The sequence below is a fragment of the Pogoniulus pusillus genome, chromosome 1 (genome assembly GCF_015220805.1).
Source record: "Pogoniulus pusillus isolate bPogPus1 chromosome 1, bPogPus1.pri, whole genome shotgun sequence".
Classification (NCBI taxonomy): domain Eukaryota; kingdom Metazoa; phylum Chordata; class Aves; order Piciformes; family Lybiidae; genus Pogoniulus; species Pogoniulus pusillus.
In genome coordinates this window covers 38445852-38506799 of record NC_087264.1, presented here as the reverse complement: position 1 = coordinate 38506799, position 60948 = coordinate 38445852, and the positions used below count along the sequence as shown (strand labels likewise).

Genomic DNA, 60948 nt, shown 5'->3' with positions numbered 1-60948 from the left:
CCCTCTGCCCCGCTCTGCCCGCCTCTGCCCGGCTCTGCCCCCCTCTGCCCGGCTCTGCCCCCCTCTGCCCTGCTCTGCCCACCTCTGCCCGCCTCTGCCCCGCTGCTCTGCCCGCCTCTGCCCCCCTCTGCCCGGCTCTGCCCCGCTTTGCCCCCCTCTGCCCGGCTCTGCCCCCCTCTGCCCGGCTCTGCCCCCCTCTGCCCTGCTCTGCCCCCCTCTGCCCCCCTCTGCCCGCCTCTGCCCCGCTCTGCCCACCTCTGCCCGGCTCTGCCCCCCTCTGCCCGGCTCTGCCCCGCTCTGCCCGCCTCTGCCCCGCTGCTCTGCCCGCCTCTGCCCCCCTCTGCCCGGCTCTGCCCCGCTTTGCCCCCCTCTGCCCGGCTCTGCCCCCCTCTGCCCGGCTCTGCCCCCCTCTGCCCCGCTCTGCCCCCCTCTGCCCCCCTCTGCCCCGCTCTGCCCCCCTCTGCCCGCCTCTGCCCCGCTCTGCCCGCCTCTGCCCCGCTCTGCCCCGCTCTGCCCCCGCCTCCCGCGCCGCGCGGGGAGCAGCGCAGCTCCGCGCCAGCCGCGCCCTCGCGAGAGGTGCAGGCCGCCGCCGCCTCCCCGCGCGCCGCGCCCCGCCCCGCGTGCCGCAGCTCCGCCTCGCCGCTGGGCTCCGGGCGGGCCGGCGGGCGCGGAGCGCTGCTAGCAGCCATGATGGTGGGTCTTGAGGCGGCCGCCGTGCCGGGGCGGGGCGGGTCGGGCGTGTGCGGCCGGGTCGCTAACCTGTGTGCTTTGTTTTCTCCCCCCCCTCCCCACTTCCCTTTCTGCTGCCGGCTGTGCCCCTTGGCGCCCCTCCGGCCCACTCCACCTCCTCCTCTTCGTCCCCAGCAGGAAGGCTCGGACGACGGCCCAGATTTTCTCTCGGAGGAGGACCGAGGTGTAAGTGCCGCGGGGAGGTGTTAGGGACCCCAGTGCTCCGGGGTTGGGGCGACTGGGGGAGGGTAGAACTGGCCGCCTCCTTCGGGGGGGCCTCCAGCTGCCGCCTGGCCCCAGCCCGCTGCGTGGGTACCAGAGGGACGCGGGATCCCGAGGGTCGACGGGCCGTTAGGGTTCAGGGTGTTTGTCTGCCGGGATCTGCTGGCTTGGAAACGGCACAGCGTCCCTCTAAAATTAGCGCCTGCCTCTGTGTGTTTTGCTTTGAATTTTTCATTGTTCAGCCACTCAAGTTTTGGAAGGGCTCATTGATTTTTTTTCCCGTGAGTTTTTTTTTTAATGGCTTGAAGAGGAGATCGTGTATATTGGTAGAGATTCCTATTTCCTCTGTGCGTCCTTCCCTCCTCTGATACGTGCTTCCCTCCCCCCGCACACACCCAGATTGTACTGTGGCCCTGACCAGGTTGACCAGCCTTGTGGAGAGCACTAGATTCCATCTTTAATCCTGAGTCTGGGCCTAAGTGGAATCTTCCTGCACTGTCTTCTCTCTTAGTGCCCTAGAGACTCCCGTATATAATAGTGGGGCGTTTACACTGCAGGCACACGCTGCATAATAAACTGTCTATTGAAAAGAAGTTCTGTTGTTGAGACATGATGCCACAATTAAGTGCCTTACTGAGGAAACCTTTCTTCTGTGCCCTGCTGTTCTGGCCTCCGTCTCTCTTCTGACTGCTGAATCCATCTCTTTTTAACATGACTGCCTCAATTAAGCAACAGATCAGCTATCTTAATTGGGATGATTACCCGTGTTGGTTAGTATCTTGAGAAAGACTGACTGTAAACAAGGTAGGACAGCAGCTTCTGGGTTGCTGAGGTTACCGTGGCTCTTTCTGGTTAGTAAAGTGACTACATCCAGTATAATACAAAGAAATACAACACCTGAAAAACAATGTGTTGGTATCCCTTTTACCATCTGTGCCATTCAGAACCATCAAATATAATGTTAAATACTAAGTTAATTTTGACTGTATGCATGTGGTAGAAATTCACTGCTCTTCATGTTCCAGGTTATGACCAGAAGTTTTAAAAGGAATTGTAGATTGCAGTAGGTCAGTTCTGGTCACTATATTTATTTTACCTTTAATTAGACAGCTGCTTTAATAAGAATGCTAGATTAAAAAGTGAGTAGGTGGAGGTTGTTGTCCTTTTGAGTGCAAGGACTGAAGAACTTGTTAATTTTGTAATTGTGTTTTAAATAGATTGTCCCTGGTATTTAGGAACAGGCATCGAAGTGCACAGTTAAGTTGTCTTTATCTGAAGGTGCAGGTAGAACATAACAATGCAGATCTGATCTTGCCTCAAACTTGTTTGTTTGGTTATTAGTTTTCCCTCTAAGGCTACAGGTAGTCAGAGTTCACAAGCTAATTTGAAAGCCTTAAGAAATCTCTTAGCAGTCTTGTTTGTACTGTTGGACAACTTACATCATCTCTCTTGGCCAAGTGCAGTCCTTTTTTTTTTCCCTCCCCCATCTTCCTCCAGGACCAAACAAACCAGATCAGTGTCCTCCTTCTTTCCTTGTCTTTTTATCTTTCTGTTTTCAGTCACTGTTGTCACTTTTTTTCATTGTTATATAAATCTTTGGCGTTAAAGCAGCAGGTTATCTGCATGATTTTGATTGTGATACAGAAAATCTAATAAAAACCAATACTGACAGTCTACTCATGAATGGATTTGCTGTGCTTTGATCTTCAAAACACTAACTTTCTTAGTAGCAGTAGTAAAAACAAACTTTTCATAAAGTGTTTCCCCTCATTCGAGTTTCTCACCTTCCTCTGGGATTAAAAGATACATAAGTCAAGCCTTTATTTTAAAGCATGGAGGGCAACTTCTGGTTAGAGTATTGAGCTTTTAGTTTGGATATCTCTAGAATTCACATACTGCTGTGACAACTACTTTTAACTGCCGGAGTCATGCTACATCATCGGCTACAGTTAAGTTTAAGGTGGAGATGACGGGTTGAAAAGAAGGCTGGAAGTCGTACTGGTGCCACACAGAACAATAATTCTCAGACAGTTGTGTTACACTGTGGAACCTCTGTAAAACAGCACTGAGAGAATCATCTTTGAGGAAGTAGCAGTGGGTGGTCTGTAGAAGGAACTTATTATAAATGGTCTGCATAAAATGAACTTGTGGGAATTGTTTCTCTAAGCCTAACTTAGGAAAATACTATTGAGTTTGCTTGGAGGAACTCGGTTCTTGTTGGGAGTTACTTCTGCTCTCTAATGTAAACAATATGTGCTTTGACAGGTGGTATAGTGTTGCTTTACTGGTACTGTCTTGTGTGTCTTGTACCTATATGAACTTTAGACTACTTGGCTAGTGCTGTTATCTACTCATGTGGAGGAAATGAACTATCCCTTAGATCAAGTCTGCTGGAAACGTAATGCTGTGATGACACTTTCTAATCTTTTGTTGTAAAAGTGTTGTTTGTTGCTTTTGCTCTGTGTATTCATCTGCCTGTAAAGGCTCCACTAAAGAAAGAATCCTTCTCTAAGGCTTTCGAAAGAGCTTGGACTATAGAAGCTACCGTTGTTAATACATGACATTACCTAGGAATGTGAGGTTTGGTTGTTTCCATTGTCTCTACCAGCTTCCTTCCATTAGCATTTGAAGTATAATTGATCCGTAAGCAAGAGCTTAGGCGCTAAATCCTTTCATTGCATTGTGTTCTCTTTTAGTACTGCAACATCGCTTAGCCCTTCCTTTGGCTTCTGGTATTTTCTAGACCCTTTGAATAAAAGAAGGACCTTCTTGGAATAGCATAGGAAACTAAAGCAGCTAAATTAAGTTCGGCTTTCTGCCATTGCAGGTTGTTCAGCCTGGGTGTAAAGCATGTATCCAAGCATAAATTTAATGTGCTATGTTGCATATGTTAGACTGGGGGGAGTTGGAGTGAGAAATAAGGGACTGTATCCCCCTTCCATGTTTTCTAGAATTCAAGTACTTTCAGTTTTCATTCAAATCTAGTTATGTAGCCTTGGTTTTTCTTCCCATTATCTACTTCCTTCATTACCAGAAAACCATGTGTTGATGGCAGTTTGCTATTGAAAGTAATGATGAAGATATGTCTTAAGTTTGTAGTGTGATAATGTTTGTGATTACAATACCCAGTAATGCAAGGTGAACCACTTTGTCATGTGAATACACTTAAAAATCCTTCAACTTTCTGATTGCCTTTGACACCTCTCATAAAAGCTTCATTTCTATTGCAGATGAAAATATTCCCTGTTGGCAGTCAGGCTGCACAGCATAATTTAACATGATTAAACTCTTCAAAACTGTTACAAACTTAACTTGGTATACATCAAACAAAGAGTCTTGTACAGTTGTATGTCATGAGTAAAGTTGTAATGTTTAAGTAGTAGATAAGCATTTTGTTTCTAAGGATGTGAATAGTCGATGTGCTCAGGATGTGTAGCACTAGAGACCACAGATGCATTAGTGACTAACTTGAATTTTAGAATTTTGTATTGTATCATTTTTTCTTAATGGAGCAAATTAGTAGAAAATGTTGTGACCTGTGACAAAAATACTGTTTGGATAGTCCAGATTATTTGCTGAGATTATTCTGTATATTAAGGTATTGTAGGGGACTGGAGAAAAATTGTACTCCAGACGGTGTAATTACCAAAAACTTTTATACAAGCTGAAAAATGTGGTGTCATGACATAAGGCAGACACTGGTATGTCAGATTGTATTTTTCTTTCCTAAATTAGATGTTAAACACAGAGGAAACTCAGTAGGAGCTAAGAGATTTTGCTTCTCAGAAGTGAGCCGCAGTGGATTGTTGCATGATAATATGCCTTTGTGTGAGGCAGTGACCCCCTAAACCTTGGGAAAACAAAACAAAAAGCAATGCCTGAGTCACATGTGTGAATATGTTACTGTGTAGTGGTTTTAATGATTTCCAGCTTTGCTGTAAGAAAAAAATATTACTGTTTGTGTAATAGCTATTGAGCTGTTTTGCTATCCTAGCAGAATATGCTAGACTATGTGATTTTGGTTTACTTTAATACAGTAATTCTAAGGTAAATTGGTCTGGTTGCTGCTACATAAGCAGCAAAGTTGTCCATTCATTGAGGTCAACAAGAAAACTAAAGTGAGTGTTGACCATTGTGATTTAAGGATTAAGATAACTGGTGGAAAACAAGATGTGGCAGTTGATGCTTTTCTCCTAGTGCTGTTCAGTGCCTTGCAGTGTTACCTTCAAAATCTTCTCATGTGTAACCTTTGTACTGTGTGTGGCTGATACTTAAGGCATTTTTGTACTTGAGTACAGACTTCAGAATGCAGTCTGAACAAATTTGTGGGGAGAAAGTCTGTATCTTTATATGGCAAAATGTTTTTATACTGTAGAATGATATTTCTATGGAAAAAAGCAAGCATTAAAGAAAACAGTGCCAAAAAACATAAGCCCCAGAGCATGATGTTGAAATATTTTTTGACAGTGTGATTAGAAAACATTTAAAAATTGGCTTTAGTACTTGTAAAGATCTTCTGAATGCCTGTTGATCATAACAATGAAATTGTTATGGGACAAATTGCTGTAGAACAAGGGTGCAAGGGGAATTTCTAGTTGGAATCTAGATGAAATGAGTTTCACCAGTACTGTTGAAGCCCTTGGTTTGATTACTGACAAACATTGCAGTGTTCAGATAATCTTCCAATTTATCTATATTTGATCATTGTCTCATTTTCTTTTTAGCATGACTTTGTAGTTATTTCATGAGAGAACTCAAGCTTCATGTCTTGTTGGGGGGGGGAAAGTCTATTCCTCCCACTTTTGCCAGTTCTGATGACTTTCAAAGAGACTGAAATCTTGAGTTTGGATTTCAGGGTGTTTTGTAAGCTTTTTCATTGTATTACAGGAAATGTCAAACAAAGGAATGGTGTGAAACAGTGTGAGCAGACTAGATCTTTTATAACTGTTATTTATTTGAAATATAAGACCACTTTTCTCCTTAATATTTTTACTTTTACAATTACTTTTACAAGTACATTCACTTAGAACAAGTTGTTAATTAGGAGGAGGGGGAGTGAAAGGAAAAATGAGCAGGAAGAACCTGCCAAATTTGCTGCTGTCTGTAAATGTACTTTGTCCTGAGCATCTCAATTGCTAGCAGGTTAGCAATATACTGAAAAAAAAAAAGGATCCACTAATGAGCATGGTAAACAAAATTATTTGTACGATTGTTGCACCATAAAACAAAACTCATGTGTCCTTAGTCTTCTAAGGATGTTCAGCATTGCAGGATCAAAATTATCAGGATTCTTTTCAAGGGAAGAAAAAGGGAAAGATAATTAACTTAAAAAAAAAAAAAAAGCTAAATAGATTTTTTTTCTTTCTTAGCTTAGACAGATAAATGTAGATCTCCAGACTGATGCTGCGCTGCAAGTGGATATCTCAGATGCGCTCAGTGAGAGGGACAAAGTGAAATTCACTGTCCATACAAAGGTGAGTGCCTGAGTTTGTAGACTGAACATTTTTCTTAATTACATAGAAAAGAAAGTTTGCTTAAACTGTTTATTGAAACAAGTGTAACACAGTCCATAGGAAGTGAGAAAGTAGCATCATCTCTCGCAACTGTGGAGCTGCAGTGCTTAAGAAAAAGATGAGTAAAAAGCTGAGGTTACAAAACTTTAGAAGTAATGTGTTGCTCATTTTTTGGTACTGATCTGTTGTCATGCCATTCCCATGTTTATTAATTGGCCTATTTGCAGGTAGAGTCTTTAATATACCTCAGTATTCTTCACTGCAGGTTTTTTTATTAGATTAGCTGTGGTTTCAGATTCTAAACGTACATATTTCATTATGGAATTGCACTGAAGAATCATTTTTAGTTACTACTCATTAAGGACTTTTCTTATTTTTTTGCGTTTGGATGTTTATTGATTGCAGAATCACAGAAAACTTGAGGCTGAATAGTATTTCTGGAGATACTTAGTTCCATTTCCACCCTTGCTCATGCCATTAAATTGGGGTGAAGCACATTGTTTAGGACTTGCCCATTTGGGTTCTGAGAGTGGAGGCTCTGCAGCCTCTTTAAGCAACTTGTAATTAATTGCTTTGCTAATTAAGATAGGTGTAATTATTGCTGTACAACTTTTTTTTTTTTAATAAGTAAATTATTATTACAGGGATATTTTTGTTGTTCCTTCAAAGTGTGTTTCAGAAAATAAAGAAAAACATTCGATTTAGGTTTGAGGGTTTTTTTTTGGTGTGTGTGGTTTGTTTTTGCTTGGGTTTTTACTTCATAATTCTTCCTTTTCACATTCTAGAGCTCTTTACCAAATTTCAAACAAAATGAATTTTCTGTTGTCCGGCAACATGAAGAGTTTATTTGGCTTCATGATTCTTTTGTTGAGAATGAGGACTATGCTGGCTATATTGTAAGTATTACAGCTCTTTTGGTTTAGGGGCACTGTTGTCTGTGGGCTGTATCAAAAGTACTTGTGTCTGTTTTTAAATGCAATTGAAATGGCAGATGTTCATTCCTTGTAGAATCAGATGCTTTAATGCCTCATTTTATGCAGTTATGTATAGTTAATGGTTGAAGCAAAGCTTGGAGGAAAGTTACTGTAGTTGTTGTACTTTGTTGTCTTTCACTTCTAAGGAGTGAGTAGTTAATCTATATCCAAGCAGGTTTTAAGTGTTAAAGTGTGTTAAGTGTGGGATATAGGTGAACTGTATAACTTGAGGGTATTGTTTTTGCAAGCTGGTATTTAACTCAGTCATAAGTTTCATGTTGTCTTTGTTTTAGCTGGGATGGCAGAGTGCAGTAACAGAGCTCTAGTAGTTAGACATTTCCAGTTTTCATTATGAAGATCAGAATGACTTTACCATAAACCAGTTGAAGGAAAAAAAAAAAACAATTAAAATACCATCTAGAACTATAGAGAACCTTAATACACTTAATGTTTGGAACTTTGCTTCAGGCTTCTGAGGAACAAAGGTTCTAAAATAGTCACCTTATAATGTTGCCTATGTAAAATGATTGCTGCTGTTCATACTTGAATTACAGTTACATATATTTGACATCTTGGTATGAAAGTTAAGTATTCAATTTTTTGTTTCTGTGTGGGTTGTCTGCTGATTCAGGAAGTAAGCATGTACTTTGAAGTGGACTAGTTGGCTACAGTATGATGAAATAATCTGTGTCATGCTAATCTTACTTTAGTCAGAAAAGCTGCTTGAAGGGACCAGATCCTCAACTGGTTTCAGACAGTTGACTGCATAGATTTTTCTTTTTTTTTTTGTAATGGGCCAATATTGATGACCTAGAATTTTAGCATAGTTTAGCTTTGTCATGTGTCCCTTTAAGGACAACAATTCAGGATTAGTTTGTGGTATTTTCTTTTTCAAAGTTAATATGCTATATTACAAGATTAACCTAGGGATTTGTTTACTGTGTGCTTTGTTATTTCAACAGGTGTTTCTTTAATGTCAACAGTACTGCAATAACGAATTAGTGTCTGCAAACAATATGGAATGTTTTCTTTAGTGTAAAGTTTTGTGATGTTATAAATGGATGGTGTGAAAACAGTTCTGGATTTTTTTTTTCTTTAAATAAGAAATCATGCTTACCAAATAAGTTAAACCAAAACTAATTATAAAACAATGATTTCAAGTTCTAATTCAGTGTCGTGGGAAAGTTAGGTATTATTTGGTTTCTGTTGTAGTTCAACTACTGAAGCAATTAGTTAATACTTTAGTAATCTTAAAGGACACTTGGCTAAAATTGGCATAGTAATACAGCATGTGAATACAACTTGTGAATGAGAGACTTCATCCATAAGTGCTCTAATGAATCATGAAACAGGAAGCCATATATTAAAACGCTTCAGGCAGTCTGCAGTTCCTGTACTGAATGGATGTTGTTTGACTGAGAGGATGAGCAATTAAACCCCACCCCTGATTCAATTCCAGATTCCACCAGCGCCCCCCAGGCCTGACTTTGATGCCTCAAGGGAGAAGTTGCAGAAACTTGGAGAAGGGGAAGGATCAATGACTAAAGAAGAATTCACCAAGATGAAACAAGAACTGGAAGCGTATGTAGACCTCATTGCTACTTTTATTTTAATATATATCCCTCAACTTTTAATGCTGTTTGCTGTCCCATGTTTCTGATTTCACTGTAATGGTTCTTAGATGTAGACTTGGGAATCCAGGTACTACATAATCAGCGTTATCTGGGTGATCATGATCAGAGCCATTAGGAAAATTGTAGAAATAATTTAGTGGAAGATCTTCTGAAAAAAACCAAACCCCAGCAACTTGATATTGAGCATTGTTTTGCAAGGAAAAAAGGATAGTTAGATCCTCTTCTTCACAGAACACCTGCAAAGGGAAGAGGAAGCCTCTGTCTTTTTTAGTTGTGATGTTCCACATTTTATAAGCATAACAAGACTAAGGTTTTTATACATAGAGTGGTTACATGCGGTTGGCACTGTAAACATAGATGCCAATGATCTGTTCCCCAAGAAATGTGGAGATTACTAGAAAACAATATTTTTTCACTTTTTTTTTCCACAAGGAGAAAATAGTGTTTTCCTTTAACATGAAATTAATATGTATTGAAATATGTGCTCTAAGGCTTTTTGTTGCATATCAAGTTACACAGTGAAGTTTCGCCTTGCTTCATCCACTTTCCTTACCATGCATTCACTTCTTTGGTCTTTTTCCTGTCATTGGTTTCAGTTTTCAAGTGTATATTTACGCTGCTTCTAGACTGCTTCTATCAAGAGCTCTGAATTGGCAAGAAAAGTACATAGAACTCTTAGAACTGCTGCTTTCTCTTCGAACTTCAGCTGCTGTGAGCAAATATCTTAAAAAGCTCTGTATTAATGTTATGTACAACATGACTTATAGCAGAGTAGATATACACTTCATGTGCAGAAAACTGGAAATTAGCAAAACACTATAGATTTTAAAGAATCTGTGGTTTTCCAGCGGCCCTGATCATGATTCTCTTGTGGTCTGGTTAGGGGTTGGATAACACAGAAAACTTTGGGTTTCTTCTACTGCCACCTCCATCCTCTGCATCCTCCTTTTTTGTCTTCACTGAATGACTACTACTCTCACTGAGATCAAACATCTCCCAACACTGACCCTGCCGGTTTGCTGGTATGTAAATCTTAACCTCCTTGCACATAGTGGAAGCAAAAGTGTTGACTATCATTTCACCTCAGAGTGGGGAAAAGAGCCCCTCCCTCATTTCCAGACAAGTTACAACTTGCTAATTGAATTTGCAAAGCAAAATGAATTCTAATAAACTTACCTTGGTAAGAATGCCTTCAAGTCACAAATCAGTAACTGCTTTAAAGTTGGCTGAACTGGACAGCTATGCAGTTGCCACAGTTAAACAATTTTTTTTTATTCTACCTACCAAATGCAGCACTGAATTTCACTTTTAGAACCACTATGAAGCAAGACATCCACGTAAGCTTTGACTCAAAAAGGCTAGATGCTTTAACATGGAATAAAAAGACTGCTATCTAAAAAATCTTACAAAGCTACATGAATGTTTAAATAAGTAAGGAGGGTGCAAATAGGCAAGGGGATGGAGATGGGGAGGAAGGAATTTACACATCAGCTACATGGTACCTAGTGTAGTCTATCTCAATTTCTTGATGTTTAGGAAGTTGGGGAAAGGAAATTGAAGACACTTTCAGCAAATCAGTTTGTGTTAGCTAGCCTTAAAAATTAGAAGGTAATTGTTGAGTCTTCATTAAAAATCTCTCTGTAATATGTTAGGGCTTCAAATTTCCTTGTAGAATTAACATTACATTATTTATGTAGGCATATATGAAATATTGGAGTCACGACCTCTTCTGTATCAGCTTATAATTTTATATCTTTACTGAGGATCTCTTAAATCTGCTCACTAGGCTTATCTCAAGCTTAATTGCTTCCTGCAAAATTTTTATGTCTGTCTTGTTTTTTTGTTTTCAGTGAGTATTTGGCAATATTCAAGAAGACAGTTGCAATGCATGAAGTGTTTTTGTGTCGCGTGGCAGCACATCCTATTTTGAGAAAGGATTTAAATTTCCATGTGTTCTTGGAATATAATCAGGATGTGAGTATTGAAAACTGAATTGCTGGCAAGAGAAATCAAGATGTACTTTTATGGAAGGGTGGAAAATTGATTAAGAGGGCTTTACCTCCTGAAGCAAATGGCATCAATTCCTTCATACCAGGCATATTTGTATTTTAAAAGTTAGGAAAATGAATTCTTACAGACTAAATGAATTTCCACCACCTGGGGAAAAAAGCATTAATGGCAATCCAATATGTTTTGGATTATGAAGATTAGCTTTTGGTGATGACTTCATTTGAGGTTACACTTGTCCGCTCTTTGGGGTGGTTTGTTTGTTTTGTTTTGGGTTTTTTTTTGTGGAGAAGAATGATGTAACAAAGATGAAATGCTAATTTCTAGGTTCTGGAACCGTGATCTAAATTCTGTTGCTAAGAACCTAGAGAGGTTTTCTAATTAAATATTCTCATAACTAAAGCCTTCTTGTTAGTAATGTAAGTGCAAATTTAGGGTTTTTTTTTTTGATACTGGCCTGATGTGGCTATCTGCTTGTTACATACTGAGTTGCTATCTACTTTTGAGTTGGTGGAGAGTACTTTCTGGATTCGTAATAACTCTCTGGTGTTGTAACCTTAGGCTTTCATTTTAGAGGCCAGGCTTTAGGCCTGTCCTTATTTCAAAGAGCAAAACCTTAGCAGCACTGGGTTGTTTTTGTCTTTTGCTTTGTTTTCGTGGGGACCTTGAGTTTGTTATTGCATCAGTTGGTCATGGGATGTTTTTCACATGTTTTTGATTGATTATTGGAACATAATGTTTTTGTCACAAGTTGTTTTCAAACTCTTACTTTGCCTCTTAATCAATACAGAAGATAGATAAGAAAGGATGTTTATAGAACATTTTATGTGTTGGTGACTAAAGCGGATGGGAAAAACATCAAAGTGCCTATAGTGCATGAAAAGGTAATATGAGAAGGGGGTATGGAGACCCTTGAATGATTTATGCAGGCACAAATACCCAAATACTTCACCGAATCATGCCCCATGAATATATAATAGACAGGAGGCATAATTACATTAGATAGGCTTGACTTCATAAGAGTTTATGTATAAATAACTATGGGAAGTTTTCACCAGTGCTCACAGGTTTTGAACAACCCTCCATGCCCCCAGCACTGAATGGAGAAATGCTGCTTTGTATGCACAGTGATCTAATGAGTTATTCAAACTGAGAATCAGTGTTGAAGTTGGTGGTTGCTTGTGTTCTGCAAACAGCTTTTAGTTGCTTTTAAAAAATGGGGGAGTTAGGCTTGAGTGTTGAAGACAGCATTACAAATATTGGCTTGGCTGAGTCTGTTGCAGAAGATCCTGTTGCTGCTTGATGCAGAAATGCTTGCTGATACAGGAACTCAGTTTACTTAAATGGTGGACAGGAAAAGTGTGAGGAGGCTGGAACCATGATTATCCTGATTGCTTCTGTAGTTTCTGATAGTGAAAAGATTTGCCATTCTACACTTAAAAAAAGCAAACTATGATTATATTAGGTTAACTCAACAACTATACTGAGTGTGATAAATACTGTATTATTGATAAATGAAATGTACACCTTGTCTATTTGGTAATTAGGTGCTAGAATGTTGATTTCCCCCAGAATAGTATTTTAGATCATAAAGAACAGTCTAGGAAGTGAAGTAGTTTGTCATTGTGGGTTCATGGTTCCTTACCCCCATTAGTGCAAAGTAAAAGACTAACCAGACAGCAAGAAAAATGGTTTAGGAGTAGCAAGCTGTGCTATGTAATTCTGTTTTTAAAAAATATATTTCAAAGCTTTTATTGCCTCCAGAAAATGAACTCACTTGATAAATGAATTTGTTTTTCAGCTTAGCGTTCGTGGAAAAAATAAGAAAGAGAAACTCGAAGACTTCTTTAAAAACATGGTTAAATCAGCAGATGGTGTCATTGTTTCAGGAGTAAAGGTGAATATTGCTGAACATATCAAGATTTTAAACTGTATTAACATTGTTGTCCTCCTTTTAATGAAGCACAGATTTACAAAAAAAGGTTTTTTTTTAAAACTGTCTCTAACTTTAGAACTGTAGTCAGAGCATGGGAGGGAACCTGTTGCTCTGGAATCAAGATAACTGGGATTGATCTGATTGCTTCTGAGAAAGTAGGCCTATAGTATTCTTCCTTCTGTTTTAGGAAATGAAGCAATTTTAAAATCCATAGATAATTGATAATCTGTTTTCTGCTCAGGCATATCAGTTTATATAGTGGGAAGCCACACTAGTTTTGGCAGCTGCTTGGAAGTTACTAATGCAATGTGAATTTTACCAGCCTTGTAACATCCTTCCACTGTTTGAGAGCTATGCAGTACAAGTGATACTGTTTTTTTCCAGTAGATGCAAGGATGTAACTGAGATTAAAAAAAAATGAAAATTCAGTTTTGTTTTGACTTTTCCAAAAGTTGAAAGATTTGCTTTGTAACAAACAGACATTCTGCAGAAGGTGATTTTGATCTCATTTGAAGTCAAAACAATCAGCACTTTTCAAAGGCAGATTGTCCAAAGTTCTCATTACAGGGTATTCCTTGGTATTGAGCATTTCTGCTGTTATAGAGAGGTTTTTAAAGTGATCATAAACCAAATAAATTGTGATATGGACAATAGAAAAATTATCTACATTTCCCACCTTGAAAGATCAGCATTCCTGAGCTGTCAGTTCATACTGTCTTTGCTGTGACTGCAGAGTCAGTACAACCAGGTGTCTGTCTTCCATTTCCCCCTTGCCCTTTTTCTAGGTATTATGTTTTTCTGTCACCATAGTGGTAGTTAGTACCTAAATGATTTCCTGCACTTCAAGTTTAGTTATCTATACCTTTTAATACCTTTGTGTTATAAATCTTAATCAAACTTAAGATCATGCTAAGATAAGTGAAGAAAGGTTGTGAAGGGATTCACTTGTGAGAAGAACAGAGGGACCAGTATGTTGGGCAAACCCCTCTCATAGGGAGGTGTGCTGCCTGCCTGGAGCCTGGCTTAGGGATGTTGCTAGGAAAATTCCTAGCCTGGTGCACTCTACAGACTATTGCCCATTATTGATCTTCCATGTAGGAAGAGAAGAAATAATGACTGTTAGTCTCAGGACAATTAAAAAAGACTTCAGGGCCTTGAGACAAGTGGTACAAGACTCGGGTGCACAAATAATCTTCTCTTCTACTATTCCAACCGATGGCAGAGACATTGGATTAAGCAGCTGCATACAGTCTTTAATACATGGCTCTGTGGATGGTGTCACCACAATCAGTTTGGGCTCTTTGATGATGTACGATCTATACAGCACCAGAGTTGTTGACACCAAACAGGAGACACCTCTCTCGAAGGGAGAAGAGGGTCTTTGTGGAGCAGATTGCAGGGCTAGTTGACAGGGCTTTAAATGGGATGTGAAGGGGCAGGCGGATAAAGTCATCAGGCTTCCATGTGACACGATGTGGGAGGACACACCAGTGTGGGAGCAGTGGGGGACTAGTAAGGGCTCAACCTGCTGCCCAGAAGCATGCTGGGGACAAAATAATGCAGTCAAAATCTTGCAGAGATGAGCCAGATCCCGTTCAGGTGGTAGCTGCCAACAGGAAAACATCACATGGTAGTGATGGCATGAAGGGTAGAGAGAGGTTCATAGCTACAGAGGTGCCTGAGCATGGACAGGTGAGATCTGCCCCTAGGATTGGAGTATAGACTGAGAAAAGAGTTCCCCAAGATCAGGAAAAATCAGTCAGTGAGTCAGCTTCAGTAAAGGCACAACTGAAATGCCTCCACTAACACAAAGAACATGGGCAACAAACAGGAAGAATTGCAAATATGTGGAAGCCTACAGGGTTATGATGTCATTGGCATCACTGAGACATGGTGAGATGGATCTCACAATTGGTGCTTGGGGGTAGATGGTTATAGACTCTTCAGGAGGGACAGGCAGGGGAGAAGGGGAGGGGTTGTTGCCCTCTACATCAATGAGAAGCTAGAGTCCATGGAGCTCCACCTGGGGATGTGCAATGCAAAACAGACAGCTTATGGGTAAAGGTTAAAGGGAAGGCAGGGAAAGGTGACATCAAAGTAGGAGTTTGCTACAGACCTCCTGATCAGAAAGGTGAAGCAGATGAGGCCCTTTACAAACAAATAGAAGCTTCATAATCACAGGCCCTGGTCCTCATGGGAGACTTCAGCCACTCTGACATCTGTTGGAAGGACAACACAGCAGAGCACCAGCAATCTAAGAGGTTCCTGCAGTGCGTTGATGATAACTTCCTCGTCCAAGTGGTAGAGGAACCCACAAGAAAAGGTGCTATGCTGGACCTCATCCTCACTAACAAGGAGGGGCTAGTGAGTGAAGCTGAAGGGTAGCCTTGGCTGCAGTGACCATCAAATGGTAGAGTTTAAGATACTCAAAGCATCAAAGAGGGTGCATAGCAAACTCACTGCTCAGGACTTCAGAAGAGCAGATTTCAGCCTCTTCAGGGGCCTCCTTGGCAGTGCCATGGGAAAAAACTCTGGAAGGAAAGGGGCCCCAGGAAAGCTGGTCAGTGTTCAAGGATCACTTACTCCAGGCCCAGGAGCAGTGCATCCCAAAAAAGAGGAAGGCAGTTAAGAACATGAGGAGGCCTGCATGGATGAAGAAAGAGCTTCTGGACACACTTAGATGCAAGAAGAAAGCCTACAGAGAGTGGAAGCAGGGACAGGGAACCTGTGACGAATACAAAGAAATTGTTTGTGCAACCAGAGCTCAGGTTAGGAAAGCTAAAGGCCAGCTGGAATTGAATCTGGCTGGGGACATTAAAGGGAACAAGAAGAACTTCTTCAAGTATATTAGTGAGAAAAGGAGGGCTAGGGAGAATGTGGGACCCTTCCAGAAGGGAAAAGAAGAGCTGGTGACAAAGGACATGGATAAGGCTGAGGTGCTCAATGACTTCTTTGTCTCAGTCTTCAATGGCAAGGGCCCCAAGCACAATGTGCCCTCTGGGACTTGGAAAAGTAAAGACCGGGAGAAGGAAGATCTGCCCACTATAATCGAAGATCATGTTTGTGAGCACCTAAGGAATCTGAATGTGCTCAAGTCCATGGGGCCTGGCAAGATCCACGCACAGGTCCTGAGGGAACTGGCAGATGAAGTTGCTAAGCCACTGTCCATCATATTTGAAAGGTCATGGCAGACTGGTGAAGTTCCTGTTGACTGGAAAAGGGCAAACATGGCCAGCAGGACAAGGGAGGTATTTCTCCCCTTTTGCTCTCGTCCAACACCACCTAGAGTACTGTTCTGGAGCCCCCAGCACAAAAAAGAGCAAGTTCAGAGGAGGGCTACAAAGATGATCAGAGGGCTGAAGCCTCTCTGCTGTGAGGACAGGCTACAAGAGTTGGGGCTTTTCAGCCTGGAGAAGAGAAGGCTTTAAGGAGACCATATAGTGACCTTCCAGTATCTGAAGGGGACCTACAGGAAGGCTGGGGAGGGACTATTTGGAAGGTCCTGTAATGGCAGGGCAAGGGTTAATGGGTTTAAACTGGAAGAGAAGAGATTCAAACTAGATGTGAGGAAAGGGTTCTTTACAGTGAGGGTAGTGAGACACTGGACCAGGTTGCCCAGGGAGGTGGATGCTCCCTCCCCTGGAGGTGTTCAAGGCTAGATTGGATGAGGCCTTGAGTGACCTGTGCTAGTGGGACGACTCCCTGTCTATGGCAGGGGCTTGGAACTGGGTCATCCTTGAGGCCTCTTCCAACCAAAACCGTTCTATCAGTCAGTTTACTTAAGTTGTGTTTTAGACAATAGGACCGTTGCATTTCGTGTCACAGCAGCAGCAGTACATGCAAATTTTCTCTTCTGTCACTGTTCAGTGAGTGAAATCCTGTTTTTTAAATTGTGCTTGTGTTTTTGTAGGATGTGGATGACTTCTTTGAACATGAGAGAACATTCCTCGTAGAATACCACAACCGAGTCAAAGATGCTTCTGCCAAATCTGATAAAATGACAAGATCACATAAAAGTGAGTTCATTATCCAGGGTGGAAATAGTACTAGCATTTAAAGCAGACACAAGTGGTTTCTGGGGGGGCAGTAACTTTTAGTTTTCTTTTTGCATGCAAAGAGTAAATTGTTTTCTTTAATTGTAGTCTTTGAACGGTCTAAATAATGTCAATCAGACTTTTGAAGGTTAGCCTGTGCTATAACAGACTAGATAAAAGAAGAACAGCCTAATGCAACACTGAAGACAGCTGTTCATGCTATCCCTTTGAAGAGAAACACTTTCTGTAATAATATTTTTTTGAGGTCTGCTTCTTAGTCTTTAAAGTGTAAATATGGTTAATATAGTTGGATATGTGATTTTACATCTAATGAAGTTTCTCTTATTTGGATGAACTTTCATTCATCAGTGCAATTTTTTGGCATGCTAGAGCTTTTGTTACCTTGCTGATCAGCAAGTTCCTACTTGGGCTATTAGTTCTAGACTGGCAAGTCAGGTTTCCATTTTTCAGCCTTTCAGAGTGGAGACTGGAATGTGTACAGTCAGTGGCTTGATTTGCAGGACTCTCTGCTACTGAGGTCAGATTTTCATTTTGCTCTTGATTTCTCTTCCTGAGCTGAATGCTAGCTAACGTGACATCTGGGACAACTGGACACCAGTGCAGTTTCTTTTTTTCTTAAAATGGGAAATATTTTGTTTAATTTTAAACTTGAGGACTACTGTGTTTAAAGAAGCAAAGAAAAAACCCTACCTCTCTTACCTTTAAGTTTTTGTGTCAAGATAAAGAAAAACTGAACTGTGCAATTCTGTCTACTTTCTTGATGTTTGTGTCTCATTCACAGATTCTGTCTTTGCTACCTATAGGCCACAAACCCTTTTGAATCTCCCCATTTTTAAGGACTGTAAAGTAGATACTGAATGAGACATTAAACAATTTACTGAGCTCTTCAGCTGCTTCTTTTGCGATTACATGGGGACGGAGTCTATTTTAGCTTCAGTGTCTGTGCTAAGGAAACAGGAGAGTCAATCATCACTTAATGAAGTACTAAAGGACCCTGTGTCTTCATTCACTTCCCACCTGAGGTGGTTTCTGGTATTTTGCTTTCCTAAAATGAAACTTGAACTTCATTCATGTTAGTAACGTGCTAAACTTTAGGCAGTGAGAGAGCTTTTTTATATTTGGCTATAGAAACAGGGAAACTGTTAGAAATTAGGTTATAGAAGATCTGGTGGGAGACAGTTGGTCAAACTCCAGACAATGCTTCACTGGTTTTCAGACTGGAATTGCCTAGGATGTGTATTGACAACTGTTAGCAAACTCTGAATTGGAACAAACAGCACTTCTTGAAATTCTGGCTAGAGGAGTAGAGCAATGATCTGGGAAGCTTGTTTTGGAAATGGGCAATCTATAGTTTATGGATAACTTATGATGGACAGAGTGTCAGGACTTGAAAAGATACTGACTTAACTGTTTCCAGCAGAAAGTTTTTTAAACGAGGAACAGAAAGGAGGTTAATGTCTTCCCAATACCTCTGTAACCAACTGCACTGATTCCCTTGGGATGTATGAAATAATGAATTGGGTGGAAAGTGACCCACTCAGTCTGTTAAAACAAGGTTGTGTTATTTAAAAAAACAAAGCCAAACTAAAAATTCTGCTTGAATTATAAACTTCAGAAGTCTCTTTTTCTGTTCGTTGCTTGGATCCATTAGCATTTTCATAATCCTCTTGAGTTTATACTAAAAACAAACGTGCAAATATTTGATCTTTATCATTAATATCATAGCAGCACCTCACTAGTTGAACTCTACATCTTTACAAACTTTGCTTTTAATTTAACTGTTCAAAATGCTTTAACACCAGTGATATTTCAACCAGTGAGTGCATGTTGAAAAGGAGAGGGCTTCCTAAAAATTAGGTGTGCACCAGAAAAGGTCTTGTGCACATAGTACTGTGTTTCCGTAGATTGAAGCTTGTATTCAGTTTACTGCTCTCAAACACAGACTAGGATTTTTAAAATACTTTTTTCAAATACCTTTAAACTTCAGATTTAAATTCAGACATTAGCCATTGAGTCTGTACATCTTCCACCGAAACAAAACCTAACAAAAGAGCACAGTAAATTTACCCAGCAGTTGCTAATTGTGTTAAACATTCCTAGACAAATTGTGGTTTGGTGAGAGCACCACTTTTATGTGAAGTTTTCCTTCATAAGTCACAGGATTGAAATCTTATTTCTGGTTTTGTGTTAAATTATGTTCTTTTCAGAAAAACACTTACTCTTGAAGAGAACCTCAAATTTTTGGAAAGAAGAGGATTAAAATAGTAAAACAAGTGCTTGTTTCTTTTTCTAGATGTGGCGGATGACTACAATAGAATTGGTTCTTCATTATATGCATTAGGAACGCAGGACTCCACAGATATATGCAAGTAAGATATTGTTAATAACTTAAGGGTAAACTAAGTAGCACTCTTAATGAGGACCTCTCAAGATCATAGATCTCTTGTTATGAGAAAACCAGAGCTTATTATATCACATGAAGTGAGTTTCTTCTTTGGTATTTAATGCATGCAATAGGCTTATTTAATATTTTGCTCTGATATTTGCTTGGAAAAAAAGTGCTGCTTTCTGCAGCTTGTACAGAATTACACAATAGAGTAAGGAAAAAAAATCCAACTCTTGCACCATTTTTTTAAAAAGTGTTTTAATTGTTCTGATGTGCAACAAGAACAAGTCTCAGACTGAGTGTACTGATTTTTGTGAGTGTTCCCTCTACCAATATCTTGAAAGATAGTTTTGCTGTTCTGGCAATTTTACTGCCCTTAGGAAATGGAGGAATCTACAGAGGTCTCTAAACCCTTGAAAATAGGAAAAGGTCTCTAACATACAGATGTTTGTCCTTTAGTCTTCCAGTGATTTGTCTGATAAACTCTGTGTTTGAAAGCAAAATGTAGTTAACTAGCTTATTGGTGTTGATGCTTATGAACATGTACACTTAGTGTGATGATGTGTAAGAGATGAGGATGAAAGTTAACTTACTAACTTACCTGGTCATAGCTTACATATTGATTACTTTGATTATATTGTTGAGATTTGAGGTAGTCTCTTTCACATCTGTCAGGAATCATGTCTGTCTTCTGTCAGAATAGCACAATTTCACTTGAATTCAGTCTGCTGTTACACTGCATCGCTGTATTGTCTCCTGTGAAGAAAATGTGGCATGTTGTTGTTCAGCCTCCCTAAATTCCAAGTAGGGCACGTGTCATGTTTACTGTGTGGAAAAAAAAAAAGGTGCATTCAAATTTGAGTGAAGGACACTTGATAATAGCATAGGACTGTGAAACAGGTGGTGGTGTTTGGAGTTTTAATTCACAGAAGCATAAATAATCCATGAAAAGCTGTGCAATTATTCTTTAGTAAAACCATCTATTTGTTATGCTTTATTTATCCCTTATCTTTTCTTAAGTTGCACAATTCCCAGATGTTTGAAGTGCTTTAATTTGAAACTATTACATCCTCTAAGTTCTGTGAATTACAATTCTAAGCAGTGCTTTTAAGGCCTTTGTACCAGACACAGATTATATTTTGGGCTCTAGAAACTAACCAGACTGTTCAAATGTAATTTTTAATAGAAGCTGTTTCCTTTGTGCAGGTTTTTTCTGAAGGTATCAGAGTTATTTGACAAAACAAGGGTATGTACTATGAAACCTTTTAAAATATATTCTTTGTGTGCATCCTGGAAGTGGCTGGACTTCCTTGTGTCAATTAGACATTGATATGTGGATGTTTTATGCATGCTTCTGTATGAATCATATAAACAAGGTGTGGTAGGGGATTGCCAAATTCAAGCACAAAAAGGAAGCCTGTAGAGGGTGGAAGCAAGGACAAGTATCCAGGGGTAAACCCTGAAAAATTACCCAAGCAGTTCATCTGAGGAACCTGAAGGTGCACAAATGCATAGGACCTCATAAGCTGCATCTATGGGTCCTGAGGGAACCAGTGTATGAACTGGTGAAGCCACTCTCCCTCATATTTGGGAAGTTGTGGCAGTCTGGTGAAGTTGCTGCTGAGTGGAAAAGGAGAAGTGTAACCCCCATTTTTAAAAATGCCAGTCAGTCTCACTGTCATGCACAGCAAGATCATGGAGTGGATCCTCCTGGAAACTGCTAAAGCATATGAAAACTAAGGTGAATTGCAACAGCCAACAAGACTTGAGAAGAGCAACTTTTGCCTGACTGATTTGGTGTCTGCTTTTGACAGGGTTACAGTGTTGATGGATAAGGAAAGAGCAACTGATGTCATCTACTTGTACTTGATTTGACACTATCCTGCAATACATTCTTGTCTCTAAATTGGAGAGACATGGATTTGATGAAGGCACCATGCAGTGGATAAGGAATTGGCTTAGTGGCTGTACTTAAAGAGTTGTGGTCAGTGGCTTATGTCCAAGTAGAGACCAGTAATGAGTGACATTCTTCAGGGGTTGGTATTGCGACTGGCTCTATTTCACATCTTTGTCGGTGGCATGGACAGTAGGATTGAGGCACCCTCAGCAAGTTTGCTAATGACACCAAGCTATGTGGCATAGTTGGCACACTGAGGGAAGGAAAGCTGTCCAGAGGGTCTTTGAGAAGTACAAACCCCATGAAATTCAGCAAGGTCCTGCACCTGGGTCAAGACAGTATGAAGCAGAAGGACAGGCTGTGTGGAGAATGTATTGATAGCAACTCTGAGAAGGATTTGGGAGTGTTGGTTGATGAAAAGCTCAACATGACTTGTCAGCATATGTTTACAGCCCAGAAAGTCAGCTATACCCTGGGCAGTATGAAAAGAAATGTGGCTAGCAGGCCCAGGAATGTGATTCACCTCCTCTACTCTTCTTTTGTGAAATGCCACTTCAAGTACTGTGTTGAGTTCTGAGGCCCACAATCTAAGAAGGACATGGACTTGTTGGAGCAAGTCCAGACAAGGGCTATGAAGATAACGAGGGGGACTGTAGCACCTCTTCTATAAAGGCAGGCTGAGAAACTTGAGAATATCAGCCTGGGGAAGAAAAGGCTCCAGGGAGACCTCATAGCAGGCTTCCAGTATCTAAAGGAGGGCTACAAGAAGGCTGCAGAGGAAGTTTTTCCAAGGAAATGCAGTGGCAGGATGAGGGGTAATGACTTTAAAGTGAAATAGGGTAGATTCAGATTAGATGTAAGCAAGAAATTCTGCGCTGTGAAGGGTGTTGAGGCACTAGAACAGATTGTCCAGAGAGGTTATGGATGCCCCATCTCTGGAAGTGTTCAAGGCCAGGTTGAATGGGGTCCTTGAGCAACCTGATCTAATGGAAGGTGACCCTATGGCAAGGGGCTTGTAACTAGAAGATCTGTAAGGGCCTTTCCAACACAAACCATTGGATGATTCTGTGAAAAAGAGTAAAACTTCACTCATCTGTTTTGGGAAATGATTCTTAGGAGTCTTCAGTCTGCCAAACATTTCTAGGCAGTCTTCCTGCCTTCTGTGTAAGGCACTGATAAAGCTGCTGTCACTCTAAAATACTTAGAGGCCTTCCTTTGTGGGATGAGGAAATGTAAATCTTAATCCAAAAACGGTGGTCATGCTCTTTGTTAGGGTTTTTTTGTTTGTTTGTTTTTTCCCTGGAGCTAAGATCTGTTTCTGCAGTTACTTGACTCAGAAATGCTATTGCTGATGCTCTTAACCAGATTTTAAAAGATCTTGTTTGCCTTGGTAGAGCAGAAGATGCTTGCTTTGTATTGGAAAAACTTTCATATGCAAAATGTGTGCATTTCCTGAACACAGTTGTATCTGTGTGAATACATACTGCAAAGAAAATGAAGTTAATGAGACTTGACCTAAAATGTTGCCTTTTTAAAATTAAGATTTAACCCACTGTGTTTCTAAATACACATAAATATCTATTTCAAATAAAAGCAGATAAGTGTATGGGTCTCTTGGATCATTTAATACATGCAGGTACACAGCTAGTCTGCAGAGATGCCTTAAAAACTGTTTTTTCTTTGATCTCAAAGTCAAGACAAAACACATATGGCTCTTTGTAGTAGATCAGATTTTTACTTCTCTGCTGTTTTTCTAGTCTGTGATTGAAACTGAGAAGGCATCTTTTAAAATAGAAAGCTTATTGCTTGCTGACGCAGTAGGTTATTGCTTACATGTGAATGGAAAATCCTAATAGTGCTTCTCATGGTGCAGCTTTAAATATTCTGTAACAAATGAAATGATTTTGAAAAAGACAGTCTGTTATGTTCTGTTGTATATTTTATCTTGCCTTTACATCGTACAAGTGAATGCCCAAAGTGTAATTTTTTTTTCTAATTGATGCTTTTGCTTACTGTTTCTCCAGAAAATAGAGGCCCGGGTATCTGCTGATGAAGATCTTAAACTTTCTGATCTTCTGAAATATTACCTAAGGGAATCTCAAGCTGCTAAGGTGAATTTATGATTTTTTTTTGAGTATTTTTTAAGAGAAAAAAAAAAAAGAAAGGAGAGAATAAAGGATCATCTTGAGAAATATGCCATAGATAGGTTAAAATGCTGCCAGCTCTAGTCTGCAATTTCTCCCTTAACTGCAAAATCTGGATCTCTGTTGTAGGTAACAGTGCAGTTGCTGATTGTGGGACTGACTTACTGAACCACTTCTTGAGGCCAAATTGTGCACTGTAACTAAAACCAGTGGAAGAGTTGTTGCTAAATGGTTCATGTCTCTGCTGCTCGTAGACTGCAAGCAATTCTGGTTTTTTAAGTGTTAAAATTGAATGCTCTGGCTGGTCTGCGATGTAAAAACATATAGGCCAGATTTAGTGTTTTATACCTATGAACATCTCATTCTAGTGTTGTCACTCTAGTGTTGTTTGATGTAATATGATAGAAGGAGGAAGCACATGACAGAAAATGTCCATGGGCAGAAGATAACAACACAAAAAATGCTACCTGTTTCTTGGAGTCTGTGTGTATTTCAAATAGATAATATAAACACACTTTGTTGCTAATCTTAGAAGCTGTGAAATTTTCCATGATTGCCTCTTCTTTGTTTTTTTGGTGGTTGTTCGTTGGTTGTTTTTGGAGTATCATCTAAGCCATCTCTTGCTAGCCTCTGTCAGACAAGATGCAGACCAGACTATTAAATTTTGCATCTGATCCGGTATGGATGTTCCTGTGACTTGCAGAATGAAGTAAAGTGAATGCAAATAACTTAGTATGAATTGAAAGACAACAACAGCAAAAAAATCGGAGTTATTTCTCTCACTGTCTCTTTCTTGCTTGATATATACTAAAATTCTTGGGTAAATCTTTGTAAACACCATACCTATTTTATACTTTCTTTTCTTTATAGGATCTCCTATATAGAAGGTCTAGGTCACTAGTGGATTATGAAAATGCTAATAAGGCATTGGATAAAGCAAGAGCAAAGAACAAAGATGTGTTGCAAGCTGAAACTACTCAGCAAATATGCTGTCAGAAATTTGAGAAGATTTCTGAATCAGCAAAACAAGGTATTTGGGTGGTCTTTGATCCTATCTTACCACTTGAAAATTAACAGATTTTAGGATGTTATTAATGAGAGTAGTTTTTGTTCTGTGTCCTAAAGAGAACTATTATCTTTTAATAAGAATTTACTTATTTTAGAAAATCCTAATGATGTTTTCCTTTGGCTCCGCTTGGATCTGTTAAACAGGGCAAAGTCCATGTGCAAATTATTTCTTAACCACTTATTTTTATGTGCACAGTATAGACCAGAAAGATGATAATTCCTAACAGTAAAGGCAAACCTAATCTTTTAAAGTACTGTTGCTATTCCCATTCTGGTTTTATACATTCTCCTGTGAAGGCAGCCGTCTGTCACAGAAATGATACTACATCAGAAAAGGAGGAGATGATGAAATCAAATCTCACTGAAATTGCTCTAGAAAGGAGCCTTATTTATATGTTGTTTTTTTAGTGCCCTGGAAACTTAGGGTTTTTTGAGGCTATGATTGTTCTGAGCTAATAGTCATCTTATTTGAGGCAGATTTGTTCAAAGTTTAAACACTGTGCTCTTCTGGTTTTATCATGTAAGGATTTGATGATTTCTGCAAGTAAGAGTGGAGAAGGCATGATGCTATTATTCACAGAGGGATATGCATAAAGCGTACTTGCTTCCTCTGTTCTTCATGCTACTTCTAGCTTAATATCTTCCCTAAAGACTTTCACATATCAGCCTTGAAAGAATAATGCATGTGGAACAAGGAATTAAGTGTTTAAAGCCATCCATATTGCAGCCTTTTTTTCAAAAGAGCTTTGCATCCACAAAAGGTTAGCTAGAGATGTGGAACTCCAGTGATAGTTTGCTTTCATCCAATAGTGTTGTAGTATCACAGTATCATCAGGGTTGGAAGAGACCTCACAGATCATCAAGTCCAACCCTTTACCACAGAGCTCAAGGCTAGACCATGGCACCAAGTGCCACGTCCAATCCTGCCTTGAACGGCGACTCCACCACCTCCCCAGGCAGCCCATTCCAGTGTCCAATGACTCTCTCAGTGAAGAACTTTCTCCTCACCTCAAACCTAAATTTCCCCTGACGTAGCTTGAGGCTGTGTTCTCTTGTTCTGGTGCTGGCCACCTGAGAGAAGAGAGCAACCTCCTCCTGGCCACAACCGCCCCTCAGGTAGTTGTAGACAGCAATAAAGTCTCCCCTGAGCCTCCTCATTTCCAGGCTAAACAATCCCAGCTCCCTCAGCCTCTCCTCGTAGGGCTTGTGCTCAAGGCCTCTCACCAGCCTCGTTGCCCTTCTCTGGACACGCTCAAGCATCTCAGTGTCCCTTCTAAACTGGGGGGCCCAGAACTGAACACAGTACTCAAGGTGTGGTCTAACCAGTGCAGAGTACAGGGGCAGAATGACCTCCCTGCTCCTGCTGACCACACCATTCCTGATGCAGGCCAGGATGCCATTGGCTCTCTTGGCCACCTGGGCACACTGCTGGCTCATGTTCAGGCGGGTATCAATCAGCAGCCCCAGATCCCTCTCTGTTTGGCTGCTCTCCAGCCACTCCGTCCCCAGCCTGTACTTTTGCATGGGGTTGTTGTGGCCAAAGTGCAGCACCCTGCACTTGGAGCTATTGAACGCCATCCTATTGGACTCTGCCCATCTGTCCAGGAGGTTAAGGTCCCGCTGCAGAGCCCTTCTGCCCTCCAACCCACCCACATCTGCCCCCATCTTGGTGTCATCTTTGACCCTGAAATGTGCTGATTAAACTTCAGGGTTTTTTTCCTGTTGCCATTTCTTATCCTTTCACCTCTTTCATACTGAAGGAAGTCTGTGAACAGTAATACTGTTAATTACCCATTTTTACTTTCTGTAGAACTGATAGACTTTAAGACAAGAAGAGTTGCAGCATTCAGAAAAAATCTGGTGGAACTAGCAGAACTGGAATTAAAGCATGCTAAGGTAATTGTGTTCCTTTCTGGCCTGTATTTAAACAGATTTTAGATATTCTATGCTTGGAAACCCCCAATGGGTACATTAGTTATGTTATGCACACTTCAGACTCAGGAAGGGGAAATTGAAGATCAGCATCATCCAAGAAGGTGATTCCCTTTATTATTCCTTGAATAATAAAGGAAAAAAAACAAAACATAGGTGAAAGATCTCCGAGGGACTGGTGTGCTTTAGATGCTTTTGGAATACTCATCTCTTTGAAGGTAATTTTTGGCTTCAGTTTTATGTTTCTGTAGCTGTTTGATATTTTATAGCTGCAGAGTTTGAATACCTGTCTATTTTTGAAAACTCATTGCACTGTTTTACTGTGAGACAGAAAGTGGTTTCTCCTGCTATCCAGATTCTGGTTGCAGCTCAAGATGTTTGAAAAAGCCAAAAAAACAGACTTTGTGTTAGATTGCTTTAAGCTGCCAGGAAGGATGACAATACATGACTCTGTCCTTTCCTTTATGTTGGCACTATTTTTTGTGCAGCTGCATATTAAGATGAAGCTAAAATTTGCTCTGAGTTTCTCTAAGCTTTATTTGCAGTCTTGTTTCACATCATCCCTTTGTGTAAAAACACACACAGCTTTGGCTGGGAATAAAAGAAAGCTGAGCTTTTAGCAGTAGTATGTATCCTAGATACACTTAAATTAGATGCCAAACTGCAGCTTTAGGTTCTGCTTGGTCTCTGACCTATACTAAACAGACTGATGGGTTTTTTTTGATATGGCCATTCTGTCTGACTATCCCTCTAGGTCATGTTTAACTTTTGTTTTACTAGTTCTGTGTTTCTTTATGGCTTCATGTAGCTGTAAGTAATGTAAGACTGAATTAAGTGGTTGGTTTTAAACAGCTGGATTTTGAGATGCTCCTTTGTTGGACTTCATGTTCAAGAAGGGAAATTTGATGGCTGGTGAAACTGCTATGGTTATAATCATATACTTAAGACATTTACAGCCTTGGCTATGCTTCTAGAGTCCTTTGACATAAAAATTGCAGCTGGGTAGCCACTTGCCTCAAGTTATAAAAAAAATACCTGACCATCTCTTTCCATAGATACTAATATATGTGCTCTTGCCTCTGGGTTTTTGTGGCAAAAAAAATTGTGTTGCATTACTAGCAACAGATGTGCTTTGGAATGGACAGAAGAAGAGAGTAAGTGAAATCCGGTGCCAAAAGATTTGCTTAAATGTCAGTAATTCTTTCTTGCCTGAAAAAGACGTTTCTGTCAGTGTGGTTCTGCCAGTAACTAATATCTGGAGCTTAGGATTTTGAGTTGGCAAGAAACACTTTTCTGAATCTGAATTGGTAGGAATTTTTTGAGCCATGCTGATGTAAGTCAAATGTCAGATGTTGCAGGCAGAAGGAGTAATGGCTCACAGCCCCTATTTTCCTTGATTTATTCCAGTTTGAGTAAGGTTGTTCTCATGAATGTTTGTACAGGTAATGAAAATAGATGATCATCTATTTGGAAAATTTCAGTAGACTGAGTGGCTGAGTCTGGAAATGGCTGCTGTATCAAAAGCATCTTGGGACCTTCTTTTGAGTGCTACATAGTGGCTTGTGAATTGCAAATGTACTTCATGCTGTTAATGGGTTGTAAAGACACGGACGAAAGATCAGTCACACTTCTGTGACACCTAACATGCATTCAGCTCACAAAGAACACTTCAGACTGAAGTATTAGGTTTGAGGACTGAAGTTATGCTTTTCATTCCTTACTTCATTACAGCTAAAAAGCAGCTGTTCAGTATCAGAGACCAATAGATTTACGTATTTTGTACACTGCAAAGCTGGACCACCAAGACCCCATGCATCTCATGTATAGTGAGCTAGTTCATGTCACAGAATTTATTAAAAGCTTTTAAATAACATGTGACTGCCCTTTGCCAGTATAGGCATAAAAAGACACAAAGCTGATGAAGATGTAACTGTCTTCTGGAGAAGGCTGAAAAGGATTTGGTGGACACAGCTGGGAATCTTCTATTTTGGAGCCTTTAATGTAGTCAATTGCCTAAGCTGGGTTGTAAGAACCTTACTGGGGGATATAATTAAGATTTCTTACCTTTTTGGGCTGAAGACTGCTGTCCTGCCTGTCTGGCAGGAGACACAGAATCACAGAATTAACCATGTTGGAAAAGACCTTCAAGTACAACCTGTCACCTAACACCTTCTAATTAACTAAAGCATGGCACAAAGAGCCTTATTCAGTCTCCTTTTAAAACACCTCCAAGGACAGAGACTCCACCACCATCCTGGACAGCCCATTCCAATGCCAGTCACTCTTTCTGTGAAGAACTTCTTAAGGTCCAGCATAAACCTGTCCTGGCACAGTTTGAGACTGTGTCCTCTTGTTCTGTCACTGGTTGCCTGAGAGAAGAGGCCAATTCCCACCTGGCCACAACCTTCTTTCAGGTAGTTGTAGAGAGCAATAAGATCTCCCCTGAGCCTCCTCCAGGCTTAACAACCCCAGCTCCCTCAGCCCCTCCCTGTAGGGCTCCCTCACCACCCTTTTTACCCTTCTCTGGACATGTTCAAGCACCTCAACATCTTTTTTTTTAATTGAGGGGCACAGAACTGGACACAGTACTCAAGGTGTGGCCTAACCAGTGCTGAGTAAAGAAGAATGATTTCCCTGGTCCTGCTGGCCACACTATTCCTGATACAGGCCAGGAGGCACTGGCCTTCTTGGCCACCTGGGCACACTACTGATATAGTAATTTGGCAGTTAAGCTGTATGGTTTTTATGGTAGGGTTAGAATGCTTTAAATAAGATATAAAACACCTTTGTGTTTGAAAAGAAGGATGAAATTCAACCTCAGAAATGAAGCTTACTTAATGTTCTGGTAATCACTTCTGTAGCTTTAAGCATGTAAAACATTCTGCTGTCTTTCAAGCAAGGCCTGCCCTTGAACAGAGCTGTGAGCTTAGATGGCTGCTATAAGGTGGAGGTACTGAGTGTTGTGAATTGGTTAACACTTCTTGGTGACTGCAGTATTCAATAGAATATTTTCATACTTCTGCTTTGAGAATTATATTCCAGTTACTTATGACTGGAAACTTGTTGCTAAGACAGGGCTTTGCAGTGAATAGTTTTTTGTGGCACAGACTAGATCTTTAGTGAGAAACTGGTGAGGAAACATGGAAAAGGTATTAAATGCCTTTTTTTTCCTAAATCTCAAATTGGCTCTGTTCAGTTCCATGACACAATGCTCCTACAGTAAAAAAACCCCAAAACTTTAAGATAAAAGTTATTTACATAAATATTTTTACATAAGCTTAATACCTGCCTGTTCTTCCTCAGTGGTCTTTTTTTTTTTTTTTTGTCATAAATATAAAACCAAACAGGGAAATGTGGTCATGATTTTGTGTTTTGTTTTTTTTTTTTTAACAGGGTAATTTACAGCTGCTGCAGAGCTGCCTGGCAGTGTTAAATGGTGACACATAAGCTACGCTCTGTCCTCCCACTAACAAGGGCTGCCCACCTCTGGATTTTGTTTTCATGACTTTAAATAGGCAATTACAGTTCCTGGAGAAAACAGTTGACAAAGTGCATATAAGCCAGCTCCTTTCAAAAGAATTAAGCCCAACACCTGAAAGTAGCTCCAGACTATATGAAGCAACAGCATACTTGTTATACATACATATTCGTGTTTATTTAATCATTATGCTTTCATTGTTCAGAAACCAATGCTCTGTTTTTGTGAAAATAGCCAATATAATTATGTTCATGTTACAAATACTATGATACGCTACCAATCTTATTTACCTTTGTAAAGTTCACCACTTCTCAAGTTCACCATTTGGAGCACACTGTTCAAATGGCCTAAGTATTACCATTAGATATTAGTATATTGTTATTATGATGGCATTGTATACATTGTCTGAGGGTTTGGTTTTTTTTTCATGTACTGATATCAAGAAACTTAAATCTTTTTTTCAATTGTGAACATTTCTTAGAAATTTTGGAGAACTTTGTGTAACCTTTATAACTATGATTTAAAAAGAAAAGCAAATGCATTAGTATGTTTGCCTTAACTTGTAGACTAATCCAATTATTGTAAAATAAACCATGAAATTGATGATTTTTCTAAAATTATGCAGACATTGTATCATCTGTAAGCTTAATATTTTCTAGTAAATCAATCAGCTTTTTCTCTATTCATCCTATAAAACCATCGAGTATTGGATTGGTCTGACACTACTCGCCCAGTAGTTTTTCACTTGCGTTCTCAGGTTTATCTGTTTGCCTATCTGTTCGTCTGTGACTTTTGTATCCAATGCACTTAAATTGTTTTGAGCTTGGTGTCTGACTTTGCAATTTCTTTGGCAGAAGTGCTTGTCAGAGAACTTTCTCGGGTTTCTTTCCAAAAGGGGAAAAGTAAAGGGAGATCAGAAAATATCTAAAACATCAGTGAAAGGTAGTAGTAGTGCCCCACTTTCATACAGATAAGAAGCTTTGCTTCGGAAAAAAAGTTAAGGCATCCCAAATAAAGGAGTGCCTGAAAAGGATCTTGTTCTGCTTGCTGGACTTAAACCTTATGAATCCAGTTTTATTTGTTGTATTGCTTTGTCTCTTCTAGTTGAACCACACAACTCTTCAAAGAGGTGCTGTTCTATTGTGCAATTTCAGGATCTCATAAAAGTAGGTTTTACTTGATTAAATTGCTCTTCACAGTAGGATTGCTGCTTTATACGGGTTTGTAGAGCTTCAGTGGAGCAGCCAGATGTTTGGTGAATGGGGTATTTGGAAACGCAGACCAGTGTAAGTCAATGCTTCTGTGATTACAGACTCCCTGTACTGCTGCAGAAGTGTGCGCGTTTGGTTTTCTCTACGAGGGTGACTTGCACAGAGCGGCATCCCTACGCTGCCGTCTGGCACACGGCAACATTTCAGAGGCAGAGGTTTCTGAGCTGAGCACGCTCTTTGCATCGTGTGTTGGGCTGCACACACATAGCCTCCCTCAGACTTTTGATTACCACTGCCCAACGGCTTGCAGCAACTTCTCTCCTGTATGTAACACGTTCCAGCAATGGCTCCTACAGTCATATTGCGCTGCTGTTCATCTTGCAGATGTAACAGCTAGAATTCCTAAGGAACTCGTCTAAAAGTAGACTACACGGCACAAAGATTGCAATGTATATACAGCTAACACCACTGTAAATATTTTAAGTAGGATGTGCGAACGGTTTTTAGGTTAGACTTGGGTGTGCGGTGTTACTAGCTCATTAAATTTTGTTCAAGCCTGTCGGTATTAGCTGTGTCTCTTAAAGCTCTAACCCCGCCGGCGGAGCTGCGAAGACCCGTGCGCGGTAAGCTGACCGCCAGGCTCGCAGCGCCGAAGGCACAGGCGGAGCCCGCGGGGCGGGGCTTTGCCCTCCCTCTCCGTGGGCCGAGCGGCGGCACGGGTCGGGAGCCCGGCGCGGAGTCCCACCGCCGCGTCCCGCGGGGCCACTGCCCTCCGTCCCTCTCCGCGCCCCGCGGGGCCGGGCCCTTGCCCTCCGTCCCTCTCCGCGTCCCGCGGGGCCACTGCCCTCCGTCCCTCTCCGCGCCCCGCGGGCCGGGCCCTGCCCTCCGTCCCTCTCCGCGGGCCGAGCCGCGGCACGCGCCGGGGGCGGGAGGCGCGCGGCCGCCGGAAGCCGTCGCGGCGGCCGGAAGTGGAGGAGCTGCTCTGGCTGCTGCAGGCCGCTCCGCGCCGCCATGAGCCGGCTGCGGGAGGAGGACGATCCGTACGTGGTGGAGGAACCCAGCGACGAGGAGCGAGCGCTCAGCAGGTGCTGTAGAGCCCCCCGCTGCGGGCAGGCCCGAGGCGGTTTGTGGCTGCCTTCGCTGGGGCGGTAGAATCGAGGGCCTTCCGCCACTCCCCGCTCCCCGCTCCCTGGCGTCTTCTGGCCGGGTCCGAGGAGGTCCGGCGGGGCTGTGGGCCGGGTGCTGTCTGCGGGCGGCGAGGCCGTGAGACCCTTGCCCTGTGCGCGGCCTATCTAAGAGACTTAAGTTTGTAACCCTTCTAATGCCAGTGTGTAAAAGCAGAGCGGCAGCCAGTCAGCTGAAGCTCCTTTGCATTACAAACAGAGGTTTGACACCAGCAAGCTAATAAAACATTTTAACAAATAAATTTCCTATAAATGCGAGTAAGTGCTTCCTAGCGTGACCGCACGATTCAGGTCTTCATTCTCTGAGTGACTGGTTCGGTGTTTTCAGACAGTTACAATAATTGTGTAACACTTAATATTGTAGCTCAGAAGATGAGGTGGATGTGCTCTTACACGGCACTCCCGACCAGAAGCGTAAGCTGATACGGGAGTGCTTGACTGGTGAAAGCGAGTCTTCCAGTGACGATGAGTTCCAAAAGGAGATGGAAGCAGAACTGACCACTACCATGAGGACTATGGAAGGCAGATGGAAATCGCCAGAAACAGGTAATTTTAACAGCTGCTTGCATATGAAATCGTGAACTGATGTCCACTTACGTGTGAAGTTTATTATTATTGTGGCTAGAGATCTGTCTGATGGCAGTCATCTGCTGCTTGAAGCCTACAGAAAATCTTTTAAATGGCTGATTGCTTCAGCAGAAACGGCTATCAGGTGCCGTTTCAGTGAATGTCACTTGTTCAAGCTTTCAGACTTTGATGTTTCTGAACTGATTTCTTGCTTTAATGTGCTTTCTTTTTATTGGAACAGTCCCTTTCCCTCCCATATATCTTTCTTCTTAAGTTGGTCTTATATATTTAGAAGTATCTTGAGCAGGTTGCACTGCTTGTACTTTGTGCTGGGTGACTATCAAGATACCTTCTTTCTTGAAGAAAAGAATAGCAGATTGAAATCCTAAATCGTTTGGTGGAAGAGCTCAGGAAAAATTATAATCTCTTTCTCCCTTGCCTGCTTCTAATTGTTACATCAAACAGTAAAACTCTATTCAGATGTATGTGTTCTGGAGTTGGTGTTTTGTGGGTAGAAGAGGTGGATTGCTTTGGCATTTAAGAGCATGGATTCTTTTTACCTCTTACAAAACGCTTAATGAAGTGCTCTCAATTCTCCAATGTATTGGAGAATCAATATATTCCCTTTTAATTTAGAGGCTTCACTGCATTCAGGGGGTTTGTTTTATCTGTGTTAGTGGACAAATCCGAGCTTTAGGTTTTGTTGTGCAGTCAGGAAGATGTAGTGCTGTTTTTACCGTATCTGTCTACAGACTGGGATTTTTGGTGCAGTCTGGCTGTGACAGACACATCTGTGTGGCAATTAGTCTAGCTCTTTTTTGAACTTGTGTGGCCCTGAAATTTTGGGGTATTTTTTTTTAGTGAACTTTATTGTAAGCAAAGTTTGTAAAATTGTGCCACACTTGCTTTTTTTTTTCATGTGACAACATCTGTGGAGTTGTCCGAGACTGGATTACATAGGGCAGAGGCAGGTGTGATCACATTTGATGTGATGTCCTCTATGCCTAGAGAAGGAGTGTACCTTGGGAGAAATACTGCTTTGATCTGTACCTGAGGTTCATTTGGAGTGAGCAGCTTTGCTCTGGGAGAGTGCCTGCAAAAGAAATAACACAATGGATCAGGATATGGGAATAAACTGGGAGAGCTGTAACTTAGCACATCCAGATAAAGCAGATGACTTCTGGATAGATTTAACTTGGAAATGAAGGTTTATTCTGGGCTGCATACTTGATGACCTATCAGTGGGATGTTCTTACCACTTCTCTCCAATTTCCCTCACAGGTACTTCCTCAAGTACTGGGCAGACTGGATCTGCCACCACTTCAAAATACTACGATGACATTTACTTCGATTCTGATTCAGAGGATGAAGATAAACTGGGTAAATGGCTGAGGAGAGGAGAACATTCTTTTGGGTCGTGCAGAATCCTCTAGTGAAATCAAGGGGCTGTTCCTGAAGGCAGCCTTTCATCTCAGTCTAGTTTCTGTAACTTTATCCTAGTATATGTAAGGTGTGTTAATGCTTTGGAGTAGTGCATTTGGAGGAGACCTGAGTTAGACCTTTCTATTACAGTTCAGATTTCTTGTGAGCGTATAGAAGGAAAGTTAAAAGATGAGTACTGAAATTTTTGCAGTAGAGAATCATCCTGTGTCTGATGGATGTAATAGGGGCTCACACAAATCCTTCCAGTTACGCAGGATGTCCGGAAAAACAGAAAACATCAGCAACGTCGGATTCCTTCCAATGACGAACTGCTCTATGACCCAGAAGAAGACAGCAGAGACCAAGAGTGGGTAGACTCACAGAGAAGAGGGTAAGAGACTATAAAGTTTTGACTTCTAGGGTACTTAGCATGAACTGAAAAAAATAAATGGAAGTGATGAGTATAGGGCAAGAGCTGATGCTGTCAGATCCGTGCAGTGAGAATATTTTTTATTTGGAGTTTACAGCATTGGAAACGTAGATGGCTGTAAAAATTTTCAGGAATGGAAGTTGAGTCTTCAAAATTACCCAATTCTCAAACTTCCAGTTTTTTAAAATAATGACTTCTTAGTTCTGTAGGTTAGTTTTGTCTGTAGATCTCATCTAAATAAATGTGCTGTAAGTCACAGAATCATTTTGGTTGGAAGAGACCTTCAGGATCATCAAATCTAACCATTAACGCAGCACTGCCAAGTCACCGGTAACCCATGTCCCTCAGCACCGTATCTCCATGTAGCTCTTTGAAATCTCTCCAGAGATGGAGACTTCATCACTGCCCTGGGAGACCTTGGCCAGGCCTTGACAGCCCTCAAGAGGAAGAAATTTTTCCTCATGTCCAACCTAAACCTCCCCTGGTGCAACTCGAGGCTGTTTCCTCTTGTCCTATCCCTAGTTCCCTGGGAGAAAAGACCAACCCTTATCAGGCTCCAACCTCCTTTCCTGAAAAGGCTGTCAGATACTTTGATTGCTAAATTAATATCTGTTCCTACTAAATACTGTATTTCAAGTTTTGGAAAACTTTGCACTTAGTAAGCCACAAAATACTCAGGTAAAATAGAAACAGCATGAAGCTGCTTTATTGAGGATGTTTCCAGTGGTGAAGTAGAAGAATGGTTGTTGCAGCAGAAGTAAAATTCACTGTGTAAAATCTGTTGAAAAGGATAAGATTAATGTATGTCACCTGCAGAGACTGCACTTGAGGCACCTGCCTTGTCAGAGGGGAGGGGTATTAGGTGTGCATTCTCGTTCCAGATCTATTTTCTCACAGAATTAAAATCCTCTGTATATAACAAATGATAATGATGAGTGTTTTCTGCTCTACTTATTGATGTGCTTTGAGTTGCTGAAAAAGGTGTCCAGAAGGAACCAAGTATAAAATTGGTATCTTAAGAAAAAAATCAAATTTGACAGTTGAGCTGATATGCAAGGGCATGTAATTAACTTTGTTCTCTCTCTTTTGTCCTGTCTTGAATTGGTAGCTACTGTAATCAAAAAAGAGTTCTGCTGCAGCAGCAGGCAAAACCTTCAGCTGTTCCAAACAGTGATGCTGTTTTGAACTGCCCTGCTTGCATGACAACATTGTGCCTGGACTGCCAGAGGTAATTGCTGAATAGTAAGGGGTCTTTTTGTAACATTATCAGCCAGAAACTCAGTTGATGCAGTTTGTCTTGCAAGGTGGTGCTCATAAAGAGATGGCAGGTACATGTGAATCAGGTTTAGAAGTGAATGCAGATTTGTAAGAGTGTTAATCAGTTTAACCTGCAACAGGGTAGAACTTTACCATTGTTGAGGAAGGAAGTGATTTTTAAAAATAAATACCACAGGCACCAAGCAGGAGGTGCAGGCTGCTGATCTTTTGTTTTGTTTTGAATTTGTTGGTCTTTTTTTTTTAGTATTACACTGGCTTGATGTTTAGAGGCATGCGATTATTCCAGGTTGTTTTTGTGTAACTGTTCTTTGTTTAGGGGAGGATTAAGCAAAACAAAGACAGTATATTCTTACTTGGTTTGAGTCTTAGAAGTCTGGGTTTGAATACAGTTACATTTAAAAGTACCTGGAAGGCATTCAGGTGAGAGTCCATGGTGTGTTTTGTAGCTCTGCAGTATCATACTGCACTGCAAACTTAGTATTGTTGCCCCTACTAAGAAGAGGACTCTGAGAATAAAGGAGAAAGAAGTCTTGTGAAATGATGAATAAATGACTTCTCCTTTGTGAGGATGAAATTCCACAGCAGCCTGAAATCACCTCTAAGTACTGGGTGCTGTTTCTCACTTTGTCCTGGTGGTTCTGGTATTCCTTGAACCTGTTCTGTCATTGAGTCTGCTAAGCTGACAGAAAAAAGGTGCATTTTTATTGTCAGACACGTCTTTTGTGTGTTTAACGAACTGAAATAGCTCCGCGTGGCGTTATAAAAGCAGTAAAGCCAGCAGAAGTCAAGCTAGGACTTCTGAAACCACCTGTTAGGTTGGTTTAGGCTACCATAAAGCTGCAGCCTGAGCAACATTGTGCTGAACTGAATTCAACTTCAGTCTTGAATTTTGCTACATATTCCAGCTAGAGAGTCATTGTAATAATGACAACTGAACATGGGCCATTGATATTTTATTATAGACATGCTTTTTCAGCTATGATCTGCCAGCATTTGTTATTCATAAATTACAAATTTCAGGCTTGCAAGACATTTTAGGATGGAAGTGCCAGTGGTTGAGCTGTTTTCACTCAGAACTTTGTGATTTTTGTCTATCATCAGCTATAATCAGCAGTGCCAAATTCTGCAGTAACAATACTACTGTTTTTCTGGGTGTATATTTAGCCAGAAGCAGTGTGGTTTTCAGAACACCTGAAGAAGAAGATAGATGGCTACAATTCTGTTTTTTTTAAATGCTTTTTGTAGTTGTTCCTTTTGCTCCGTTTACAAAATCTTCACCTTTTCTTTCTGCTTTCAGCCTTTTGGCATGGCACTTCCTATCTTTAATCCCTTTTCAAGTGATGATAACTGATTTCTTGGAAGTCAAGTTCTACCAGTTGAGTGACTGACTTGGCATTTTCTCTCCTTCTCTGTAGACATGAATCATACAAAACACAATATAGAGCAATGTTTGTGATGAACTGCATTGTTAACAAAGAGGAGATTCTGAAATACAGAGCAAAGCCAAAGAAAAGAAGTAAGAAAATGAAGCACAGCAAAGAAACTGCCTCTATGCAATCAGATCAAGAAGAGGAGTTGTATCATCCAGTATTATGCACTGAATGCTCAACTGAAGTGGCAGTAATGGATAAAGATGAAGTTTTTCACTTCTTCAATGTTCTAGCCAGCCACTGCTAACGTGCGAAAGCAGGGCAAAAAGTATTCCTGCACTATTTCAAGACTGTGAAGTACCAAAAATGCAGGCAGGTTGGCCTTTTGTTAAATAAGGCCTCTAAAAATGTACATTTTCATAATGGCTGGACTTCTGCAAAGTTTATGAAATTAATACAGTTAACTACATGCATTTGAGAGCAAGATTCTTTCACACCATCAAGTGTGAGGGTTTAAAACTTTGTAAATAGAAGGTAAGATTGTGCATTTTGATCATTCCCTGTATATAGACTCTCCATTATCTCAATATGCATTACAGTTGCTGCTTAGAATAAATGTTGTGTAGTAACTGGTTCTCCATGGCTGCACTGGTCATTTCTGTGGCACGTGGTAACATTCTTGAGTTGGGATGTTTAGCTTTTTGGTAGGTTTGACAGAGAAGGAATTGTCATATTTAAATTTTTGGTCCATTAAATTCTCAAAAATAGAAACTTTTATACAGAATGGAAGGTAAGCTTCTCTCAGGTTTGCTGCATGGATCATTTAAATCAGCATATTAATTGTTAATAATGTAATGAATCTTTAATGTGTGTATATTAAGAGAATACTGGACTTCTGTCTTTTTTCCTGATGGTGACATATTTAAAGAAGAATTGTATGGTCATATCCATGATCATGGAGCTAGCTTGTATGCTTGGAACCGAAAAATATGATGATTCTTTTCTCAAGATTACATGAGGAAACATGGATTTACCATTTTCCTGTCAGCAGAAACTTAACCTCTACTTAATGGAGAACTGATGAGGCAGCTGCTGAATACCTGGTTGGCAAGTAGGGTGTGCAACCTACCATCAAAACCCAGCCATATGTGTTTTGAGGCATGGTGGGATCTGCCTGAGGTACAATCTCAGTCTTGTCTTTGCTACCTACAGACAGTTCAGTGGAGTGTGTGTCTTCCATACTGATAGGTATGTGAGCATCTAAAGTGCAAAATACATTGTTGAGTGTGTGCCATGAACCAGGAGGTTTACATCAAAATTCTGGACATCAGGTGGAGGAGCAAGTGTGATAGGGGATATAGTCTGCTGTAGGGCATACTTGCCTTGGTGTAGTTCTCCTTAGTTTTTAGGTGAAGCACCAGAGGTTCTGTGTAGCCTCAAGGTTAAGGGTCTTTGTACTGAGATACAGGAAACATGAGTGTGTGGGAACGTAGTTCAGGGCCTCAAGTGTCAGCGTGGGAGGTAGCAGAAGGAATAATAGGTGATGGCATTCTCCAAGCAGGGGCAAGAATGGAGCTGGTGAAGTAGGAGAAACCCTATATGGGTAGTGTCAAATTTTCTGAAGGGGTTAAGTAGCAAAAAACCCCATGTATGCACCATACTGAAAAGGTGTAAGATAGGTTAGGGCAGATGGAGCTGGTATGCCTGTTGACATTACCTTTCCTCTCATGTCAGGAATATGCACATCAGGAATATGTTGCTGCTTCTTGCTTGCCTTATTACTTGAATTGCAGAGCTTCTAGTTAGGAAGCATAGGAGCATGCAAGACTGGGACTTGATGATGTGCTTGCAGCTTTGAATGGGAGTAATGCTTTAGTTGTGCAGAATACTCTATTTGTCCTTGAACTTTGTACATGTCTACAGAGAAAGGAGGCTTTCATGATTACCTTCCCTTCTTCAGGCAGCAACACCAACAGAGGACTGCTTGTCTTGGAGGCAGCCACAAACACAGCAACAGACAGCTGAAAACTGGATTTATTGCAATTAATCTGCTCTCCTTTTGACTCAACAATAGATTCAAGTGTCAGTGAAAAATACTGTTGCATAACTAATTAAACTGTTTGAAGAGATGAAGCAAAATGTGGACACACTCAGGAAAGAAAAATCTCACAGGTACCCAGGAGATATATGTGTATATATATACATTTGTGTATGTGTATATATACACACACATATATATATATACACACACACATACACTCTCACCAAGGCTGGGACTGAGGACTCTTTAGACAAGGTCCTGTTCTAGAGCAAAGGAAGATTGGCTGCCAGGCTACTTCAGTGTGGACAGAACTGCCTCCCTATAGCAGGACTCCCTTTATACTCTGTGAGATGTTGCTGTGGTCAATTTCTTAACTAAGGGGAGGGCCAACTTCTAGACCTGGAGGCAACAGCTAATGTCTAGGGGCTTTGAGCTGATCTTTACCAGCTGCTAGAAAGCCTCCTCCCTTTGCTGTGGGTCTGTGAGGACCCTGTGTTTGTGGGCGGTCTGTCCTACCTGCCACATTGCTGCAGCAGCAATTGCAACTTGGAACAGAAGTCTTGAACAACGGCTCTTTTAGCCAGTTGTGTGTGGGATGTCAATCGTAGGTATTAGTGTTCTAGTTTCTTTTTGTACTGAAATAAATCTATATAGATAAGGTATATCTACATGTTATCTGTTTGAATTAAATCCCTTTCTAGATCTTGCCACATAAATCAGTACAGTCTTCATCTGTTTCTGCCAGATTTTTTGCTTGGTTGGTTGTTTCCCCCCCCCAGTTATATTCTGGTACTGTAGTTGTATTTTGCATCTGTAAATAATTTGTATGTGTACCTTCCTGTTACTGTATTTCCTCCTTTTGATTGTACCGATAGCACAGGTGAAGGTAGGGGCAGGGTCGCTGCAAGAACAGAAACACACTGTGCTCAGTGACATAAATGCAAACTGATTCACTGAGCAAGGTGAGCCTGCTGGGTCAATACCAGTTCCTAATCCATAGTTTGTGCACTTGGTATTTGAGATGCTGGCTGGTGGCCTGGTCCCAGTGCCTCATGGTTGCACCACAGACTCCACTTAGTGCCTGATTTGTGCATATGTCCCCTTCCAAAAGGCTTTCAACTAGCACTTTCTGAACTAGACTGCCAGTATAAGCTGCCATCAGCCTTTCTAATCTTGGAGTCCCAGGCTAGTCTTTGGGAATTAATCTCCTAATCTTAGGCCAGTTAGCAGTCAGGGCAGAGGCATCCCACTCTGTTTTTTAACCCCAAGTGCATTAGGGAGGTGCAAAATTTGCAGCAGTTACAGTAAACAATTGATTACTGCCTCTATTTTCCCCATTTTCCCTATTCATACAGGATTACTCTGCTTAGACTTGGTTGATGTTAAGGTCTCATGTATCTGAGCCATACTTTTGTTTGGGTCTTACCCTCTGACAGCTGAAGATGCTGATGACTCCCGCAGAGCATTTGTAAGACAGAATTACAGAGTGTTAGGGGTTGGAAGGGACCTCAGTAGATCATCTTGTTCAACCCCCCTACCAGAGCATGATCACCTACGGATCACAGGAATCCATCCAGGTAGATTTTTAATGTCTCCAGAGAAGAAGACTTCACAACCTCTCTGAGCAGCCTGTTCCAGTGTTCTGACACCCTCCCACTGAAAAGGCTTTTCCTTACGTTCACATGGAACCTCCTGTGCTCCAGCTTGCACCTATTGCCCCTTGTCTTACCAGTGGACATTACTGAGAAGAGCCTGGCTCTGTCCTCCCAACACTCGCCTTTCATGTATTTGTAAACACAGTCACCCCTCAATCTCCAAGCTAAAGAGCCCCAGCTTCCTCAGCCTTTCATCATAAGGGGGATGTTCCACTCCATCATCTTTGTGGCTCTGCACTGGACTCTTTCAAGCAGTTCCCTGAGATCCTTCTTGAACTGTGGGGCCCAGAATTGGACGCTATTCCAGCTTGGCCTCATCAGGGCAGAGGGGGAAGAGAAGCTCTCTCTACCTATTAGCCACACTCCTGATACACCCCAGGATGACATCAGCTGTCTTGGTCAGAAGAGCACGTTGCTGGCCCGTGGTTATCCTTCTGTCCACAAGCACCCTCAAGTCCCTTTTCCCTGCACTGCGCTCCAACAGGTCGGTCCCCAGCCTACAGTGATACATGTACACTTCCCAAGGGCACTGCTAAGCACGGGTTCTGGGCCTTCTCTGATTCCCTGAACGCCCATTTGGACTTTAATAGGATGAAAGCAAACAGGCTGCAGCGCCATCTCCTAGAAGTGACTCAGAGTGGCAGTTTCCTCCAGCTTCGCGGCCAGCCCTCAGCTGGGACAGGAATTGTCAGGCACTGCTGGACTTCAACGTGTAAGGCAGGGTCCGACGGGACCGACGTCACCCGTGCACCTCTGCCGGGCCGCGGCACCCGGCGCTGGACTGCGCCTCGCTGTGGCCGCCAGCGACGCACTGACAGCGCACCAGGCCCACAGTGCTCCGCGCCTCCATGGCGGGGGGCTGCGGCCGCCCGGGCGCTGGGTGGGGCCGGGCTGCACCGCGCCCGGCGGCGGAGGGAGGGCCCCGGGTTGCTACCGCCCTCTGTGTGCGCTCGGCCTGGGCCCGGCGTAGGGCAGCTGGCGGGCGGGGGGAGCGCGGCGTGAGCGATGGCTCTGGGCTCGGCTTGGAAGCAGATGTCGTGGCTGTACTACCAGTACCTGCTGGTGACCGCGCTCTACATGCTGGAGCCCTGGGAGCGCACTGTCTTCAGTATCCTTCTGGGGCCGGCGCTGCCCGCGGGGCCTGGCGGGCGGGTGCGCGCGGGCGCCGCGGCGCCGGGGGCTGCAGCCGTGTGCTCGGCGGGCGGCGGCTGCGGGCTTGCTCCGGGCTTGCTCCGGGGTCGCCGCCGGGTGTGGCGGCTCCGTCGGCCATGCCGCCGCCTCGCCGTGGGGCGCAGTGCCGAGCCGGCGACCCTGGGCAGCTGTGGCCGTGCTGAGGGCAGCTGTGGCCGTGCTGAGGGCAGCTGACGGTTTGTTTTGGAGGTGAGGGCGAACGGCGGCAGGGGAAGAGCTGGGCCGGGCCGGGCCGGGCCGGGCCGGGAGCAGCTGGCGCAGGGCGCCGAGCGCGGCCCATGCCCGCGGCGGGCAGGGAAACAGCAGCCTCCGCTCGGGAGCAGGGTATGTCCTCCTCCCGGGCAGGGGCTAAGTTCCACACCTTCCTAAGCTAACGTGCTGCCCAGGCTGGGGGAAGAACGCTCATGCTGGTGTTGCGCAGCCTGTCACTGGACGCCTGGCAGCCGGCTCTGTTTCTCCTCAGGCATAAGTTTATCTCTCGAAGTTACATCTCCTTTAATTTTTCATCTGTAGGGTTATGGTGGCTCTTCGTCCTCTCCTTTGCACAGAAATCTCGAGCTTTGTGTTAAACATAGATGTCTTTAACGAATTGTTTCGTGGTTTTGTTTGGTGGAAAGTAACTATGCACTCTGCAGTGCCTTGCAAGCTTACGTTTGCATGCTGCTTTGTCAGATGTTTTTTATTAGATGAGTGTTTAATCCCCGAGTTGGTAGTTTTGTTTGGCTTTTGGGGAGTGGAAGAGCTTGATAGAAGGTTATATGAAGGCATTTATTGACCTTCATTTTATCTCTTACTGTATAATCTTCTGGGACTGAAAGCACAGCAAGTGGCATGGTATGCTCTAAGGGGCACAACTAATACCTCTGCCATCGGCCAGTCACAGAGCATTGGTTACATGCGTGCTGTGGAGACTCCATGGAGGTACAGAGCATGCCTAAGTCCTCTGGTTTCACTTGTGGGAACTTGAGTACTGCCGTCCGCTACTATCATGCTTGTAAATCTCCAGTGCTTTTCTTAAGTGCCTCTATCTAAGTTTACTGAATCTCTGCAGGTGAAATTTACTTCTGAATTTCTGAACCCTTGAACTTTGAGTGGCGTAACGTTACAGTAGTCTGATGCCATAATTTCTGTAGATCACAGAATGGTAGGGGTTGGAAGTGACCTCCAGAGGTCGAGTCCAACCATGATAAAGCATCAACAACTGGTTGAGCTTGACAAAGATACTGTCTCGCCTATGTATAAATTTTACAAGAGGTCCCTGTTGGGAGTTCAACTAATAAAGTGCTCATCTTAAGATTGCTTAACAGTTAGCTTCATGTGAAATTTGTTTTACAGTGTAATCTGCCGTAGTAAAGTACTAATGAGTGTGTGTACTTACATAAGTACACAACTTGAAGCTAAGCTTGATACTCTGAGGCTTTGTGAGGGAAATAGTGAGGTGCACATCGTGATGTTGCTTGCAATTCTCACTTCTTCTGAGGTTTCCTTTTCCAGAGTACTGACAACACATACATTGAGCTGCTTGCCTGTGGGTGTCTGAGAGTGACACACACATAGAGAAATGAACAGAATAATGTAATGACTTAGGGCATGGAGGACACTGGCAGCTAGAAATGAGTTTGAGGTTTCCCAACTTCATTGTGGTAACAATAAACTTTCACGCCACGTGTATCCTACACATCAGTTAAATGAAGTCTGCTAGACCATACTGCTCCAAGAAGTTGAGGTCATCATCTAATGCTGCTGCTTAAAAATTAGATCATCCACAAATCAGAACTCTTACTCAGTACAGCTACTTCTATTATTGTTACAGAGTTTGGTTTGGTTTGGTTTTATCTTTCTTTGTTGTTATGTGGTTAACATTTTTCTGCTTGGCTGAATGGGGCTGGCTTCTGCAAGACTTGCTTAGTACCTAGGAAGATGCATGTAAAAACTGGTATATGCCAGTGCCTGCTTTCTGTTCCTCCTTCACCCTTCCCATGCTTTGGCCTGTCCCCTTGTGTTGGTGACCATGCAGTGGATAACTTGCAGGGCATCTTTCCATAATTCACTGACTGCTCCTACCAGTGTTCTGTTACTCAGTGTTCAGTTGGTTCTTCCTGTGGCTATAATTACTGAAAACAGTTGATCCTGTCTGATTAAAAACCGTACTGTTCTAAGGTAGTTACCAGGAAAACTTGCATGCCATAGTTAAGTGATGCAGAATGTGCTTTCTGTTTCAACTCCTTTTTTCCTCAACTGTAGCTCAGATTCCATGCTAGTTTCCATTGTCGGAATGGCACTGTACACGGGCTATGTGTTCATGCCTCAGCACATCATGGCAATATTGCACTACTTTGAAATTGTGCAGTGATGAAGAACGTCTTTTCAAGAAGTTATTTGGCTCTGAAGTCTGGTCTGCAAAGAAGAATGAACCTCTTAGTTTTAACAAGACTTCTACCGATGTCAGAAAGACACAAATATGACTCTGAAGACAAGAAACAAGCTATGTAGTGGCAGGGACATGAGGTGTTCCCTATATTGTGTTCATCCCTTTTAATTTTACAAGATACGCCCTTGTATAGTAGCTTTGTCTACTTTAACATTGTGATTGTTCTTTGATATCAGTATTTTCTTAACTTTGTGACAGTTTCAATATTGCACTGTGAAAGCTTTTCCTAACTGTAATTTTGAGTAACTCTTAATTGCCTTCTATTTTTAATCAGAAAAACCATCTTATTAAATGGGGCTTTAAAGCTTTTGCTATTGTATGGTTTGCATTTGCTGGGTATTTCTATTAATGCTTTTTGTAAGAAAGGACATCTAGATTCCTATTAGAGACATGGATATATTCATCTAATGCTATTTACAAAAGTTGGTTTGTAAGACTAAACTCAGGTGTACTCTTTGCTGTCCATTCCTTTGCTGAACAGTCTTATTTGTGCATATGGCCTAAATTAGGAATGAGCAGTCATTTCGAGTTTCTGTATTCTGCCTCTTGGAGCAGGGTGGGGGAGATGCATTGAGGTGGAGTGAAGGCTGTGTTCATGAAGTTTGGAATAGTGCCATGGTTCTGGACTTTATCTGCTGTGGGGTTGGGGGGAAGACTTTACTGACATAGGCTCACATAAGCACTTTAAAGCAACCATTTTCTAGCTATTGATTCAATTGTACTTTTCCAGGATGCTTTATTATGTTCCAAGGGTTATGATTTCTGCTAATTTTCACTCAACAGTGTAACTTTGTGTAGGTTTTAAAGGGGTTTTCTATTGCTGCTAGTGTTCCAAACATGTTCTTGCTACAAATGACCAAAACATAGGGGTTTAAATGGACTAGAGTTACAACTACAGCAATAAGTAGCTCAAACCTTGGCTGAAGTCCTGTCTTTGTTTTGTTTTGTTTTGTTTTTTTTTTAATAGGGATTTTCTTTTTCAGTTTTGTATTCCAAAATGTAAGGTGGTGACAACCTGACTTTCCTAAGTGGAGGACTTTTTGTTGTTTAAAAAAAAATAAAAGTTGAAGTGCAGAGTTTTGGTGCAGAACTGTCTTTGAGAAGCTGTGTTTCTGAATGCTGCTTGCTTTTCTCAAAACTTTCCAAAAGGCAGAAAAATGACAAGGAATTGTGTGTTTTGGTTTTTTTTTAATGGCCCAGTGGTAGATAATAGGTACTGGTATATCTTTTATGCAACTTTTGTTGAAACCTGGAAGTATGTCTAAGTTCTACAGCTAAAGTTTTGTCTTTTAGGTGTATTTAGTCATTTCAGTTTATTTAATTTTTTTTTCAAATGCATGCTCCTGTTTTTAAGAACTTCACAGTGTCTTTGATTAAAAACTTCCTCGTCATCTTGGAGCTCTAAACAGTGGGCCACATACTTCTTAGGTGAACCCTGGCTTTACTGAAGTTGGTAGGAGTCTCCTACTACATTAGTGCCTTTGCTTATTAATAACTGGCTGTCTAAACACAGGTAGGTTTTTGGGGGTGGTAGTGGTGTTGTGTTTTTGCTTTTAGTATCCAGGGTGGTAGGTGTTTTAAGTATATGTGGAGATAACAATAAGCTAATGTTCTCTTTTTGAAGTAGTTTATCATAGAGTCGTTCTGTCCATGGATTAGATTTGTACTGTGACATTCCTTTGTGAGCTACTACTGTGATTGGTACACATTCACTGCTCAGAAAGGGGTTTAGTGGTGTGGGGGCATGGAGGAAGCCCTGTCTGTGCAGTGACATTAAGAATGTGAAGCATGATCTTTAATTGTGAAAGATTTTGTAAAGGAACTTTGATATACTGACTTCTATCAGCTGTCTGCTTTTTATTGAGGGGAAAAAGGAGTAATAATCTCCAGTCACTCGCATTACATTGGAGTGGACTTGATAGATACCATACTTGAAGTCAATTTTCTAATTTAAGTGCAGTCTTTTTCAGTTATAAATCAAGAATATCATAGTCTTGGACTGTTCTATTTGATTCTGGATGCTTTGTTAAAGATGGAATAATATAATTAATAAAATGCTGTATATTACTAGAACTTGAATTTCTAGAAGAAGGTTTCTGCAAGGTGTCCTTTTTGTGTAGTTGATCTGTGTGAGGTGTCCTTGCCTATGGCAAGGAGGTTGAAACTAGATGATTATTGAGGTACCTTCCAGCCCTGACAATTTTGTGATCTAGTGAAGAGATGATTCAAGGGACAATAATTATGGAGCAGAACAAGTTTTCTTTTTTAAAGTAAGGGTGGTGCTAGAGATTGAATTAATCTTTGAATAATAAACATACCAAGTTGGTTTCCCAGTGTAGTCTGCTTTATTGTCATGTTAGCTGGGGTATCATACCTTCCTTGTGATGGAACCATAAGCTTTTCCTGTGCAAGCTGGAGGCTGAAGGCAGTTTAAATACTGTTTCAGTTACACCTCTGTTTTAACAGGGTGGTAACAATGGAAGCAGCAGTAAGTCAGATGAAGTTAGAATAAATAATTGTGAGAAAAAATAAAATATGAGAGCCCTGTAAGTGGCTTTATGCTAGTCTTTAGATAATGATAGCTCTTGGGTTTTAGAGTGAGTCATCAGAAATAAGCATTGAATAATGGATTCACCGTCTTACATGGAACTGATAGTACCAGCTCCATCAGCCAGCCCTGCCTGGGGCTGCCAAAAGGTGTGGCTGGGGCATCCCACCCGGGGTGGGGTGACTTGCTGTGCTGGTTGCCTTGGCAGGAGCCCATGCAGCCTGCAGCTGTGGTGGCTTCCAGAGCTGGCTCTGCATAGGCCCTTCCGCTGTCTGGAGGACTGGGTGCCATATAAACAATATCACTAAAAACCTGTGCAGTGGGAGCTGCCATAACCAAAGGAGGGAACTGAGGCACAGTATTCCAAAGTCTGGACCCAGAAACGGATCACCTTGATTGTTTACATACATATATATATATATATGCAGCTAATCTAAAAACCTTGTCTATTTCTTGGCAGAAATTATTACATAGCAATTAGGTTTGGAGATAAAGGTCCCAGGTAGGTTGTTTGTTTATTTCTTATCTACTCTTGGAGGAAATCAGAGGATCCTAATTTAAGACCTTCTGGGCAAAATTTATTGAGAAGAACCATTTGTGGATTTTTGTAAATACTCAGGTTTAGACAGAACTAGTTGTGGAAGGAGCATAGCACTGTAAAGGTGATTCTTATGTGACCAGTGTGCGTTGTTACTGTGAATGGGTGCAGCTGGTGTGATGTTGTGAAGTATTGCCCTGTTTCATTCAGGGCAGTACTGAATTGTGCTTTGTAAATACTGGAGAAGAAGGACCTGCTGTGGGCTAGCAACAAATAAAGGTTGAAGTGAAGAGACAATGTAAAGATATCTGATAAGGTGCACAAAGCTTTGGAAAGAGCAGCCATCCTCTGAAATATCAGAGTAGCATGTTCTGCTCTGGGAATTTTGAGTGCCAGAAGTTCCTTTCACCTGCTAATTTGCCCATGTTATCTACAACAGGCATTGTAGGAAACCAGTTTTCCTCTCTTGCCTGATGCCAGTGAGATTTTCAGTTATTTAAAGACAAAACCATGGAGCTTTCCATGCGCTTAGCATTGTTTCTGTGTTGGATCTGCTAGGTCAGCTTTAAACAACAGTTGTCACAGAGTACAACAATCACTGTCTTTCCTGCCTTTTGTCTGTGTAATGATGATTTGAGGAGAAAATCTAGCAGCATAATCCAGAGCTGGATCCAACTTCATGTAATGGGGAGAGATGGGATTCTAGATTTTACCTAAGTCCCAGTGTGGGGTTTCATTAGGAGCCCCAATACATTTGTAACCTTTGGTATATGATTACAAGATCCTCAATCTATCTAAAATGTCATTCCAGGATTGAAGACTAAGAAATTGTGAATATCCATTCTCCCTCAGAGTTTAGCTGGACAAGAGTTGAACAGGTCAACTGCCGATCTGCTTATCATTAAGGCTGAGATTTTTCTTCACAATACTTTTGCAATGGCAGCAGGTGTACATCTCAAATGTCACAACTACTCAGACTTCAATAAACTGGGGAATTATGTCGTGCAATAACTTACCACTAAACGTTTGACACAGTGTACAAAAGATGGGAGGTGTCCTTGGCTGAAAGACTGAGCTGAAGCTGCTTTGCTGCTGTACCTCTTTGTAGTGTTCTGAGAGGTCTGTTGGACATCTGGCATTGTCTTTTCATGCGTGAGCTTCTCGATGGATTAATGCACAGCCTCAAAACCAAAGTGACTTCAGCACTGGCTAGCACTATGTTTTGTACATAGTACTGCTTATTTTAATGGGGAATGAGGTGGTGATCTACACCTATAACTTCTAAGTTGCATCTGCTTATGGATGGTTAAGGGTTGGATTGGATCCCTTCCAATAACTTTATGTAAATCTGTCCCAGAGAGCAAATCCACCACAACTCAGAATTTGGAAAGTCAAAATGAAATTGTGTTTACAAAAGAACTAAATATAACAGTGTAAACAAAAGCAATGGACTTAGACAGAATCTATTTATGTATATAGCATAGCAACAGCTCAGGACCCCCCTGTACATTAGAGAAAGTCAAAATAGAGAAGCCACCAAGGTCAGAAGAAACAGCACAGCCCAGATCCCAGAAGCAGAATGAGCAGCTAAGAGCAAAGCAGCAGCAGTGAAAGAGAGACCAAACAAACTGCTGCAAGACAAAAGGTTTTCAATACGCCAATGGAATGATATTAACTTACGTGTTGTAATTTTATGTCTTGTCACTGGCATTATTTACCTTTTACTCAGAGACACTCATGATTTTCCATTTACAATTAGCTTCTAAGCTAGGAACTAGCTTAAACTGCCACCTGGATCAGGTGATTAGACTTTATAATATGAAACTACAGAAGTGTGCTTTACTTTGGAAAGAGCCTTGCCAAGTATTTGAGACCCTTGTTTTACACCTAGAACAGTTCCCTGTGTTTTGCTGCTATTAAGGTTTGTGGTCCCGGAAGCGCAGAACTCCTTGGTGCTTTGGAGTCTGTTCAAGAGATTCTACTTTTCCTGTGTGGAGAAGACCCTTTTTTCATCATATTCTTCATTCTGGAGGAATTTTTAAGTGAGTTACAGTGATTCCGATCTAAGATGGGTTAACTGTGTAAAATCAAAGGTAAGAATCATAGAATCAACCAGGTTGGAAGAGACCTCCAAGATCATCCAGTCCAACCTATCACCCAGCCCTATCCTGTCAACTAGACCATGGCACTAAGTGCCTCATCCAGTCTTTTCTTGAAGACCCCCAGGGACGGTGCCTCCACCACCTCCCTGGGCAGCCCATTCCAATGGAAATCACTCTCTCTGTGAAGAACTTCTTCCTAATATCCAGCCTATACCTACCCTGGCACAACTTGAGACTGTGTCCCCTTGTTCTATTGCTGGTTGCCTGGGAGAAGAGGCCACCCCCCACCTGGCTACAATGTCCCTTCAGGTAGTTGTAGACAGCAATAAGGTCACCCCTGAGCCTCCTCTTCTCCAGGCTAAACAGGCCCAGCTCCCTCAACCTCTCCTCATAGGATTTGTGCTCCAGGCCCCTCACCAGCCTTGTTGCCCTTCTCTGGACATGTTCCAGCACCTCAACATCTCTCTTGAATTGAGGGGTCCAGAACTGGACACAGGACTCAAGGTGTGGCCTGACCAATGCTGAGTACAGGGCAAGAATAACCTCCCTTGTCCTGCTGGCCACACTGTTCCTGATGCAGGCCAGGATGCCATTGGCTCTCTTGGCCACCTGGGCACACTACTGGCTCATCTTCAGCTTACTATCCATCAGTACCCCCAGGTCCCTTTCCTCCTGGCTGCTCTCCAGCCACTCAGTCCCCAGCCTATAGCGCTGCTTGGGGTTGTTGTGGCCAAAGTGCAGAACCCTGCACTTGACCTTGTTAAATCTCATCCCATTGGCCTCTGCCCACCCATCCAGCCTGTCCAGGTCCCTCTGCAGGGCTCTCCTACCTTCCAACAGATCAACACCTGCTCCTAGCTTGGTGTCATCTGCAAACTTACTGATGCTGGACTCGATGCCCTCATCCAGATCATCAATAAAGATATTGAACAGGACTGGGCCCAGTCCTGATCCTTGGGGAACACCACTAGTGACTGGCTGCCAACTGGATGTGGCACCATTCACCACCACTCTCTGATGCATACAGTGGCATTGATGCCAAAGAAGAGAGACCAGAAAGGAAGGTTGTATTTGTCTTTGGACGAGCGACAGAAGGAACTGAGAGATGTAAATACTTTTGCAGAGCCTCTGGTTTCTGCGAAACTCAAACCTCAATGAAATGGGTTTTGCTGATCTTTAAAAGAAATGTAGGAGTGACTTCCCTAAACAGGAAGGGTAGCCTTGTGTTCAAATCTGAAGCTGATGCCTGTGCTGAAGTCTGAAACGTAGTAAACAGAAGTAAAATATTTATTGTAAATATGGCATTTGCCAAGCTAGGAGCCTTATTTTACGTAACTGGTTTAAGGGGTGATAGTACTGCCCTGTTCATTATAAAATCATAGAATAGTTTGGGTTAGAAGGGACCTCCAAAGGTCACCCAGTTCAACCCCTCCTGCAGTAAGCAGGGACACCCCTCACTAAATAGGTTGCTCAGAGCCTTGTTGACCTGATTTTGGCTATCTGCAGCAATGGGGGCTCAACTACCTCCCTGCATCCTATTCTAGTGTTCCACTTCCCTCATGATAAAGACCTTCTAACATCCAGTCTAAATCTACTCTAATTTCAAACCATTGCCCCTTGTCCTGTCACTGCAAGCTTTTGTGATCAATCCCTCTTCATCCTTCTTGTAGGCCTTCTTCAGGTACTGGAATTCTGTTATCAGGTCTCCCTGACGCCTTCTCCAGGTTCAACACCACCAGCTCCCCATAGCTTGTCCTTGTATCAGAGGTGTTCCAGCCCCCTGACCATATTCGTGGCCCTCCTCTGAATGCACTCCATCAGGTCCATGTCTTTTCTGTGTTGAGGAAGCTCCAGAGCTGATGCAGTACTCCAGATGAGGTCTCACCAGAGCAGGGTGAAGTGACAGAATGACCTCTCTCACAGCCTGCTGGCAACGCTTCTTTCAGTGCAGCCCAGGATGCAATTTGCCTTCTGGGCTGCAAGCACACACTGTCTACTCATATCCAGCTTCTAGTCCATCAGCACCCCTAAGTCCTTTTTGCATAGAATCATAGAATCAACCAGGTTGGAAGAGACCTCCAAGATCATCCAGTCCAACCTATCACCCAGCTCTATCCAATCAACTAGACCATGGTACTAAGTGCCTCATCCAGGCTTTTCCTGAACACCTTCAGGGACAGTGACTCCACCACCTCCCTGGGCAGCCCATTCCAATGCCAATCACTCTTTCTGTGAAGAACTTCCTCCTAACATCCAGCCTATACTTTTCCCGGCACAACTTGAGTTTGTGTCCCCTTGTTCTATGCTGGTTGTCTGGGAGAAGAGAGCAACCCCCACCTGGCTACAGCCTCCCTTCAGGTAGTTGTAGACAGCAATGAGGTCTGCCCTGAGCCTCCTCTTCTCCAGGCTAAACAATCCCAGCTCCCTCAGCCTCTCCTCACAGGATTTGTGTTCCGGGCCTCTCACCAACTTTGTCACCCTGCAGTGCTTTCTTTGCAGTGTTGCTCTCAATTTCATCATCCCCAAGCCCTTACTGATACCTAGATTACCCCAACATAGATGCAGAACCTTACACTTTGCCTTATTGAACCCTATGAGGTTCACCTGGAGCCTTATTGAACCCTATGAGGTTCACCTGGAGCCTTATTGAACCTCATGAGGTTCAGCTGGGCCAATCTCTCCAGCTTGTCCAGATTCTTATGGTCAGCACCACTTGGCTTGGTGTCTTCTGCAAGCTGTCCATATCATTGATAAAAATACTGAACAGCACAGGTCCTCTATGGGCCCCTAAGGGACACTGCTTGTCATTGATCTTCATCTGGACTTTGTGCCATTGACTGCTACTACAATTTGACTGTGTATTGAGATTGTATGGTTGTAATGTGTGGACCCTCTGGATTCGCCTGGATTGGAGATCCCTCATGCTGTAAAGACACTGGCTAGCGCTGGTAAGTAGGATGTGACCATGAGTTAGTTATTTGTTTAAAGGTTTGGTGCTGTGGTGTTTGAGATTGGACAATGAATAATCATTCTAAAGTCTTTGCTGTTGTATCTTGTGTTATGTAAAGGGATTTTTTGGTGAAAGAAACTGATGGAAAACCCTGCAGCCTCAACACCTCTCTTGAGCTAGGCAGATAATCATGGAGCAGTAATCACTAAGTTTGATATAGGACCTTCCAGTTTGAGCTACACACCAAGCATTAAGGAGCTTGGGAAAGATGGTGTGTCTGTGCAGGGAGCAAGCCATCCTCTGTGTTGGCAGGGTCACAGTGGTGACCTGCTAGTGGCTGAAATGCACTTTTATGGGGTAACAGAAGATTTATGGATGTGCTGGAGCATTGTATTGGAAATTAATAATCTATTATGAATATTATTTTCTGCATTAACATAAATTTTTATTATTAATACTAAAAATTCAGGAAAAGTCCCTGAGATTCTTTGGATTTATGGTCAACAAGAAGTAATTGCACAGAATTAAACAGTTTGAACAATCAGAACTTGGAAAACAGGAAAAATTCTAACTATGCTGGTGGAGTCTTGGCATTCACTCCAGCATATGTACTCATGATGCTTTTTGGTCCCTGAGTAAGTCTCCTGTATCAAAGATGCTTTCAAACTTGTGGTAGTAATCCTGGGGTAAAATACAAAATATTCCAGGCAGAGGGAAAAGAACTGAGTTGCTGCTAAGCTGGTGGGTGGGAGCTGCATACTTGGGGCTGCCCTGGTTCCCAGTTAAGGAGCTGTGAATGGCAGAAAGGCAGAGGCTCAGTGCAGAAAGGCTGTGGTTTGTAAATCACCCCCCTTTAAATACTTCATTTTGAAAGTCAAACTGGCCAAGAGGCACTAGCACCATTGCTCTGGCCAATGAATCCAAAACTTTGTGTTTCCTTTGACCACAAAGGCACGTTGAAGGGCATCACAAGGCACCTGACACGTGGTGCTAGCCCCTAGCCCTCAAGGCTTTGCTCATCTGACTCAACTTCCTGGACCTGCAACAGGAGGAGAAGGAAAGCAAGGGCTAAACTGGCCTGGCAGGATTTAGGCCCTACCAGGACAAGCATGTCCAGAGGGCTGGAGCACCTATCCTATGAGGACAGGCTAAAAGAGTTGGGGTTGTCCAGTCCGGAGAAGAGAATACTCTGAGGAGACCTTGTTGTGGCCTTCTACTATCTAAATGGGACCTACAGGAAAGCTGGGGAGGGACTTTTTAGGATGTCAGGTAGTGATAGAACTAGGAGGAATGGAGCAAAACTAGAAGTGGGTAGATTCAGATTTGAGTTAGGAAGAAGTTCTTCACCATGAGGGTGGTGAGACCCTGGAACAGGTTGCCATGGGAGGTGGTAGAAGCCCCATCCATGGAAGGTTTTAAGGCCAGGCTGGATGGGGCTCTGAGCAACCTGATCTAGTGTGAGGTGTCTCTGCCCATGGCAGGGAGGTTGGAACCGAATCATCTTTGAGGTCCCAGCCCTGACAATTCTGTGATTCTGTGACTTTTTGTCCCCTGATGCTCCTTCTTAACCTTGAAGGGTGTGTGTTGTGTCCGACATCAGTCTTGTCACAGCAATAAGTTTCACTAGACTGGATTAGGTTGAGGGTGTTTTAAGGGTGAGAATTTGCCTAATTTTGTAGATGACTTCTTATTGCTCAAGTTTTGGAAGTGAAGCTATGTGAGTAATAAACAGCTTGCTACTGTCTTCCCACAAACCCCAAAACTTGGCATTTCTGTTATTTAATCCTGCTAAAGAAGTTATCCTTGTAATGTTTGCAGGAGAAACTCAAGTTCCAATGTATAGTTGTAGCCAGCTGCTTTCTCATTAAAACCAACGTGGTTTTTTTGGTTGTGAATCTTCCTAAGCCTGCATCTCATGGTGCAAGCTCCCTGATTAAGGTCTCTCTGATAGCTTGAAGTAGCTGATAATCAGCACTTCACTGATATTGATATAATTACAATATCATTTCTGAGGCATCTGGTTTTCATTCATGCTCATATCTGCAGGTGAAATTGCCTTGGCATAACTTGTTTTTTGTGCTCTCTGCACCTTCAGATGGATTACTTATCTCAGGCCTATATTTCAGTGACAAGATGACATACTATGTAGCCCCCAAAATAATTTTTTTGGGGAGAAAAATTGTCTTGCCAATGACTGATCCTGTTTATCCTTTCTATGAAATTCGTTTGTTTTTGAGCCTGCCCAGGGAAAAAAACACCAAGCATTTATGATCATGTAAGGATAAATCCCTAAAATCCTGTGGCTAAGATTTGTGTTCCTCTCCTGCTTCTGAAATGATTAGCTGCTGTCCTCTATTCCATTTAGATTGGTTTTCTGTCAAGTTGTTCCCACTTCATGTACTTCAAAAAGCAAGGAAATGGTGCTTCAGAAGGTGTTTTTCAGCGTTGCTACCACTGGTAAAGTCACAAAAATCTGGGAGACATCTTTGAGTAATGTTCTTGCTGGCATAAGTGCTATCAGATCATCTGAGGAGTTATCCAGAGGCACATTTGGTCTGAATTTCATTTCAGGTGCCAGTCTCATGACAGCTTGCTCTTTTGCTGGCTCAGTTCTTGTTTCAGAGCTAACCTTTTGGAGTCCCCTGTGTTACTTCCCAAGACCCAAGAAGTTTATATGTTTGGGTAGTACTTGAATTTTGAGCAGAATTAGCATATAGTTCTCAAACCCAAAACTGAACTAGTGGGTGGTTTTATGAAACTCTTGGTCATGAGCCATGTTTCAACAATGCATCTTCAACTCCCCTCTGCTGTGTTGTTGTAGAATATTCCAGCAGGCTGAAAAATAGTGCTCAGAGCAAAGTGACTGTGAAACATGCAGCGTGTCTGTTTTAGACCACAGAAACAGAGACCACATGTAGATAGTCTGATGAACTCCTGATGTCTAATCAGATGGAAAGATGGGCTCCACTGAAAGGTGACTGTGGGTCTATCTATGCTCAGAGAAAACCAGACAGCTTCTGTGAAGTGAAACCTGCCTGGGTCAGAGCACAGCTGCAGAGTATTCCTGTGCATCACATTTGATGTTGCTTAATGCAGAGAGTAGCCTGCAGAAGGGTTTGTGCAACTTCTCAGCATTTCTTGGAAAGATAATTACATTGTCATGCTTATGGTGAAAAGAGTGACAGTGATTGTAAGGAACCCTGAAGCACACAGAGATAGTAGTTCTGGTCTCTGTGCTGCATGCTGTGAAGTGAGCAGTCTTTAGACATCTGCATGACATCTCAGTTTTCAGTCCTGCTTCTGCTAAATGTTACATGCACATGAGCACACATGTTCTGCCTTGTGCCTGCTGAAAAATCATAGGGCTTGCTTAGATGAATGGCAGGTGTAGTTCAAGCCTTTCATTCCTCCTCCTTTGGCTAGTGACTGCAGTCTGGGGAGCAGATGCTATGCTGATTGGTGGTTGCTAAATGGGTTAATGATGGTCATAGTTACTCCTGTTAAAGCCAACTTATATGCATCCCATTATATGCCAGTGTCATGGACATCTTTACCTGTTGCAAGAAGCAGTCCTGTTGGGAGAACTTCTTTTGTCTGCTATTTCAATAGCTGCTGATTAACTCTTTGTATGGTGCATTAAGAAGAGTATGGCCAGCAGTTCAAGGAGGATCTTCTCCCCCTTTACTCTGCCTTGGTGAGGCTGCACCTGGAGTACTGTATCCACTTCTGGGCTCCCCAGTTCAAGAGACACAGGAAACTACTGGATATAGTCTATTGGAGGGCCACGAAGATGATTGAAGGACTGGAGTACCTTTCATGAGAAGAGTCTGAGAGACTTGGAGCTCTTTAGCTTGAAAGAGACTGAGAAAGGATCTTATGCATATAAATATCTAAAAGATGGTGGTCATGAGGATGGGGCTGGGCTTTTTTCATTGGTAGCCAGTGGGTATGAACTAGAACACGGGAGGTTTCACTTAAGGAGAAATTTCTTTATTATGAGGTTGACTGAGTACTGGAATAGGCAGCCAACGAGGTCATGAAGTCTCTGGGGACGTTCAAAACCCACCTGGATATGCTCCTGTGCAGCCTGATCTTAGGCATACCTGTGTTAGTTCACAGATGATCTCCCCAGGTCTCTTCCAACCCTTACCACTCTGATTCTGTGAAAGTAGTGGTGATGATATTGTAGTGAGGGTCTGCTGTGAAGAGGGTGAATATTTTTGCCAGAGACTTATTTACATAAGCAAGGGGCTTGTTAGAGAACTAGAAGGCCACAAAGAGCACACAAGAAAGGGAAATGAGTAAGGATAAGCATCAAAGGAGACATATAAAAACGTTGCTTAGACAAACAGATGGCCTTATGTGATTAAATGACTTGTTGATTTTGGCAGTGGCAAGTGCCACTTGAGAATACCGTTGACACAGTCTCCTGCAGCATTTTCAGCTGGATCAGAGGAAGCAAGAGTAGAGTGAATGTACTTTTGGTGGTTTGAGCTGGTTGGGTAACTGGATTCAAACTGCTCAGTGTTCATTTGTTAGGTGGCTAAAAGCAGAGTACTCTGTAAGGTGATACTGGGGCTGATGCTCACTATCTTCATAGATGACTCTGATTGTTAGGCAGTGCTCCTCTATGAGACAGGGAGTTAATATGCTGAAAGACAGAGGCTTGGATCAGGATTTAGCTGACAGAAACCTCACGTACTTTGATAAGAAGTGCCAAATTCTCAGCTTTGCTGAGAGATGCTGGTTCATGCAGTGCTGAACGTGAACCAACAGCAAGGCTACAGTAGGAGAACATGGCTGTCACATTGGTGGAAATTATTATCCTCTTTGTGATGCTGAGGCTGCAGCTGCAATACTGTGTCTGGTTTTGGGCTCTTTGGTTCTAGAAGGATGGTGAGAGGCTACAAAGATGGCAAGGAATTAGGAACAGTTTTCCTAGAGCAGTTGTGAAACCTCTGCTCTTGAAGGTTTTCAAGACCTGACTGGGAATAACACTGGCAGTCGTCCTGCTTTCAGTGGGAGGTTGGACTCCAGAAATCACTTCAACTTTTCTATTGTTCTTTAAAGACTAAACAAAGAATCAGGTGAAAGAGCTATATGAAAAGATTCCAGTGGGTCATAACAGTAATTGGAGCAGTAGATATTAGGAGAGTTATGCAGGAACCAAAGTGTTAGAAACCTGTAGGATGATGGAGTAAAATTACAGGGGAGGTGCTGAGATGACTGTGGTGGTAAGGTCCCAAGATGATTGCTACAGCACCATTGTATTTTCCTGAATGCTATTGTTAGTCAGTAAAAAGTGATATGTGATAGGACTGAAAATGGAATGGAAAGCACAGGCTTCTGAGCTTGAAATGAAAGAAAGAATCCGGAGAGGCATGTGCTGCAATGTTTTGGAAGTCTGTTTCCTGTAAAACTGGACAGCTTGTGAGCTGAGCAGAATTGGTTATGCTCTCAAGAACTCTGTTTTCAGAATAGGTGGCTTATGGACTTGTCCCACACTTTGTTATTGTTGATATGACATTAAAGTGACCTTTTTTTTTTTTTGTTTTTGGCCTTGCCATGCTTGTCTTGAGTTGTCTTCTGGGCTTAAAGGTTGATTCGTCTTTATTCACATCTGAGGACTTTTGTATGTGAGACTTAACATGTCATAGACATGAATGACTCTCCTGTTAAGAAACCAGAGTGTCTCCTCCCCATTTTCTCTGAAGTATTGTATCTGGAAGAGGACAGAAAGAAGAATCTGATTTCATAGAATCATAGGATCAGCCAGGTTGGAAGAGACCTCCAAGATCATCCAGTCCAACCTAGCACCCAGCCCTAGCCAGTCAACTAGACCCTGGCACTAAGTGCCTCATCCAGTCTTTTCTTGAAGACCTTCAGGAACGGTGCCTCCACCACCTCCCTGGGCAGCCCATTCCAATGGCAAATCACTCTCTCTGTGAAGAACTTCTTCCTAACATCCAGCCTATATCTACCCCACTAATTCAATTTGAGGCTGTTCCCTGTGGAACTTGCAAATAGCTTATTTATGGGATTGATTGTTCCCCTGAAACTGTAAACTAGAGAACACAGGCCTGCAAAAGCAGTCAGTGCTTATAGAGTGATCTTTTTTCCTTTCCTTTTGGTTATTACAGAGTTACTGTTGATGTTGTTTTGTGACCTCCCAAACTATGCATGCTTAATAAGAATTGTTAAGGAGGAATGCCTTGCTGTCTCCCACTCATGGATATTCACCAACAAGGAAAACAAACCAGGCACCTTGTCAAGAATCCTTTGGTGGTTGTTGGGGTTTTTTTAGGTGTCAGAAAACTTTAGAAATACCACAAGGGTGCTTTCAGTCAGAGACTAGAACTTAATTTGGTGTCCTTTTGCACTAGTTGAAAATGGTGGGAAGGAGCTTTGGCTCTTGCTGGAGATGATTTTCGTCTTGTTTGGGTTATAAGGGCTCTGAGATCTTGGCAAAAATTAGGATCTGTGTAACTCGAATTTGTCTTCTAACTATATCCAGTTTAATGGATACAGGATGTGGTTACCCTTGCTAACTGTAAATTACTGTCAACTTTACTTGTTTAGCTGAAATGTAGCAGCATGGTCACATACCTGGAGGAACACTGTCTCTAGTCCTTGCTTACTCTCCTATTGGATATTGTAAAATTCACTTGGATGTGAATCAGGGAGATGGTAGCGTATCACAGAATTAACCAGGTTGGAAAAGACCTCTAGGATCACCAAGTCCAGCCTATCACCTAACCCTTCTAATTAACTAAACCATGGCACTACATGCCTCATCCATCCTCCTCTTAAAGACCTCCAGAGATGGTGACTCCACCACCTCCACGGGCAGCCCATTCCTATGCAAATCACTCTGTGAAGAATTTCTTCCTAACATCTAACCTAAACCTGCCCTGGCACAGCTTGAGACTGTGTCCCCTTGTTCTGTCCCTGGTTGCTTGGGAGAAGAGACCAATCCCCACTTGGCCACAACCTCCTTTCAGGTAGTTGTAGACAGCAATGAGATCTCTCCTGAGCCTCCTCTTCTCTAGGCTGAACAACCCCAGCTCCCTCAGCCTGTCCTCATAGGGCTGTACTCCAGCCCTTCACCAGCTTTGTTGCCCTTCTCTGGACATGCTCCAGCACCTCAACATCTTTCTTGAGCTGAGGGGCCCAGAACTGGACACAGTACTCAAGGTATGGCCTAACCAGAGCAGAGTACAGGGGCAGAATGACTTCCCTGGTACTGCTGGTCACACTGTTTCTGATAGAGGCCAGGATGCCATTGGCCTTCTTGGCCACCTGGGCACACTGCTGGCTCATGTTCAGTCAGCTGTAAAACAGTACCGCAGGTCCCTCTCTGCCTGGCTGCTCTCCAGCCACCCTGTCCCCAGCCTGTAGCACTGCATGGGTTTGTTGTGGCCAAAGTGCAGAACCTGGCACTTGGCCTTGTTAAAGCTCATGGCACTGGACTGTGCCCATCTATCCAGCCTGCCCAGGTCCCTCTGCAGAGCCCTCCTGCCCTCTAACAGGTTGACACTTGCTCCCAACTTGGTGTCATCTGCAAACTTACTGCTGGAGGATTCAATCCTCTCAATCCAGATCATCAGTGAAGATATTAAACAGGACTGGGCCCAGCACTGATCCCTGGGGCACACCACTAGTGACTTGTCTGCCAACTGGATGTGGCACCATTCTCCACCACTCTCTGCGCCTGGCCATCCAGACAGTTTTTAACCCAGCACAGAGTGCCCCTGTCCAAGCCAAGGGCTGCCAGCTTTGCCAGGAGTTTGCTGTGGCAGACAGTGTCAAAGGCCTTGCTGAAGTCTGGATGCACCATGCAGCAAGATGACCAAGTGTTCCTTTTCTCTTTGCAATGGGTTTTTATATGCTCGAAGGCTGGAGTGATGACGTGGGCAATTAACAATCTTCTGTAACCTGAATTGCCTCAGATCTTTTCTGAAACTGGATTTTATATCATCTAAGGCCCTATCAGTGCCAACTAAAGTAGAAGAATTGTGTCCATAGAGACATGTGAAATAGTCCTGTTCGTACATC

General features: G+C 42.3%; 3 protein-coding genes across 4 annotated transcripts; all 3 read left to right on the top strand.

Annotated features, from left to right (window-relative positions):
- The first annotated feature begins 613 nt into the window (after positions 1–613).
- SNX6 (sorting nexin 6) lies at positions 614–31751 on the top strand. Of its 2 annotated transcripts, none has more exons than XM_064148710.1 (14): positions 614–693; positions 868–915; positions 6321–6425; positions 7250–7360; positions 8898–9019; positions 10923–11046; positions 12881–12976; positions 16926–17031; positions 19364–19439; positions 20663–20702; positions 23378–23464; positions 24368–24527; positions 26376–26461; positions 29891–31751. In XM_064148710.1, exons 1-14 carry the CDS (start codon positions 688–690, stop codon positions 29942–29944), a joined length of 1221 nt encoding a protein of 406 aa, XP_064004780.1. In that variant the 5' UTR covers positions 614–687; the 3' UTR covers positions 29945–31751. The 2 variants fall into 2 exon arrangements, with proteins under 2 accessions (XP_064004780.1, XP_064004775.1); XM_064148705.1 differs by having other exon boundaries at positions 622–693; positions 865–915.
- A 349-nt stretch (positions 31752–32100) lies between these two features.
- On the top strand, positions 32101–38072 carry EAPP (E2F associated phosphoprotein). The gene is made up of 6 exons (XM_064148723.1): positions 32101–32271; positions 32735–32916; positions 34219–34317; positions 34627–34750; positions 35898–36017; positions 37483–38072. Exons 1-6 carry the CDS (start codon positions 32198–32200, stop codon positions 37742–37744), a joined length of 861 nt encoding a protein of 286 aa, XP_064004793.1. The 5' UTR covers positions 32101–32197; the 3' UTR covers positions 37745–38072.
- A 3918-nt stretch (positions 38073–41990) lies between these two features.
- On the top strand, positions 41991–46828 carry SPTSSA (serine palmitoyltransferase small subunit A). The gene is made up of 2 exons (XM_064148742.1): positions 41991–42241; positions 44574–46828. Exons 1-2 carry the CDS (start codon positions 42139–42141, stop codon positions 44675–44677), a joined length of 207 nt encoding a protein of 68 aa, XP_064004812.1. The 5' UTR covers positions 41991–42138; the 3' UTR covers positions 44678–46828.
- Positions 46829–60948: the final 14120 nt, after the last annotated feature.

Bases quoted from the DNA above. Each gene is read 5' to 3' on its own strand.
- SNX6 (XM_064148705.1), top strand. The intron at 9,020-10,922 runs GTATGTAGACCT...TTTTGTTTTCAG, and splicing joins ATGAAACAAGAACTGGAAGC to TGAGTATTTGGCAATATTCA. The intron at 26,462-29,890 runs GTAATTGTGTTC...TTTTTTTAACAG, and splicing joins TGGAATTAAAGCATGCTAAG to GGTAATTTACAGCTGCTGCA.
- EAPP (XM_064148723.1), top strand. From the start codon at position 32,198: ATGAGCCGGCTGCGGGAGGAGGACGATCCGTACGTGGTGGAGGAACCC. The intron at 34,318-34,626 runs GTAAATGGCTGA...AAATCCTTCCAG, and splicing joins AGAGGATGAAGATAAACTGG to TTACGCAGGATGTCCGGAAA. The intron at 34,751-35,897 runs GTAAGAGACTAT...TTGAATTGGTAG, and splicing joins GTAGACTCACAGAGAAGAGG to CTACTGTAATCAAAAAAGAG.
- SPTSSA (XM_064148742.1), top strand. From the start codon at position 42,139: ATGGCTCTGGGCTCGGCTTGGAAGCAGATGTCGTGGCTGTACTACCAG. The intron at 42,242-44,573 runs GTATCCTTCTGG...ACTGTAGCTCAG, and splicing joins CTGGGAGCGCACTGTCTTCA to ATTCCATGCTAGTTTCCATT.